Source organism: Mastigoproctus giganteus, chromosome 9, assembly GCF_048544385.1.
Source record: "Mastigoproctus giganteus isolate SK-2022 chromosome 9, ASM4854438v1, whole genome shotgun sequence".
Taxonomy (NCBI): Eukaryota; Metazoa; Arthropoda; class Arachnida; order Uropygi; family Thelyphonidae; genus Mastigoproctus; species Mastigoproctus giganteus.
Window position 1 is genome coordinate 52,807,821 of NC_143583.1, and position 72,089 is coordinate 52,879,909.

Here is a 72,089-nt window from a genome sequence, read left to right on the forward strand (position 1 = left end):
AGGTTTTGGGATATGTTTTCCTGGATCCGGCGCAGTTTAGAATTAGCACTGGTATTTAATAAAGGCAAAATGATATTATTTAGCATCGGCCGAAAACAGAACAAGTTAGTTAATGTACGCAATGCATTTAATTTTAGGCGCGTTGGCAAATAATAATCCATGATTTCAAACATTTAAAATCATGGATTAAATGTTTAAAATCAATCAAATAAATCAAAAAAATAAAAATAAAATATGGCAGATGCGCAGAAATCAAACCCAACCAACGGATTTCAACACACATAATAGTGTGTTGAAAGTGCTCCAGTGCTTCAGTTTACAATACAAGGTATATGCATAGGTTTGAAATATGTAACAAAAAAAAATAAATAAAAATAAAATAATAATAAATAATAATTGCTGAATTTCTATTGGTTCGATTTTAATGAAATTTGGAAAAGGTCCACAAATCGTTCTAAAACAGTCAAATATAAAATTTCATGAAAATAGTAGTAGTAGTAGTGGCATGTGATGCTAAAAAGCAAGTGTATGAAGCTTATGCAGCATCAGCCAAAAAAAAAAAAAAAAAATCATATTATTCCATCCAAATGCCTGTCCAGTTCCTCCTTAAATTTATTTAACCTATCAACTTCCACAACGACAGATGGAAGTTTGTTCCAGCAATTAACCACCCGCTGGCTAAAGGCAAATTTCCGCACATCTATTCTACATCGGTCTTTTCTTAATTTGAATTTATGCCCACTTAGGTTTGTAATCTGAACAAGTGGAAGGATCCCATCAGAATTCACCATGCTCAACCCATTTAAGGCCTTATACACCTCAATCAGATCACCGCGCAGGTGCCTAGTCTCCAGCCACTGCAATTTGCAGACTTAAGCCTCTCTTGGTAAGAGGATCCCTTCATTCCCCTCACCAATCTTGTTGCTCTTCTCTGTACACGCTCAAGCAAATATACATCCTTCCTAAAATGAGGCCTCCAGACCTGTACGCAATACTCAAGGCGTGGCCTGACCATTTCCTTATACAGAGGGATAATCACCTCCTTTTCCCTGCTAGCAAAATTCCTATATATCATTGACAAAACCCCATGACCTGCCCTGGCAGCCTGTCTGCATTGCTCAGAAAACTTCATATCTGACTGCACAATTACTCCCAGGTCTTTTTCATTTTCTACCACCTTAAGTGTAGTACCACACAGTTGGCACGTTTTTCTGGGGTTACTTCTACCCATATGCAGTGCTTTGCATTTGTCAAGGTTAAACTTCAGTTGCCACTTCTTAGCCCATCTGCCCAAATTATCTAGATCCTGTTGCAGTAGCACACTGCCGTTACTGTCATTAACAGTAATGGCAGGACAAAATAAAATTCCTTTATTTTGTTCTGTTATTACATGCAGATGGACATAGTGAAGACAATAGCCGCTCTATGCATATACGAATATATGCCTAAAAAAATAAAGACTGTCACCTGATTTTATTTAAGTATCCGTCCAGCACTTCCATAAACTAAAATGATTTGTCTTATGCTGTAAGACTGGGCTGCAAGTTACCCAACAGATAATGACCCTTCAGCTGAAAAAAAATATATATAATATCTTCCCAAGAATGGTACATTATTCAAATTTTTGCGAGTAATGTGGGATTGTATCAAAAGCTTTATTTAATTCCTTGGATCTATTTATTTATTTATTATTATTATTTTTTTTTTTTTTTTTGACAGCCCCATAAGGTCGTTCATGAACCTTATGAATTCCCATACACGGTACATAGATACAAATACCTTTCGCGTTTGGGGTTTTCATTAAAAAAAATAAAAAAATAAAAGAGAGTCTGGGTTCGATTACTATCGACACCTAGAAGAATTTCTAAAGTCTTTTTCAACGAAGGCTGCAGTTTAGTCAATCTCAGGGGGAGAGTTTCTTTTGTTTGTAGTTTAGGCCAACAGTAACTATGGCCATATTGCGCTGTATATATATTGTCTGTAAATTATGTGTTTTGTGATCGATTTTCTGTTTGCTGAACGAAAAACCGAGTTTCCGGGAGAAAAACCTCGTCTGAGGCCCAATAACACAACCACGTTGTGAAAAAGGTCCATAAAAATTCTTCACGTCATTAACAGGATTCGAACTCGGATCTTTTCCACCCGGTGTCGGGAGGACGGTGATTATACCAACTGTGCTACAAGGGCCTCAGAGGGAATAGGGTTTTCTCGAGTTATTTCAAGTTTTCTGCCGCCCAAGGTTACTGCAGAGTAAGTTCGATCCATACAAGATCTGTAATGTGCAAGATTTGTCAGAACGTAACAAATTAAATCTCAAAATAGTACTTTTGACAATTTTCGGAGATAGAAAAGTAATACCCAAGCGGGTATTACTTTTTAATGAATAATGAATAAACAACTGCCGCTATTGGGCACAAGAAAATCAATGTGAAATGCATCAAGCTCCTCTTCTGAACATTCATCTAACGTAACCGCATGGTGTGGTTTCATCCTTTGGAGTGATCGGATCATACTTTTTTTAAAACGAACAAAATGAGAATGTAATAGTTACAGCAGAACGTCACCACACTATATTGTAACCTATCTACCACCTGAATTACATCATGGCTTTCCACACAGCTAAAGTTTCCATGGAATTTTACCAAAACGTGCTTCCAGGACGACTTATTTCTCAATTTGGAGAAGACATTTCTTGGTCTTCAAGCTTTCTGAATTTGACGGTGCCTGCCTTCTTTTTTTGTGGGCAATGTTGAAAAGCAGATTTATTAGTCATATCCGGTCATCATTCAGGATTTAAAAATTATAATCCGGGAAAAAAAGATAGCTGCTGTTCTCCAACAGATGCTGCAAAGGGTACGACTAAGATCACGTTACGTCGGGGGGAGGGGGAGGCGTTTAGCTCTAGGAGGTCACCTTAACAACACTGTCTTTTGAAGAAAGTTAGAAGAAAGGCTAGCTTACAATATTTTCCAGTATTTTTATCAGATTATGTGAAAAGAATATGATTTTTCGCCAATATAGTACACAAGTATTAAGATATAAAATACGTCCGCCATTTCTGCCGAACTCAGTATTTTGAATTTAAATTTAAAACATTAAAATTGGATATTATTGGCTTTTTTTTTTCTTTTTTTTTTAATATAAGCATTTTATAAATGCAGCGCCAAAAGAGACAGACTTGTGGGTGTGGCTAACAAAGTCTGCAGTGACGTTGGTAGACGTCAAATATGAGCGCTTGAAAAGACTAAACGCAACTTTTATCGTATTCTTCAGATATTCTCCCCAATAACTCCCACTTCAAACTCAAAGGAAAAAAATGGGAGTCACTTGTTCTTTTTTGTTTTAGCAACAAGCAGAGAAATGATATTTTTAGAGACTGAAAATTCCTTTTGATCTTATATCATCGAAATGTAATTACTGACTTCAATGAACTCTCGATTTTGCTTCTGAGAACTACAAGAGTTGCTCGCAATTCAGCAAATCTGTTTCAGTATTCGTGTGTCCTTGAGGAGCAATAGTTATCAATGACTTTATTAAATGCAGAAATTTTTGTTTAAAAAACTAAACGCAGAATAGAGTTTCCACAGTGCTTCTGGCATCTGTCATTTCTGAGAGAATCACAGACTGTGCTCAAATTATGAATTAATTAAGAAGCTTCCTGTATCGATAACCTCGTATTTAAAATATTTAGATGTCTGTGCCCATTCCTGTGTATTTCTAGACGTAGTACTCCAGCGCCCACCTCTCTCTTCTTGGCAAGCTCCACATCTGGCTTTCATCCAGCTTCTTTTTTATTTTTTTTTTGATTTTAGGAGAACTCTTACTCCATTTTACCGCACTGCGTTGCTTCTTACAAATACCGACCTTTGTTGAACTGTGCGAGATATTATACAACCTCCTGTTAAAGCAGTTCGTACAGTGTCCACGCTATAGTGTGGGAGCGATTCGCGAAGGTATTTTTAGTAAGTTCTGCATTGCAACACATTTACCCACTAGAGAATTATTGCATGCACCTTACGTGACTTTGCGACCTACATTTCGCTAGAATAGCTTTCCTAGCAATGCTGGTTAGATTAGATATTAAAATGTCCAGTGGTATATCGTTCAAATTGCTTGTGGAAGTCCTGCAATTAGACCAGGTATATTTTGAGCAGAAAGAAAGTGAGATAAGATATAGCTTGACCCATATAAATCTGAAATAATCGGCCTCGCTTTCTAGCCACGAATTATTCAAAGGATGGAAGAACGGAAGGTCGATATTCGCATTACGAAAATGGTTCCTCTTTGAGAATTAGAAGAGATCTAAGAAATATATTTATTTATTTATTATTTTTTTTAATATTAGTATCGACAAAATGATTCAAGAAAGCAAGCTCATCAGTTCCCTTACACCGAAAAAACGTACTAAATGTAACTCTATATTACCCTTTCTCATCTTTTTGACCCATTTTTTGGTTTTTCCAGTTATTCTTTAAATTTACGTAAATCTTCTCCTCTCCACACTTGCTTTCGCGATAGCACAATGGGTATGGTCTACTTTCTTGTACTGTTTTGAAAAGGCCTCTATTTGAACCCTGTGTCAACGGAACTCTTCGGAGTTTTCCGCTATACACTGTGGTCGAATTAAATTGCTATGCCCGTGACTGGTAGCATGGTTTGTTTCTCTTGGAAACTCGATCTCGGGAATGGTTTTGTTCCACTATAAACCCACGTTCAGACAGAGAATTTCATGATGGCTTCGTCATGAACAAATCAGTAGGAATAACTTTGTGTAAGTGCCACCTAAAAACTAATGTTCTGCATGTGGACGTGAAGGATGTTGCCACCGATGGGTCCGCTGCTTCATAACCTTAGTTACTTTGATGCATAACACGCACCTACTTTGCATTTTTATAAACTGTTTTACAATAAGAGTATTAGATTAGATATTAAAATGTCCTTAGGGATGTGTGTTAGGGCAAAGCAACTCAGGCTGTGAGAACTCAGCATATTATGTCACTAATTCCATGTATTCTTCGGTCTGTTTGCTGGACGTAAAACATGAGTTTCCGGGATAAAATTCCATGCAACCCTTGCCTCACAATAAATACGATGACGTATTATCTGAGTGTTAAAGGTATTTCATGAACTTTTGATACGGCAACTAACTGACCATGTAACTAACCATGACATTCTCGTTCAAGAAAGACTATTTAGTTCGAAGAAGGCGTAAAAAAGTCCAAAAAAATCCAGAACCCAACCGTTTGGACAAAAATTTATCCCATATTTTTTTCCTATATAGTGTGGAAGAAGGGCATTAATAGCCCGTGTGCTAGCCTTGAAGGTTATTATATTTTGTAAAAATTAATGGCCTTCAAATTATTATTAGCACTAAGTAACAATTTCGTTGTCATCATCAGATTTTTTTTTTTTTTAAAATAAATTACTAACCTTATACAGAATTAAGAACAACCAGGGCTCACATCTGGTGAGCATGGGTTTGGCACACCTAGGGTCCTGAGATGGATATCATCATTCTTCTCTTTTGCGGTGATTCTCTCTCTCTCTCTCAGGGTATTCAAATTTTTTTTGGCTGGTGCAGCATAAGCCTCAGGCTTCCTTGCACCATATGGCTAATAATAATAATAATAAGTTTGCTTCCTTATATCATTTTAATAATAGTAGTATCATGGCCCTCCCCACACCGGGTGGAAAAGACCCGATTTTGAATTCCGTCAATGACGGGAAGAATTTTTATGATTTTTTTCACGATGCGGCTGCTGAATTAACCTGTCTCAGTCAAGGGCAGCATGGTTTTTTCTCCCGGAAACTCGGATTTTTCGTTGAGCAAACAGCAAATCAACCACGACTGTTGTTGAGTTTTAGGTGCATCAGCAACTTATGCCATACTGCGCCGTATATAATATATCTGTAAATTGCGTGTGTTGTCGATTTGCTGTTTGCTGGACAAAAACTATAAAAGGCCGAGTTTTCTCGAGAATAAAACCACGCTACATTCGCCTGAGACCGAATAACTCAGCCACGTTCTGAAAAAGGCTCATAAAAATTCTTAGCGTCATTGACGAGATTCGAACTCAGGTCTTTTCCACCCGGTGCGGGGCGAATACCAACTGTGCTCTCCACGCGGAGTCACATGCAATTTACATACATATGCTACCAACCATATAACACACGCAATTTACAAACATATTATACATGACGCAATGTGGCCTGAATTGCTGATGTGCCTGAAATCCTATAACAATGACCAATATTAGTGTTAATATTGATGCAGTACCAATGATAAACGTAGCATTCAATAGAAGATGATTTTCTTCTTCTAAACTACGGAAACCAGTGCCACAGGCCCATTTTTTTTTATTCGGTAGCATTCAATGTTTTTCAAATAGCAATTATGCTGTCTGTTTTGCCTTTCACATAAGGCATGAAAGACATAAGACACAATTCCGCTTTTCTCTTATGTCTTTCATGCCATACGTGAAATCAGTGGAATATACACTACCAATCAAAAGTTACGGAAGAAACACAAAAACATAAATCAAAAACATTTTTAATAGAAACATTAGTGAGATGTTCCTTTTAATCTGTCTTAATAATGCACAAACTAGATAAAGTATCTGAAATTACTGAGTGGGGAAAATTCAGGTGAATTGTGTAAATTTAAAGAAAATTATTATAATTTATAGTAATACTAATGAATAGAAAAGGCAAATGTTATGGTATTGACGAAAACATTAGATCTTAGCAATGCCCTTAGTCATAGAAATGTGACATCAATTCCTCAGCTCAAAACTACACTGTTAATCAGTGCTGAAGGAATGATTCCCATTATTGCGCAAGGGTTGACAACACAAGCTACAGTGAGGTTTTTGAGAGGGTGGACTACGATTACCAATCCTCCTGCCTAAAGCAGCCCAGGCATGCTCTGTTGGAGTGAAGTCTGGCGATCTGGCTGGTCATTCCATAAGGCTGTACTACCTGGTAGCAGTGAAATTTCCTCGGTGGATGGTGGTTTAATGGTGTGGGCTGAAATCACTATTTCTTTTTGCGAGATGGAATCTGGTTAACCATTCTTTCCAGATAAAAGTGCATTGAGAATCAAACTGTGCTCTACCTTAAATTATCAATAAAAAGTAGCATATTGCTCATGGGTAGCACATTTGGTAGAATCGGGGTCTTCTCCATACCGGGAGGAAAAGACTTGAATTCGAGTCCCGTCGATGACGTCAGGAATTTTTATGGGCTTTTTTCACAATGTGGCTGAGTTAGTCGGTCTCAGACGAGGGTAGCATGGTTTTTCGTCCAGCAAACAGAAAATCGACCACAGAACACACGCAATTTACAGACAAGGAGCAATATGACCTTAGTCGCTGATGCTCCTAAAACCCTACAACAACAAGCTCATGAGTACAGCAAACATACAGGCGACACCAGTTCAAATGTGCTGTTTTAGTTTATATTTATTTATATTTACTTTTCGAGTTACTCTACACAGAATATATACCGAGAAATTTAACATATACGTGTTTTATTTAATAATTTTAAATGTTTAAGTTTTTTTTTTGTTAATTTTATGTTGTCTATCTAATTTGCAACTATAAACAAACAAAAAAATTTTAATTATATTAGTATATAATTATATTATATACTAATCTAAATGTAGACATGTTAAATAAGCTTTTATGAAACCTCTTATTTGGATAATACGCCTGGATACAAACCTTCCAGTTGATTCGGCAAGCACCGAAGCAAGTTGCCTCGCTATTAAATCTATCTGACACCTCTCAATTATGGTGAAATAGTGATCATTATACGTGGAGGTGGTATGAGGATGCCCTAACAGGTCTTCGAAAGAGAGTTTGCATATTTTTGAAATGGTTCCACAGTTAGCTTAACTGAGCCACCTGACCTATGAGAGAATCATGAAACTCTGTTGCATCCACGTTTGTTTTGTAATTTTAAATGGTTGATTTGAGTCCAGAAAGCAGAAAATCGTAAAGCTATTTCTACCAACAGGCACGTTCAATATATTAAATAATATCATACTAATATTAATATAGTTATAGAAGAACGTTACATGGTGTTTACCATGGAATCTAGATTTCTATAAAACCACGCTTATACTACGTGAATATTAAGATAGTTTATTTAGTTATTGACTAAATCACTATATATTAAGACATTCGGCTCAATGTGTATTGATTTAGTTAATAGGTAAATAAGCTATCTTAATATTCACGTGGTATAAGAGTGGTGATTATATAAATCTAAATTCCACTGATATTAATGTTTCAGATCCCATTTTAATCATCGTTTTGACAGGATTCGAACCTAAACGTCTTTCACAAGGTGCTATCCCAAAAGACTTAAAGGTGCTATGAATTAGTAGATTCTCACTCTGGGATTGGGAACAATATTAATTATGCAGAACGTCACTAATTTTTAACGACCTCTCTGAGCCAAGAAAGTCTTGCTGTCAGCTGCCCTATATAAAATTTTCAAGGACTTGACGCAACAAATTAATATTGCTGAAAAATATTTTAAATTTGGTCTGTAAATAATAATCGTTACAAACATTTTGCGAAATTAAAAAGAGAACAACAAAACTAAAAACCTTGCTTGGCTTTAGGTACAGTTTGGCACTCTGGACTCCAATGCAGTCACATTGTCTGCGTTGGCCTAGTTGCGCGCTGGCTTCACTTCATTTTTGAAATTGCAGTCAACCTAGCTCGTTGACAATAGCCTTTAATCAAAGTCCAACTTTCATATGCTTGGTCATCATCATTTTGCGAGTGCAGAGTTACGATGACCTTCTGCGGAATGAACGTTAGCGATCTATCAACCGAAGCAGCGACTTCTGCACGTTGTTCCCGTCGCTTTGAAGGTCACACAGGATTTTCTTTGTCCAACATGCTATTTTCGGAAAAGCTTATGTTCTCATTGTAATATTGTCATTTTGATGGTACTTTTTTGTTGAATCTTTGGAGGAAATAAAAATAAAAATAAAATTTGTGTTTATACTCCAAGACAACCACACGATCAGAGGAGTTTATTAGAGAGAAACAGCACCGTATTTTAGTAGTCATGCAGGCTTGAATCACGGTGTATGTTTACACTATTTCATTCTCTTACTTGGTCACAGGTAATTTGTTTTCATCAAAATCATCGATAAATATTGAAAACAACAATGGACCCAGCACTGAACCCTAGAGTACTCTACTAATAACATTAGTCCTGTGTTTCTCAACCTTTTTTTAATTATCGCCCCTAAAGGGCTTTTTTAGACAATTTTTTTCCTAATTGCCCCCCATGAAATTTTAAACAATAAAATACTTTATACTTACTCTTTTTATTAAATGGGATCTCTGAACCTCATGCTTCTTAGCTAAAAGGTCAACGTTCGGTATGATGTTAGTAAGTTTAATTCTACAGTAATTTCTCCTCTTGAACATACAGTATATCAATTCTATTTCTTTCCTTCAAATATATTACTTACTGAACTAAAACCACTTTCAACCATATGAGATGGAAAACAAAGAAGTACTTTGGCCATTTCAGACCACATTGTTAGATAAAGAAGTTTAGTTGTTTTTGATCCCCACAACTCAGCCATTCCACCTTTTTTCGAATTTATATTTGCATTCTTCTTTACATTTTAATTCAATGAGCTCTTGAATTTCTAGCAGACCTGGTATCGCATCCAATTGGATCTAACATCCATGGATTCACTTCAAAATGAAAAAAATCTAAAAATCTATTTTTCATTTCACCTTTTAAAGAACACAAATGATGTGAATAATTCTTAGGATCATTCTCGGTGAGAGATTCATTGATTTCATACCATGCATACCATGAAATTGTTTTCTCATTAAATTGCTTTCAAATATTTCCAGTTTTTCAGTGAAGGCATTTAATAAGTGTTTGCAGTCTATCACCGTAATTAATTTCCCTCGAAGTTGAAGTGATAGTTCATTAAGTTTTCGAAAAATCCAGCCATATAGTATATGTTGTTTTTGTGTTTGGTGATCTCCTTTGCTAAATCTGTGTCTCCTTCGCTTTCTTAAAAAACTAATTATCGTATCAAAAAGATTTACAGATCTTGTTAGACAGTTTCCTTTAAAAAGCCATCTGACTTCTGTACGTAAAAGAAGCCTCACATACTGTTCTTCATTATCAACATAAAATTTTCTTAAAAGGCGATCATATTTGCAACGTGACTTTATTTTATTGATGGTTTTAATAACTATACTGAGGGATTGATAAAGAACTGGACTAATATTTTTTGCAACCAGATGATGTCGGTGCACAATGCAGTATATTGCAAGAACGTCAGGGCATACTTCCTTTAGGTGGGCTATACTGTATATATCTTCCAACCATGGAGTTAGCACCAACAGTGGCACAGGATGCCAAATTTTCTAATGGTACTTGTTTTTCAACCAACCATATTTTTATAGCAGTAAAAATTGATGTTTCAGTACAGTCAGTTCTATAAATTTTACAAACAACATCTCTTCTTACTATTTACAATCATCATCGAAATAACGATTAGTCTTCAAATTGAATTGTTGCTAATGGCAATGCTTTTAAAATACATACTGGAAGGATTTTGGTGCATCACTGTTGAAATTACAGTCTCTAATGCGGGTCGTATAGTCTCAGCAACTGTATGAGCACTACCAGTTTTTGCAATGATTTCTGCAATTTTATAAAATTCAATCATTCCATTGTCATTTGTTTGTGTGGTCTTCTTAAATAAGAAAATAACAGTGTTACGTTGCTCAAAATTTTTGTTTAAAATTTTTAAAATATTCAATGTTTACCAACTTTATCAGGATGTTTCCTATTTAAGTGATCTAAAAGTCTTGATGGTTTTATAGTCTCATTTAAAAAAGAACTATTTGTGTCGAATACGCTTTCAACAAAACCATAAGCTAGGTTATAATGGTTCCCAATCTGTGTGCCCCAGCACATTGATGTGTCCCGTCCCTTTTCAAAGTGTGCCGTAAGATTAATAAAAATACCATCGAGTTCAGGGTTAGTTACTATTTAGGTATACCATGAATATGCGTCTTTTAACTTCGGGTGTGACTTGAGTGACAAAAGGTAGGGAATCACTGAGCTAGACATTCATCCAGATACTGTCGGCACTTTCTTTTCAGCATTTGACATGATTGTTGATGAGTTGAATAACTACAAAGAATTAAATCATAAAATATAAACTATATTTTTATTTAACTCTCATATCTCATGTCACTCACAAAACCACCGTGGATCAAAAATAATCAACAAATCAATACTACTTGTTGCTTAGAAAGTAGAAACAATAGACTGGAATATTCCCTCATCCCCTCCGTGCCTCATATATTGACAAATGAAACAAAATAATAAATAAATAAACCATGCCCACCACGTCGCCGCCAAGGTCGCAGCTGTTGGAAAGGTGCAAACGCCAAGGGTTGCGGAGACATTACCTCTGAAAGCATCATCATCGTCATCATCATCATCACCCATTTTCAATCCACTGCAAGGTGAAGGCCTCTCTAGCAACTTTTTAGTTCCTTCTGTTTTGTGCAATGGCCATCCATTTACTACCCACAAACTCATGAATTTCATCTGTTCATCTCCGCTGTTGTCTTCCAGGTTTTCTTCTAGCTCCTCTTGGGTACCATTCTGTTATTTTCTTAGTCCATCTGTCGTCATGTATTCGAGCTATGTGTTCTGCCCAAGACCATTTTAGTTCTTTAGTTTTGATAAGAATGTCCTTTACTTGAGTTTGCTGCCTAATCCATGTGTTTATCTTCTTATCTAACAGTCTGATTCCCAATATAATTCGTTCCATTCTTCGCTGTGTAGTTCTCAGCTTCTCTTCCATTCTTTTGGTGAGTGCCCAAGTTTCACTTCCATAAGTCATGGTGGGGAGTATACATTGGTTCATTATTTTACGTTTCAGGCAAATTGGGATATTGCTCCTCAGTATGTCACTATATTTCCTGAATGCTGTCCATCCAAAATTTATTCTTCTCTTGACTTCCAGCCATTTATCATTATTACAGCTAACAACTTGTCCCAGATAAGTATATGACTCCAATTACTGCTCCTTCAATCATTATTTTCCTTTCTGTGGCATACTTGTTCATCATTACTTTTGTTTTAGCCATATTCATCTTTAGTCCAAAATCCTTACTAACTCTGCATAACCGATTAAGATTTTCCTCCAATTCTTTGGGATCGTGGCTTATGACCACAATGTCATCTGCAAATCGTAAATGGTTTAGGTACTCTCCATTCACATTGACTCCTTTCTGCGATCAGTCTAACCTTCTTAAAGCTTCCTCAAGGGCAGCAGTAAACAACTACGGAGATATTGTGTCTCCTTGTCGAACTCCTTTCTCAATTTTAAATTTACTACTGTCTTTGTCTAGTCTAATAAAGGAGGTAGCATTCTCATATATTTTCTTCAAAATCATAATATATGGGGTATCTATGCCTTGTCTTTTCAGTGCCAGAAACATTGCCTTATTTCTTGCCTTATTTGACTCTATAGAGTCAAATGCCTTTTCATAATCCACAAATGCCAGGCATAATGGTGTTTTATTTTCATTTGCTTTCTCCATTAGCTGTGACATTATGTGAAGGAGCGCCTCCGTAGCCAGGTGGGCAGGAGCAGCAGTGCGTAGCACACGCTTCTTGATTAGACCGGGGTTCGAGCCCGTCATCACCAAATACGGAGGATGCGGAAAGGTCAGGGAATGACCACCGCACATCCCCGGAGCAATATAGCCTTAGTTGCTAATGCTCATAAAAACCAAACAACAACAACATTATGTGAAGGTGATCCATAGTTGAGAATCCTGTCCTAAAGCAAGTTTGCTCTTTCGGGTGATTCTCATCAAACACCTAGGCATTTAATGCCTATGAAATCTCTGAAAGCACTTAGTATCACTGAAAGCACATAATATCTCTGAAAGCACTTAGGCATTTAATGCCTATGAAAAGCAAAGGTGATTGAATTAAATCACGCCCACTATTTTCCTTTTATCAAAATTTCTCATTCAATTCTAATATAATATACCTATATGTTAAAAATCAGTTGTCTCAGGGGAAAAGAAGACCCAATGAGAGAAATTAAATATTAAGGAATAAGATGTCGTTGGTGAGGGTTGAAATTTGGAGTGCCACAAACCCTTTAATACCCATGATTTTTTCGCCTTCTTGCGGGCGATACTGCCCCCATTGAGAACCCTTGCATTAGTCCAAGAAGAGTAGTTCCCAAGGATAACCATTGTTTTCCGCCACTCAGCCATCCCTTTATTCATAGCAGTAACTTGCCTCTAATATCTACAATTTGTATCCACAATTATTGTTTTAAATCAGAGCCATTTTTTGGAAAAATATAGAAATAAACGAATAATGATACTAAGTGTGTATTAAAAAGTATAAACACTTAATTGGTAACACTAACATCTATTACATTAGTATTATAAATTAATACGATGTCTGGCCTGACGTAGCCCAGTGGTCAGGAGCGAAAATGCATAGCACGCGTTCCTTGAGTGGACCGGGGTTCAAGCCCGTGACTACTAAATACGATAAATATTTGTATTGACGATTTATTGTAAACTCTACTGACTTGGTTGTCGTGCCGGAGTATAAACAGAAAATCTATTTTAACAAAATGTTAGCAGCAGTCCTCTTTGGAGACTTTACAAGGCTTGCACCCCTAGTGTGTTGTCACTTCCTGATGCATCTTAGCAGCTATCACACGCTGTCTTTCCATACCGTGTGGAAAAGCCATGAACTGAATCCTATTAAGAGGGCAGGAATTTTTATTGGCCTGTTTTTTTTTTTTTTTTTTTTCACGCCGTGTTCAAGTTGATCAGTTTGTGAATCAGGCAAAGATTGCATGGTTTTTCCTCGAAAAAACTCGGTTTTTTTTAGCAATGCAGACAAACAATATATGCAATTTACAACATTATATTTCTACATCTTAGCTGTCTCGAAACTAATTCTAAAATAGCTCTTCGATACATCCTTTGAAATGAACTTAGACAGGTTCGCGATTACATTCAAATATGAAGATTTTGGGAGCAAAGGAAGATATCGCATGATTCAGAATGCCCTTCAATCTTTACACCACCCTAGCTTTGTGTGCCGTGGTATCTTCATGGTAGATATGTTATTATCCTCTGGGTATAATAGAAGAACCTAAGCCATAAAAATACAAGTTACAGCGCCTTCAAGGATGGCAATATGGTAGAACCAGTACTATGCGACGAAAATATTTCGCGCATTTTAGATCCCTTGCTTTCTGTGCCTCGCGAGGTGGATCCAGATTTTATTATTTGGAGGTTGAGGAAAGCATAGGAAAATAAGGAGGATCCACCCATAGTAACGAATGAGCCTGGTGTACTGGGGTCCATGGTTGAAACCGAGGATCCACCCTTTGAGGGAGGACATTAGGGAAGCTATTTACAGATAATGCAGAACCATAACATGTAAGAACATGATTTAGAAATAATCTAAATTTAAAGGATATCCAAAATATCCTCCCCTGCATTCGCCCATGTGCTCCCACCACATCAGTGTTTTATCTATCGGCAGTAAACAGTATGAAATTTACCGGGCAACATTACATACATTCACAGATACTTTTATTGGTTGATTGAAGGTATTTATGATCAAGTTCCGTTCTTAACTCCCGACGGGAGTTAAGGCAATGGAAGAAGCGTAACTAGAAATTCTATTCCTTCCTGTCTAAAAATTCTGGAATAACTCACGAGAAAAATTTCACTCTAGACCCGACTGGACAGGACTTTAAGAATTTTCTGTCTTCAACGGAATTGAAACCCAGAACTTTCCAAACTAATGGCAAGTGCTTAACCCTCTATACCATAACTATAGGCTTAAATGTCCCTCTGCTCTTAACAATCAAATGTGGGAAAGGTGGAGGAGAGGCTAAGCCTCAGGATGGATATGGGACGAATAAAGTTTAATTGGGTCTAACGATACCTGAAATAGAGGTTACGGTTTCATTTTGGGAAAATGAAGAAGGAAAAAGCAGAAGCAGTTGGAATCAATGGGACACCAATAGAAATACAAAACAATAGGAAATGCAAAGATTGGGGAACTGAAATATGTGGACAGATATAGGGGAACAGTAAATAATCACCGGTATAACGACTACTATTATTATTTCAATAGAGAAAGAATATATGAAATGTAAGGATTTCAGGACCATTAGTTTGACATCGCGTGCACAAAAGGTAATGTTAAGAATAATGAAAATAATATTGAGAGAAAAAGGTCGAGGAAATAGTAGGAGAGAAACAATGTGGACTTCGGAAACGAAGCGAAACGAAGGATACGATAGAAATAATGAGAGTTGTGATAGGAAGAAGTACAGATATGGATAAGATTGTTTACGTTTGTTTTGTGACTTAGGAAAAATAATTTGATGGAGTATATAGAAAAAAAGTTGATGGATATACTGAAAAAAGTTGATTGATATACTGGAAATTGAGGATTGATTGGAGGGATGGAAGACTGATAGAGAAACTATATTGGAGTGAAAGGGTTACATTGAGAACACGTGCAGGTAATACAAGGTAAACAGAAATACACAGGAGGGGAGAACACAAGAATGCTGTCTCTCACCAACATTATTCAATGTTGGTGAGAGACAGCATTCTTGTGATGAAAACAGAAGCAGAAAAGGATGGTGTAAAATTTACAAGTAAGATTTGCAGATGACATGGTGCTGATATCTGATACAAAAGAAGAGTTACATATATGGTTAGGAATACTTAAGGATATTTGTGAAAAATACGGTATGAGAATACATTTTGATAACATTGAAGTGGTAACACTGATTTTATGTATTTTATGGTTTTGATATGATAGTAGGAAGGAATGAAACGGAAATAATTATTAAAATTGATGATAAGAACAGGATACAGATGAGGGTATCTTTCCAGTCTACAAATAAGTGATGGGAGAAGTTGTCAAGAAACTAATTGAAATTAATAAGATAGCATTTGAGCAGAGGAAGCACATATTTATTGCACAGAAAACATACTGGAATAAAAGGAGAATTGGGATGTTGGATGATTGTTTAGAGGTGATGGGTTCTGTAGGCTGAAGGAGAGACTACAGACAGGACAGTACAATGGTTCGGGGATCTGGGTGCATGGGGATCCCCTTTCTTTTATTATTGTTATATTATAGTTATCTAAGAAACGTTTTTGGGGGTCCTTCTGTATTGTGTCTCAGATGCGTCGCATCCAATTCACGACCTATTTTGGAGTTGGATTGAGTTTTGACTGCCATGGACCTACCGTGTTACGAAAAAAAAAAAAAAAAAAAAAAAACTAAACTATTACATTAGGGTCACCCGGAAAGTTAATTCATATACTCACGTGTATTGTGTCTGTAAATTGCATGTGTTCTCTGGTCGACTTTCCTGTTTTGCTGGACGAAAAATCCCAGTTTCTGGGGGAAAATCTTGCTATCTACTCCTGAGACAGACTAACTCAGTCACGGAGTGGGAAAAAAAAAAAAAAAAAAAAAAAACCATAAAAGTTCCTCGCGTCGTCGAGAGAATTCGAACCCGGGCGTTTTCCGACCGGTGTGGGGAGGACTGTGACGATACCACGGTGTGCCGCGCAGAACCTACCGTGTTATAGAGAACTCATGATGATGATCATCGTCAAAATCATCCTATCTACCATCGGATTATTCCCCTTCAACTTTTCGTTCCTCTCTGTGATGGCTGCATATTAGTTACGCAATGGATCTATAAAGCTGTGCTGAACTTCTTATATATTTCTGTGGTTTTGCTTACACCTCGAAAAAATTAATTATCGTTCGCAATCGTAAATCGCCTTCTTCCTGATTTGTGCCTGTCATTGCACGTTTTTCCCTCAATAATCACTAATAATGGACCGCATGCATAAACTATACCGATAAGGAGAATGGATAGCGAAAATTGAATCACCACCACTGTGTAGGAGGATGTCAGTGGAGGATGCTGTCAGTGGAGGATGCTCCCACTGCGCAGACACCGGCAATCATGCCTGTCGTGAGCTTCCTGATATCGCCTGCTTTTTCCATAGTAAAGCATTAATAACGGCATCGAGACTGTGTAGCGAGTATATCAATTATAAGCAAGCTCCTTTCCATTACTAAGTGACGATCGTTGCATCAGAATTAGTGCGTTCAATTCAGAGAAGTTTTAGGGAGGAAAAATCTCCCCTCAAGGGACGAAAACAAAATTCTATCTCGGGATAAAATTTGCATTCCTTTATGTCAACAAGTTAGAACAATTATTACTGTTGACAATTAATAAGCACTGCATTGTATTATTAACAATAACTTTTCTTTCTCGGAAGAAAAATCTGTATAGGACAGTGACCATGGATTCGACAAAAGATTATTGCATGTTTGCAATGTCATTCTCTGATATCTTTTAGCAGAGTGCACATGGTTAATATTAAATATCATAAATAATAGTCAGTAATAATATTCATATTAAATTATAATAATTAACATTCACCCAAGAAGGAGAAATCCCTTCCCGAATAGAATTTGCATTCCTTCTCAGTTACACAACGTAAACCGAACTGCTTGGATGAGCATTCACACGTAGAGGCGTGTGTACTTTTTTTAATGGGAAGAATTCTGGCAACCATTCCTTGGTTGAGTAGAAACCTGTGGGAGGAATAAAGTAAAATGCCTTTATCACATATATATGGGCACAGAAAGCTTAACGTAGACTAATTTTGGCTGTTCGTTATAAACATCTACTTGTATCTTGAGATAAGTGTTAATTTTCAGTGCATCATTGAAGCATGATACTATGTTAAGTAACCGAAATATAGACGTTATTACAGTAGCTTACAGTGTCAATAAACTACACCAGCAGATCAATGACTTCAGATAAGAATTTAGAGGGTGGAATAAGTCCAAATTACCTTCCGCGAGTCGTTTGAATTCCAATAAAATTCCACGGATCTAATACCAAACAATCAATAAACTGTTTTCAGAAACGAAGAATTTTAAATAATCGTAATAACTATCCAAAAAAAAAAAAAAATTCTAATATTTTATAATCATAATAGCAAATTCCAAAAAGGAAGAATTTGAAATAATCGTACAAACACCACAAAATTTTTCTAAAATTTTCCACAGTTAAAATTGTCGATAATAGCTGGCCCTCTGCAAGGATAAAAGCGAGTGCGATATTTTATAATTTATTTATATCATACAATAATAACAATCTTCGAAATTATGTGGATATAATAAATAACGCGTCATATATTTTTTATGGCATTTGATGTCTTTAGGATCTGCAACGTTAAATAAGTTGGAGATGCTGCAAAGATATTCGTATCGATTGCCTTAGGAGGTCTCCAGCATCAGTACCATCGGATGTTGTGGGCGTGCCCGTCTCCTACAGACCATAGCATGGCGCTACAAGTCAATGTAAATGGCTCTCTTTTGAAGAGCCTGGAAATTTCATTGATTTCTAGCTTCTCCAGGGAGAGAGAGAGAGAGAGAGAGAGAGAGAGAGAGAGAGAGGGCGAGCAATTCACTATTTTTGATGGAAAAGGCTGACTTCAGAATTATAGTCCAAATCTCGCTTCTAAGTTTCTAAATGTCATGCGTGCTCGTATTAAACATTTTCTGCTAATGAACACGTAAATCTCGTTAGCAAATAACAACTACTCAAATTATAATCCGAAATGATAATGCGTAGTATCAGAACAGTCGTTTGGCAACCGTCAAGCAAAAATTTTTAAGATAATAAAATAAAGAAATTCGTTTTAAAATCCTTAATATTTATTTAAAAAAAAGTAAAAAAAAAATTACATTTATAAAGGAACTACTCTGTGCAAAAAAAAAAAAAAAAAAATTATTCTTCCTGAGTGTCACGTGACCGTCTCGTCTGTCACTGTCCCCAACGTTTGCAATTCTTTAAAACTGCCTATTGTTATAAGAGTGTTGTTAGGGCTAGCGAAAAATGGGAAAATAGTGATCATTAATATGCGGTCTGTGAAGCGGCAGAGTAGAAATATTTTGAGTTTGATGACCTGTACGGTCGTGAGTGGCGCTTTGCGCATGGTTCATAGGAACAGCTGGCATGATTGGTTGAGAACGTTTTATAACACAGGATCCGGGCACCCTCACGCTATAGAAGTTTGTGGCGTAGCTCGTTACACAGGCTGGTGCTGCAAACTTACCGAGGTCAGGTCTATTCAACTCTTCTTGCTGTTATCTCAGGTGGGTGACTGCTTTTTCTTTTTGGTTTTATTTTAAACGCACTATTTGATATTTTCTCTACTTTTGAGTTTAATGAAAATTTACTTTACGTACTGAAATTAATTTGGTATTAGTTAAATAAAAAAGATATATATAGTGAAATCCTTTTTTAGGAGGCATAATACAGGAAGTTGGGAGGGAGGAGGAGAAACAACCTTGGCCTGAACTAGTTGATGCAGCGCCTTAACCTTAGCACAACTGAACTAGCGTTCTGCTGTTTGTGTGGGGTTTTGTCGTCTGCTTGCCTCAATTGGAAAACTATGCGCTGCGTAGTAAGCTTAATGTTACTTAAAAATATTAAATTAATAGATTAGTTCTAGGAAATTTTTAACGCTTAATTTTAACGTGGTTTAATAAATGATTTTAATGCTTAATAAAACATTATGAAGAGTGACGTGTAGGCTCTTCATTTTTCAAATCTTTCCATTGATCGTGCAAAAAAAAAAAAAATTGCACACTACTGTGAGGGGGATTTGCTTTTTTCTCTTTCCATACCGTTAAAAATACTGGGTTTATGATACGTCGTATAACTGGTACCACTTTTTCATTTAAATTGTATTTTAATCTTTAATCTTCTGTTCGCACAAGGAATGTGCCTTTCTTAAATTACTGGGGAAAGGAAGATCATACATGCTTTCGGATTCAGATTGCCATTGCGTAAAGTTAATACGCACTTCCGTATGAGAAAATTTTCACATCTGTGACGTAAACAGTAAGTCAATAGTCCTTGGTTTTACCTCTATTTTTAGTTGCGATTCACCAATTGCACAATCTACGCAGTACTTTTTTTTAAATAAATTTGCTAGGATAGGCGCATTCATAGAAAACTGTGACTGGATTATTTACAAAAGTCAGTGAAAATACTTTAAATGATTATGTAATAATCTTCTATGAGTCGTACTTATATAATGGACTTCGTTAAAACAGATCTACCCTTTATTGGCCTGATCGAAGATTTTCTTTGTTTCTATAATGCCTTTTTATATTCTTTAATTTTGCTACTAGTTAAACATTTAGGATAGCATCTTTCTAACTGAAATATTTGTAATTTTAGTTTGATGAAATGCATTTTATTTTTGCAATGATTTGAACCAGTACAATTTCTTAGTATTCCAATGGTATTGCTTCACAAAACCAGTATCGTGAACTTCCTGTTGTGTACTCTAATCTTGATAAATGAATGTCAGGGTGGTGGGAAGTGGGGAATGCGAGGGCATTTTCCTCCCGGATATATGTAATTCTGAAGAGGAACTGTTATATCCTTGTAATTTCTTATCGCTTTAATTTTTCTACACATGTCCACGATATCCAGTACCCTTGTATCGAAACTTGCATTAGTACTAAAGACCTCTTCCTTTGTCTGCAGAGGAAGAGAACCGTTTTGAATAACAATTTGCTGCAAACTTCCCGACCTATTTTTTTTTAATATTTAAAGTTAAATTTACTCACTGTAACCAATTTTTTTCCCTAATTAATATTGAACTCAGATGCTAATCCTTAATTTCTACGGTGCTACTAACTGGTTTGATGAAACAAATCTCGAGGGATAAGAGTTCCTTTTCCCCCAAGACCTGGTTTTATTCATTTGCGAAAGAAATCGAACCTTCACCTTTCCAACTGCCAGGAATGGAGAATCTACGGTGTCCGAGGGATTGGGAGTCGTTCATCAATAACGTACTTATATTACGTTCTACTCTTGTTACCTCCTGTCAGAGCGAGCATAACTTCTAATCGGTATACAATCGCATGGAATTAATGAGCTTGCATAATTTCCCCTTGATTATTACTTCCCACTCTACAGGGGAGCATGAATTGCGAGAAATTTTTGCGAAGTCACTTCCCTGGAAACTTGTAAATATGGCCGGCCAGTGTTTTCTCTAAAACATTCCAGGCTGCTATGTATCTCAGATCAATATCTTATTCAGGGTTTATGGGAAAAAATTTCAATATTTTAAATTTATCATAAATTCCTTTCAGTAGAAACAGATTTTTTCCACTGAGGTTTTTTAGTGCCTTTGTGTGTATACTGGTAAGAACTGCCCCCCTCCCCATTCCTGTTTAACGTAACTCCGAGATTTATCATCTACGGGACTCGCGTGCAATAAGATAAAATTCCAAAGAACAAGCGAAATGTATGAAACTAATTTCGTGCACTGTAGTAATTTTAGGAGGGGTGGTGGTTTGACAAGCTTCTCGCTAGCTGAATAGGCAACAACACCCTCGTTACATAAACGTATTGCAGTACTCTCGCCTAGTCACGAAATCTGCGAAGTGGTAATCCACATAGCGAAGCTGACAAGCAAGAAACATGCATGCAATCGTCGGACAGGCAGGTGCGGGTCTTCCAACGAAGTCCAATCTGCACGAAATCCCAGAGCCAGTTAGAAATGGGAACACCCACAATGGACAGTAAAACCGTCAAAATAGTTAACCCGACAAAGCTAATTATCGAATGCATTACTCGAAAGCAGTTATTGTAAAGCAACTTTACTTCGTCCTCAATTAGAATAAACTTTTTTTCTTACTCTGGAATAGTCACAAACGGTCAAAGGAGTTTACAGTACGAGAAGAATACTAAAACTATTAGTGTGCATCTTCGCGATAGCCACTTGTTATGATCATGAGAGCTTATTTTCTGTAATAAAAACTAATAGCTTTCTTTAAACACTTGAATAAACTAAAGTTCCCAAAAACTAAGGTTAAGCAAATAGAAAATACTGCTCGGGTTGAACCACAGCTAGGATTTTTTAGCAGTACGGTAGTCCTACCTACTTCTTGTTCCACCTTGAGTGGAACAAACCCCTCGCCCCCTTATTAGTCAAACTTCCTTGTTGCTGAATTTTTGTATTAATTTTTATACGTCGTGCTTAGTGTCCTTTAAAGACATGTATTTGAGATCCGGCTCCATTGTGATATTTGAGTGGCCGGCCATTAGCCTTCACGAATAAACATAACACGTTGCTTTAAAGCGGGAAAGATTGTTTAGTGTTATAGCCAGCAGTGAAATATTGCTTGAAGATAGTTCTCAAGGCGTCATAGAGGATCTGTAAAAAGCTATTAGGACAGCTGGATACAGATACTGCATAACTACGGTCGTAAGGAAATGGCCTTTAGAATGCCAAGTGACTTGGAAGATAAATCATTCGGAAATTTGTGTATAGTTTGAAAGTACTGGTCAAAAGGATGGATATTAGAGGAAATTGTCATTTGAAAAGGCGGAGTAAACAAAATTCTAATATTGAAGGTTTAAACGAATAGGAAAAGGCAGCCGCTCGAGTTTTTTTTTTTTAGGAGCATTAGCAACTATGGCCATATTGCTCCGGGGATATGCGGTGGTCATTCCCTGACCTTACCGTATTTGGTAGTCACGGGCTCGAACCCTGGTCTAATCAAGAAGCGTGTGCTAAGCACTGCTGCTTCTGGCTACAGAGGCGCCTAGCTGCTCAAGTGACAGTTATGTTATTCGAAAGAAATATTTCCCGCGGAAATATATAGACTTTCCTCTTCAAAGAGGAAAGATCTAGTTTAGAAGTGCGGAATAAAGAGTTCAAGTGTGCCTGTCCCATCTCAACTTGAAGTAATATTTAGTATTGATGAAGGGAGAGATAAAGTTAAGTTTCAGTCAATGGACAGACTGAAACTGAATTCAGTATTCCATAACCTTCAGTGCCGTCTTATTTAGTAATAATAGGCCACGGCATAAATGAAGATTCCCGGCTAAGGCGCAGGTAGCGGACTGTATTCAGATAGCGAAATTGGACCCAGAAAGGTGAAGACCGAAGTATTCTTATGATAGGAGGATAGTGTGGCTGCACCCGGAAGACCCCCCCCTGTAGGGGGAAAGTTCGACAGAACTGTCATTACTCTTCTATATAATTGTGAAGAGTAAGTAAATAGCAGGTTATGAATTATGTTTTATGTAAGGTAGGTAATTTGAGAACAAATTGCGCAAGCAAATTGATTGCCTTTTATTTAAAAGGCATTCTATTGGTTAGAGCATTATATTGGCAAGATTTTGCAGTTAACGATTGAATGTTAAATTGGGAAGATACTGGTTGCAATGATAACACTAGCCAACACGAATTTTACTTCCAAGAATTTAAATGTTTTTTTAACTAATTTTTATGCGTGGATTTCGATAATCGCGATGATAGTTCCATATCACATCAGTTATTACATGTAGAGGCAGTTACGTTTTACCCAAATATGCCAATTTTACATAATCTAGCCAGTAATGTACCATACTGGTTATATTTTAACGGATATAAGCTAATCTTAATTTTAGCACTCTATTCCGGCCTCTCTTGATTAAACATAATCAGAATTTTACCTATGTTAGGTTCAAATTTCGATGCAACAATTTACAACTTGAAGAGAGCACAGCGTTTTTGGTGAGGATTTTTGTAGGCGGTGACAAGGTTTCCAAATATTAACTGATCATGACAGATTCTTGGGGTTGTAAATCTATGCTCCAAACATAAACAGCCCCTCGATAGTAACTTGAATTATAAGTATATATCCCTTTATTTTAACATCAAACGTTGGTACATCTTAATGTAGACGTAATGCTTTTTGCGGTAATTTTTGGAATTAGCGCCTTTTTCCTCCAGAATCACAATTTTCATTGCGGTAGTATGACAAGATGTTTTGTTGGCTAGTGTAATTGTGTTTAAGAATTATTGGTATGCCCATGAAAGCTGAAGATTTTAATTTGAAAGGTAATTGGTATATTTAAATGGAAATAGAAAGGAAGGCGACTTAAGTAATAGTTCCCCTTATGTGTATACATGTTCGTGCGGACCGTGGTTCAAGCTCGCGTGACTGCTAAATACGATTAATGATTCGTACCGGAGCATACACCTTTTTGTAAAAAAAAATGTAATAATAAAAACCCTCAAATCATGAATCTTGTGATCCTATTAAGAATTAAAATAGTCAGATCGCACTGTGGGTTTTAGTGCTTTGGGCATTAAACCCACATTGCGACCCTTTGAGCCCTAAGCAGTCAAATTCTCTAATTATAAGAGAATACTAGATAGTAGAATAAATTAAAGGATAAGAAAAGTTGTATATAAAATAAATATATTAAGAATTATTTTAAATAATTTAAAAATAATTTAATTTTATCCGTTGAAACTTCGGAATATAACTCCAGGGGCTCCCATCTGGTGAGTATGGGCTTGGCAAGCCCAGGGTCCTGAGCTGGATATCATCATTCTTCTCTTTCTTGGTGATTCCTTTTCTACTTCTCTCTCTCAGGATGGTAACTCGAGATTTTTTTTTTGGCTGGTGCAGCATAAGCTTCAGGCTTCCTTGCACCATGTGGCTAATAATATCGATTGGAAAACACTTTGCATTTCGGAGTCTGGGCATTACAATTTTAGAAATGCAGGGAATTAAAGCGTAGTCCCGGGTGAGAAAGTGCTTTAATTACTCTTTTCAGGTAAAAAGAAAACTTGCAACCATTATCAATATATGGGCTTCGATTATTTATAGACAATATGAACGGAACTTCGTACAATTAGCAGAAAAAGTTCAAAAATACGGCGGGGGAAGAAAAATTGCACAGGAACATGAGGTACTCGCTAGGGCTTTCATCAAGCGCAGCCCAGGAAATGATTTAGAGGGTTCCCTTGAGCCTGTAGGGCCCATCACACTTTGCGCTCTGAGCCCTCCCCGATGGCCCGAATCTATCCCTGTTAAAATGGGTTTTTCTTCTGTTACTAAGTATAAAGGCGAGAACTTATGCCTTTTGCAACATAAGCAGAGAACGAAGTCAGTCTCGTCACCCTAAATTCGCTACCAGAAAGCGAAAAAAGCAAAGCTAACAGAAGAAACATCTGAACAAAAAATTGGACAGCTCTTTATATTAAGGTCATAAAAAGTTTATCTGAAATTACATAGATCTATCAGATACTCTTGGATTCATGAAAATTTAGTGTAAAATGAGAACAAAATCTAATTTCCGCTCTTCACCTCCACCAACTTCAAGGTAGAAAGCAACAGCTGCCACAAATCTAACACTTCATTGCTCTATCACAGAGCATCGTTACTCAAGAACGTTTCCGCATTCAGATTGGCTTTTCAACAAAACCTGGGACCTTCTGAGAATAACAAGGGAGAGTCAATTGTATTCTCAGTCGTCGCATTAGTGAATGACCTCGCTTAACTCCGGATGCTTTAGCAGCTACTCTTGATGTATGATGCAGAAGAATGCTAAAATACGTCGAATTCCTTAAGTGGTCTAAACTAGTTTCCTTTCCTCGTTGGGTACAACCAAGTGTTCAGCGTGTCGCTTCCTCTTAACGTTAGTTTGCGAGATTAGATTCAGTTGACCGCTGGTTTAATACGAAAATAGTATCAATCTACTTGCTGTAGTAGAGCAGACATGGAGAGAATTTCACGGGTAGCATCTCTTGAATAGCTAATTTTGATTTGTCTGCAGTTAACTCGCTTAGCGAGTTCTGGCCTTCTGAAAGCCAAATAAAATGCCAACGAAACATCCAGTGTTTTTGAAGATTGACAGTCAGACGGCACACTGAAAACTGCTGGCTATACCAGACTTGACAATAAATTGGTGAATAATGGAAGAATTAAGGGGAAAAACTAATAATTGAAAACTTACAAAATTATAGCCGATGGAGAGATCACGTACACAAGGGATAACCAGAGAATCCAAAAACAGTGTTATAAACCAACTGGGAAGAGATCTGTTGGAGACCTCAGCAGAGATGGTATTACTGTAGCACTTTCCTCTAGATCTAATGTTTAAATGGAAGATGACACACTAAAAGACGATTCTGGAAACTCGGAATGGATAGAATATATTAGATTTGCATGATCTGCTTTTCCTTGCTAATTTAGAGTAGCCAAGTGCCTGTCAAAGAAAAAGCAGAATATCCATCCCTTGTTGTGGGAAGAGGATTTTAGCTGTACAAGCACGGATATAAAGTAACTTCATCTATTGCATGCATGTCCACATCCGTAGACTGGAATGTGGACAAAGCTGAATTATCACAATTCGCTCAGCCATTATTTAAAATATGGGTGTAAACCTTCCGGTTAACATCTATTGCACCAAGAATAGCCAAGCTGTTTTTCTCCATAATGGCCAAGAAACGTGCAGTTAACCACACCCTGTCCGTTACTATGGTAACGGTACTTGACGTACCGTTACCATAGTAACGGACGGAGCCATGATGCTGAAAATCGATTGGCAGCTTATGCGCACCGTGGATGCAGATCTACATCGAAACTAATACCCCGCAGAACCAGTGTGTGAATAGTTAGGAGGCATACTTCCGTGACTCCTTTCAAGGATAAAGGAAGTGCTTTAATTCGGTTCTACCGCTGTAATATGGCCTTGATTTTTATCATCTCCAGTTTTGTCTCATCATCCAAAACTTTAGCTTTCCCGGTTACTTAATGATTCCTCTAGGAACAAGACTAGTGGCGACCTCTAGAACCATACATCGAAAATATCATTTCAAGGTTCATCTTCAAAACCAATCTAATATAAATATCAGATTTCATATTTGAGGATGTTGACAAATTCTAACACTATGCTAATGTAAAATGTCAGGAAAACATAAGTACAGGTTTGAGGATAGAAGCGAGTACTATGGATAAGTAACTTGTCTTACCATTGGTGGCTTAACTGACTAATCACAGAAACAAGTGATCTAAAATATCGGGTGGATTTCTACTCCTTTTGTAAAGATGAGGAATAAGCAGAAGTTGTCTGCTTTATTACAAGTTTGGCTACACTTAAAATTAACATTCCTCTTATTAAAACTGTATTCAATCACACTTAACTATTTCACGAAATATATATGAACAGTTCAGAATCCGATATAAGTATTAAGCTTCTATCATCAGAGGGGAAGGGTTCCCCTCTGATAGAAGTTCCCTTCTATCATCCAGGAGGCAGTTTCCTGCCTGGAGTCAATATCTGGGAAGTTAAGGGAAATAGTTGTAGTTGTACCATATGCACAGAACACCCTCTTAATCCTGTGATGTATTTCCTTTGCTTTATAATTTATATCCTCATGGAATATATACTGCAGTTCAGGGGCGAAGTTCGTAGCTACAAATAAATCAAGTACATTCCAAACTGATGGCATAGTTGTACAGTTATTACAATTCACATTTGTGAATAAACTAAATCCATCTTAAAACTAGCACCCAGGATTTAGTTTATTCACAGATGTGACTTGTAATACCTGTACAACTATTACACCAATTTGAATGTAGTTAGATTTATCAAATTTTCGTCTTTTAAAATGCAGTGAAATATTACTTCGACGTAATTCGGCTTAAAGCACCTTCGTTTTCTTAACATTTATACTTGAAAGGATTTAATTCGGGAACATTTGAACTTAGCTTAACTGTTTGCTGCAGTTAAGTCCGGGTTTTGACAGCAAGATTGGCACTTGGGAGTCAATCTTGCTGTCCAAATAAATCTTAAGCTTAACTTAAAATTAAACTTTTAAATCTCCATTATTCAGTTGTAAACTTATAAAAAAACTTTACAAAAGCGGAAGCGATTTTTCCTTCGTTATTTTTTAAAATAACTTTACATAGAATCTTGTCTCCAAGAAAATGGACATGTCAATGGAAGCGGGGGTGAAAGACTTAACCTCAGCAGATTTCTTGATAAAAACCAAACAACGTGATAGCACATTTACTTGATGAAACATGTAGCAATCTCGTTATGTAGCAAAACATGTAGCAATTGCTACGATCATGTAGCAATATACTGAATAATAATAATAAAAAAGGGCAAACTAGCATAAAGCTACTTGGTTATCTGAGGGTGTGCTTTTATGATTGAAATGTCAAGTTGTATTAAAGAAGTCGCTTTAGGTTGTTTTGTCTAAATAAGTGGCTGTATTTTTATTTCCATTGACAAAGTAATGGATCAGACGGTCAAGACGATCATTTAACCATTGCTCCTCAATGGTTAAAATGATGCTTAATATAAAAATATCGAAAGTTTCGGCCCTTGCTCAGCAAGAGCAAGGAAGCTGTACAATAATTTGGCAAATGCGAATAGTTTTACCCAAGTGATGGTTGAAAAAAATATTGGAAACTGTTTGCACAGATGTCAACGTTAGAACCAAGTGTCAATGCACTCTATCCTAACGTAAAAGTGCATTGACAGTTTGCAAGAGAACATCTGTACTAATGCCCAATTCTTTTCATAGAATTGGGTGGTCACCCACTCTTAACACCAGGAATTCTATCATCTGCAAAGTACCGAATTCTCAGTAACAGGTGATTCCATTTCTCATAAGCAATTTCTGCACCTGCCTGTAGCTGCTCTGACAACAAAGGTTAGTCACCTTTAGCTTCTCCGACCACTGCGTGATGCAGTCCATAAGCAGGTTGTGGCCTCTTTTCATCGAATAGACAAGCTAACAAAACCTAACATTGCATTACCACAGTTACTCTTAAAACAATCAATTTTCCTGTCACTTCATTCCCCCTATCGACCTCTTTGAATTCCTTTTTTAAGTGTTGAGAAATGTTCATTTCGCTAGCAGTAACCGGTGCATGGATGTCGTTTAGAACTCACGAAACAATTATACTCAACTGCTCTACCATCACGACAACACAAAGAGCACACTGACCCTGTACTAAATGGGATCTTGAATTGTGAGTAGCTTTCATTGGGGGAAAAACGACAATTTGTCAAAGAACGTCGACAGAAGAAACTGAAACAGGAAGCTGAAAATTTAAAAATTTAGTCAGTGTATAAAATGTACTGATACGCCTTTTATACACGATTGGATGTAAACAGAGCTACACTGTCGTTGGTATGCTTCAGTATTTGAAATGGAACTTAAAGAAAATGGCGGTTTCGTCCATAGCTCTTTAAACTGGAGAGCAACTATTGCTGCTAATGAACTCTCACAAGAGGAACAAATTTAAATAATCTTACCGCACATCTGGAAAACCCTTTTTTCTAGAATTGCTTTAGAAAGCGATTCCACGCATGCAGAACGCGCTCACACACGGCTGGTGGAGTAAAACGTGTGCCGGGCTAGACTGAAAAGGTCCCAAATTACAAACCTCCCTCCCTCAGTACAGGAGACAACTGTTTCCTGTTCTTTTTTCCCCAGTATAATTCTTGCAACCGAGCTTCCTAACTGTAGGTCCTGCCTTACTCTAAAACTTCAGGCAGTGAGTTTTGAAGAACGACTAACAACATTTAGAGCATTAATAAAATGCTCTTACATAAGTGTTAATAATTCTCTGATGTAATGGCATTCCATACAGGTATTCATTGATGAATGCAGATTGGCTGATCCAAAAAGTTGGAAAAATTCAGAAGGGTCGATGGGTTGGCCATAGCTACTGCTGAAACTGTGTAGCGAAACTATAAACTATTAATAGTTGGATAATTTGTCATGACTAGGTTTATTTCTTATTAATTTGTAATATTTTTTTATTTTGATGTTTATTCTTACTTATATTGAGGAAATTTCTGTACAAAATGCATGCAGTTAACATTACTTTGTACATATAAACCTGTATTGTGGATACAATCTTGATTTTATGTATCGTACATAATTATAGTAGGGGAAACATTCCCCTACTATAATTCCAAATGGATAGGATATTCGATGTCCTAGTGAAAATGCTCGAGGATACACATACTTTTCTATCATTTCAAAGAATTTACCTGAGCAACCAGTAACCTGCAGATAAGACATGGAAGAAAACATTAAGACAATTCCTGCTGCGCTCAAGGTTCAACTTGTAGAGGTATGATTCTGCTCTTGTGTTCCACGCCACTAAAAGAAGGCAAGGCTCACTTTTAGCAGTGCGAAAGCACCACCCAATAAGATGCACCTTCTCACTCACAAGGAGTGTACCGTTTATATAATAATTAGAAAAACAAAACCTGGGACTCCCAATCGCTACCTCCTCAATGGGACATCAGGGCTTGTACATTCCCAAACGCTGTTGCCCCATTGAGGAAGCAGTGATTACGAATTGCTTGAATACACAAGCACGTAGAGATTAAGACCTATTCAATATCGAAATTATTAAACTAATTAGCATTAGTTCGCTAATTGAGCAAGTTCAGCATTCCGATAGTTCAATTCTTATTCTGTACTGTTTCCGATTGGAATAAAATAATTTATAATCTGACATTGCAAATCCATTATTAGTGTGGCCTGCACTTAAAGCCGTTATAGCGATCATTATTTAACTTTCCGTTAATAAAGTTAATATTTGAATGAATATTTATAAGCTGCATAATAATTGAACTTTGCTTTTAAACTTCAGTGATAATGAGATTTTCACATGTAATTTAGCGAATACTAAATTTTTCTATATCTAAAGTAAAGACTTACACACACACGCACGCCAGTATGTTTAAATGGTCTTAGTTAAACGTAAGACTGGACTTTTTCATTTTGATGCAAGTAGTGTCGTCCCGTTATAGCCATGTGGTTGAAAAATACAGTAATGGAATTATGAGCCTCTACAAAGGCTGCATATTTTGTACAGGATGCACTGCTCTTTGCTCACTTTCCGTCACCAGGAACTGACTTCACTACCTGTCTGTGGTTCAATCACTCTAGAGTTGCACCAAAATGATTGCTCAATATTTTTAAGCTAGATTGGAAGTTGCAATTCACGTATAGCGAAATAGTAATGTTAAAGATGGACTAAAATAAATACCGCAGCCTTTCTCAGTTTCTTATGCTTCATTCGAGATTTATGTACTTAATCTGGCTGTAACAATTACTTGCTAGCGGTGGCCTACCTAAGGTTGAGCATTCAAGGTGATACTTTTGACGAGTGACAGCGGGTTTACCATACTTCGTTTGTTTGGAGAGGTCTTTGTTATAATCCCATCGAAAGACTTCGAGATCTGTTCTGATAATAGTAGGCAACTTGCTTTAAATATCGGTTTGTAGTAAGATGAAAACCTGTTACCATCTTATCCATTCTTCCTTAGCAAAGACCGTTTTTAAAAAATAACGGAAACTGGCAGGGCAAACGAAGAGAACTTGCACCAGCATGTTGAAATAATCTAATTTCTCATTAGCGGCCTTGGAAATATTTAGCTTTAGTTTTTTGAATGATTTGAGGCAAACGCGAGGTCCTTTTATGATGATCATTGACAGGATTGTGGAAGATGGGATTCGCTGGATGCAACGCACCCAGCCCTCACATGAAAGATCTAAACGTTTCTTGAATAGCTATAACAAAAAGCCCCCTTCCAATAATGTCCCTGAGCCCCCGGATATTACTGCACGTCCTCTAGTCATTGGCAGGAATAAATGGTCTCCTGAGTTTTGGCACACTGGTATTGCCGAAGTAGTTAAGGCCCTTTATCTTCCTTTGAGACATAAGTAGTCCTGCTTGAAATTACTCTTCTCTCCCCCCACGCGTAATGAGTAGGTTTTCTTATGACGCCATTACGCGATCTTTAAGGCAACCAACAGCATGAGGAAAGTTAACTTCGTGCGGAACCCGACAATATAGACAAATAAAACCCACTCTTTTAACTAGCTAATGAGTAATAATCTGAGCTAACAGGAAATTACCTTGGCGCACATTTCTAATCATTTTCCTCAATTACCATAAATCAAATGCCTGAATAAACATCTTCGATGGAAGTTTACTAAGCATGTTGTTATAAAGCAGAGCCGAGAGTATTTCTGCGCCCGAAGCAGCTATTTAAAAATGTCTCCTCCCTCAAACTTGATACATTACATGAGCTGAAGAATTAAATTCTTTCTCTCTTATGACCATGGTTTTGAACCCTGGTCGCTTCACCTTCGTCCCGGCATAATAAACTTTGTATAAATATCCAGTAAGCCAACTACTGGTAAGTAGACACCGTTACTTTCTCAACATTTCAACTTTTTTCATTTCAGGGCAAATTAAACTAGTTTTATAGCCTATTCTTAATCGTTTGATCTCTTGCAGGTAGCACTCAAACGGTACAATCATGAGGGAATGCATCAGTATTCATGTTGGCCAGGCTGGTGTTCAGATAGGCAATGCCTGCTGGGAGCTTTACTGTCTCGAACATGGTATTCAGCCTGATGGCCAGATGCCCAGTGATAAATCCATCGGAGGTGGTGACGATTCTTTTAACACATTTTTCAGCGAGACTGGTGCAGGCAAACATGTTCCACGTGCAGTCTACGTCGATCTTGAGCCCACTGTTGTAGATGAAGTTCGTACTGGAACCTACCGTCAGCTCTTTCATCCAGAGCAGCTAATTACTGGTAAGGAAGATGCAGCTAACAATTATGCTAGAGGTCACTACACAATTGGTAAGGAAATTGTCGATCTGGTTTTGGATAGAATTCGTAAGCTGGCGGATCAATGTACTGGACTTCAAGGTTTCCTCGTATTCCATAGTTTTGGCGGTGGAACTGGCTCTGGGTTCACTTCATTGCTAATGGAGAGACTCTCAGTCGATTATGGGAAGAAGTCCAAACTGGAATTCGCAATTTATCCTGCTCCACAGGTAAGAATTTATTTGAAAATATTCTTTTTTTTATGAGTTAGCACAGCAACTTAAAACTTTTGAATTTGTTTTAGCTCTTACATTCTAAAAGTTAAATGCTTTGTTACTAACTATAACAGTGTTTTTCAAACTGACACTGAACACTATGAAAGCGCAAATTTCTACCTGCAACTATTGACGTATTCTGAAATGTGCGCGATTCTATGATAGCAAAATAGATTCGTTTTGATCGCGGATTGGTTTGTCTTGATCAGCAAGCTTATATTACATTTGTAATGAATTATTGCAAGTTAATACTTATCAGTTAACATGGTGTTTAAAAGACAAAGGAAAGCGTGTTTACCACGTAATATGAGAACTCTTATTAAACAACTTTCAATGCTGAATCATTTTCGATAAAATTTAAGTTATTATATAACGTAACTAACTTAATATTTCATACTAGGTCAATATTGAGATGTTAAAGCATGGAGATTAGCCCATTGTGGGAAACTTAATATTGTTGGGCCATGTAAGCAGCTATAAGTATTATGCGTCTTCCAAGTTTGACAATGCCACAAGTTAGTTTGGAAATATCCGTTTTGCGTAATACTTTATTTTCTATATTGCTGTCTTGTTGTACGATCTCAGTATTTAATATTGGAATTTTAATTTCGAAAAATACGTAATTAATGGTAAGGAACTATTTTTGAGGCGCGCGACCCTTACATCTTATTTGTTTTGCTCCTTAGTCACAACTGGACGTTCCTGCGTTCAAATGTGGTGAAAAACTATTCATAGCGAGACTCCACGTGCAGCTAGATGCTCTACACCTCATTAAAAACCCATTTCTGTAATAGGTTCAAATGCCTACTAACAGTCGCAGATACATTGTCGTATAAATCTTAAAATCCTAAGTTGTAACTAAGTATCTACTGAAGCGTTACTGCTTTTTTTACTATAATACTTGGAACTGTTATCGTATTTTGCAGTGCTAATGAATCAACATTGCTCTCTTCATCGTAAGTAAGTATTGGATGTCCTAAAATGAATTTTTTTTTTTTTTCAGGTTTCCACCGCTGTGGTTGAACCATACAACTCTATCCTCACCACTCATACCACCCTTGAGCACACTGACTGTGCCTTCATGGTTGACAACGAAGCAATCTATGACATCTGTCGTCGTAATTTAGACATCGAGCGACCAACATACACCAATCTGAACAGATTAATTGGTCAGATCGTTTCCTCCATCACTGCCTCCCTTCGATTCGATGGTGCCCTGAACGTTGACCTGACAGAATTCCAGACCAATCTGGTCCCTTATCCCAGGATCCATTTCCCATTGGTTACATACGCTCCTGTAATTTCAGCAGAAAAGGCTTACCATGAACAGTTGACAGTTTCTGAAATCACAAATGCTTGTTTCGAACCTGCCAACCAGATGGTGAAATGCGATCCACGCCATGGCAAGTACATGGCTTGCTGTCTGCTGTACCGTGGTGACGTGGTTCCAAAGGATGTCAACGCTGCTATCGCTGCCATAAAAACCAAACGAACCATTCAGTTTGTGGATTGGTGCCCAACTGGTTTCAAGGTGAGTTTGAAACTGTTTAATGACTTTAAACTTTAATATTTAGGCGTGCCCCAGCTTGCAACCGTACCCCCCTCCCATTTTTTTTTTTTTTGTTCCAAAAAGTGCTCGCTACGCAAGAGCGTTTTGGTTGGGAGCAAAGATATGAAGTATTGCCCAAATAAACTAATCTGCCCTCCATGGCCAGCAGCTGTTTCTATTCCCGTCTGGATGGGAGCGTCATCTGTTTCGGACAATAAATAGTTATTTGCGGAAATTCAAGTTTTTCATCCCGCAAAAAAGCGAATATATTTTAGATTCTATAAACAGTATAATAGAGATATGTATTCATATACAAATACCTTGTGGTCTTAGCTGATTTGGCTCACTTTAAACTAGTTTTTAAAGTTTCATTAGATTCGCTTTTAAACATCTACTTATTACGGATGATTCCCGACCCCTGTCAGTCTTTTTTTTTTTTCCGATGTCTCTCCCAACTTCTAGAGACCTACCTTCATATTTCGATGTTGTGCTCTGGAATGCAGTCTGTGGTACCATTAATTTACAGAGCTTTGTCCCACGTTGCTAAAGCAATGCAGTACGAAGGATTCTATATCCTCGAATGGCGAATCGAAAGGAATGAATCCATAAAATATTTCTGAAAATATAAAACAAGCACTTAATTGTTTCATGCCTTTCTTTCTGACCCAGTTAACTCGATCCTGACGTGATTTAAAAACACGAACAAGATAGCTGTTAAAGCTAAAAGTTTAACCATTCTCAGTTCTTAGAACAGAAAATCGCAATTTTTTTTTAAACTTAAAAAACCTCTGACATTGGCATTTCAGCTCTGACAACTGAGGGTCGAAAAGTCTCCGATTACGCTGATCAGGTATTTTAACGGAATATATAAGATTACCAAATGATAACCAAATGATATTGAGAACCAACATGAAACACCTATTAAATAACAATTGAAATAAGTTAATCATCTTGTCGGCAGAGTTCAATAAAACCTGTCTAAAGGCTATGAAACAAGCAATCTCCGAATCACATGTGAAGAGGTAAGCTTCAGTCTATTTAGATATAGAATGCTTTTAAGCAAATCTCGTTTTTACAAAACCGATACGTTAAAACGAAGCTGCTAATCTAATAAAATCAGTCTAGTAGTAATTTGATCATTTCAGAGGTCGTGGATTTTCTGAATCCTAGCGGTGAAAAGCTCGGATAAAGCAGCAATTAAAATGGTTGGGTAAACGAAACTGAATAAAACGCTATTTCTTAATAGTACTTCCATCTTAAGGAAAATTGAGAGGGACAGTGTCCAATTATCTGCCCATTAAATTTTAACTAAAGGCTGATGCTAGCGGGAAAGGTTACGACAAGAGAACTTTACGCAAAGTAAGAATCCAAAAACAAGCGGTACACTGTATCGAAATAACGAATTTATTTCGTCCCAAATAAGGAGAAAACCAAATTTAAAGAGGGTGGGCAAAAATTAAGATATCCAGAAATGACACTATTCTAGTCTGTTTCTGGCTTATGTTAATTCTCGCTTTATCAAAGAACACATTGCAATGTAGAAACTTATTATTTTGGCAATAAATTGAAATAACTATTTCTTTGCAGGTGGGAATTAACTACCAGCCTCCAACGGTAGTCCCTGGTGGTGATCTTGCCAAGGTACAGAGAGCAGTTTGCATGCTTTCCAATACCACAGCCATTGCAGAAGCCTGGGCTCGCTTGGACCACAAATTTGATCTCATGTACGCCAAACGCGCCTTCGTTCACTGGTACGTAGGAGAAGGCATGGAGGAAGGTGAATTCTCCGAGGCTCGAGAAGATCTGGCTGCTTTAGAGAAAGATTACGAAGAAGTTGGTATAGATTCTGCTGACGGAGCTGAAGATGAGGGAGAAGAGTATTAAGCCTACATTTTGGCAACGTACTCAGATTTGTCTTTCTTTTCAAACTTTTCTCGTGAAAGTACTTGATGTAATTTCGTATTGTTTCTCCGTTAAATTTTTTTTCTAATAAATCACATCTGAAGTCGTGTTTGTTTCTTTTATGAAGAATTCTATTGTTCTTAATAAAACCTATAAAGCTTCCCTCGGCTCTTCAGTGGATTCAGTTTTGGAAATGCTTCTGAATTTCTCTTATCCCTCACTTTGTTCTGAATAGCCACTAGTTTAAATTTAGAAAGCGATTCGGCAGTCGTAGTTCCTAATTTTACTCTCCATTACAAAATTGGCATCAAAGTACAGAAAAATCTCGTTATAATGAACTTTCTGTGGTGCGCGAATAATTTCGTTGTACCGAAGTTTATTCTAATGATTATTTCTGGGAAGATGATTTCCAAGGAATCATCTGTGTAAGTTATTCTGTACTTAACTAATATAGTATTTATTTTACTTAAATATCTACTTTAAAATCAATTACTAAGCATGTGTACTTTACTAAAGTAAAATTTTGTTCAGAGTTTATTTACAGAAATACTATTTGGAATCGTTCGAACCTGTGTAAGAAACTCCAGCAGAAAATGGAGCTTCTCTTACAAAATACAGACTCAAAAGTAAAAGAAATGCATGTGTGCACACTCCAGGACCTGGATCCATCTCCACAAATTGTCCGTCTTGATTACAGTATCTGCGTAAAACGTGAGCAACTGTCTGATGCCCGTCCCAAGGCACGTGGAGCCGGACATTATCTGCACTTCAATGTGCTAAAATCCTGCATCCACTGGAAGTAGTGAAATACCAGTGGATGCCAGCAACCCCATACTCTGGATGCCCACGCCTGAGTACCAGCAGAAAAAAAAAATAAAAAAAAACACTAGTGGTTGACATCTCTGAACAATGTCAGATGCAGCAGTCTTCTGCTGAAGACGTTGGTGAAGATTTGAAGGGCTTGAAAGTTAGTCTAATTTTCAATTAAGTCTTTAAGATTGACCTTCTGATATGTTCTGAACAATTATTTTTAAGTGTTGTGCGTTCTTCGTAGTTGGGGCAGGACAATAGGATGTGGTTCCAGGATTCCTCTTCCCCACAGGAGCAATGAGGATTTGTCGCCAGTCCGAATTGGAACAGTTTCGCTTTAAGAGCACCATGTCCTATTAGGATGTGCTCATGGATGGGTAAAACCAATTATAATGCGGCTTATTCATGGCAAAGGTGACATCCGGGATAAAAAGTCGGGTGATCTCTCCAGTGGGACTTTCATCCCACCCAGCTTACCGAAGGGAGAGGAGTTTATTCCATAGGCTTATTTTTTTTCATGTTTGATATTTGTAGCAGGATTTCCATCTATTCCAAGGAGTGAGGTTGGTAGACTTTTTGTTTGTAGAGGCTTCCTCTAAGCTATATGTAGGTCCAGGGAAAGGGCCCGTGATAGAACCTGCAGTGCATTAGTTGAGGATGTACTCGGTGTGTCGCAAGCAGCATGGTACTTTGCATTGAAACGAGTTTGGCCCGGATTTTACTGTTAGTGACCCTATTGAACCAGACCCGAGCAGTATAGGAGGCAATTGGCAAGCAAGAACACAGCTTTATAGTAGAAAGATAGGGTTCTTTTGGCAAGTTCCCAGTCCAAATGGGAGATTGATGACGGCTGCAGTTGAAGGCTTTGGTTTTGTTTGCTAAACTGTTCACATATGGTTGGAAACAACCTGTTGTCCAATATTATGCCAAGGTGTTTAGTTTGTGCCACTGGTCAAGTGCAGAGTTGCAAAGGAGTGGTCCTAGCACCGACCCATGTGTGCAACCTCTTTTTATAAATTTTGAATATGACAGGTGTTGGGCAGTGACCTGAATTGATCTGTTACTGAAGTAGGATCTTATGACTTTAAAGATATTGATTGCAGTTTGCCAGTCTAAGGGACCTGAGGGAACTCTCCCATCAAAGGCATCCACAAAGATCTGACTGCTGTGGAATGTGTAGTGTTTTTACAAGGGCTGCAATGGCAGCTTCCGTGGAGGATAATTTCTTGAACTGAGTTGCTTGAAAACACTTTCATAATCACATCCAGAATAGTGTAAGTAGTGGCAACACTGCAGGAAAGCAAGCTTACACCGCATCAGCCAGAAAAATTCCCGTATGACATGTCCATCCTCTTAATACTTTGCCTAACTCCTCTGCAACACCAGTTGGAGGTTTATTCCAACACTCAACTAGACACTGGCTGAAAGCAAGCCCTCCTTATGTGTGTTGCCTGAGATAGTAAAGATGCCATCACTGAGTTTATCCAATCCATTCGAGGCTTTGAACACCTCAGTCAGATCTCCTGGTAGATGCCTAGTCTTCAGGTGCATCAGTTTTCAGAACTGAAGCTTTCCTGTTATAGAGAACCCTTTTGTTTCCCTCGCTGATCTCGTATCAGATCCACATCCATCCTAAAATGAGGCCCCCGAACCTGTATACAGTACTGTGGCTTCTAATGGGATAATCACGACCTTATCCGTGCTGCCAAAAGCCTGTATGTCATTGACAAAACCCCATAAGCTACCCTGGAAGCACAATTCAGAATTTAAAGTCTGACTGCACAACTCTCTCCAGCTAGTTTTCATTCTCCACTACCCAATGTTAAACTTCAAATGCCATTTCTCATCCTATCTGCCTAATTTGTCTACATCTTGTTACAGTAGCTAATGACACTAACCTAATTAGTGTCATTAACCACCCAGGCAACCTTCGTATCATCTGCGAATTTATACATCAAACATATGCCTTGATTAATAATTCCATTTATTTGTAGACACAATTTTTACATAAAATGTTAATGTACATAAAAAGATTTTTATATACATTAACATGCTCGTTACACATAAGACATTATATTGCACCTTCTGGTGCACTTCATACATGTATCCCAGAGTGTGATTAATAATCACAGAAAGCAATACGCAGCACTGAACCGAAACTTCACTAACAACATTAGTCCAAGAAGAGTAGTGCATCGATATATATCAAAATTACAGCCACTCACCGACTTACGTAAGGGTTACGTAGAGTTCGGCTGAACGCAAGTCGGAATTTCCCTAAATGCTTATGCAGCACATCACAAATTTGATGGAAGGACATGTTCGACGAACATGTAAATAAAATTATTTATTTAATTTTACATTTCGAGCATCGTTGCCAGAATTCTCTCCAGCTGAAAAGCTGGAGAGAATTCTGTGGAAGTTGAGGGATTGGAGATTTAGAAGGGGTTTTTTCCAACACATCACAATTTCGCTGCAGATCGGCACTGCTTGTACCTATTAAAACACCCATTGCTTGCCACGACCCTAGCTTGGGGTTCGTCGTATTTATCCTTAATATCTTCATAAATGCTCTTGCTTGAATGGCCATTGGACTCAGGGGCACTTGCTTCTGAATCTGATTTTCCACCCATATTATTAATAGCTTTCCATCTTCGACATAGCACCTGGACGCTGTTTTGTGATCACTGTTGAGTGTTGATTCTTTAACATATTCTTTTATATGTGCACTGTCCCTTAAAATAGTATTCACTGTTGAAGCAGCGAGACCTAATTCCGGGCAGTAGATGACAAACTTTGTCCAGCTTCGTAATTCTTAATTAATCATCATTTCTAAATCAATTTTGTTTCGTTTCCTAGCACTTGCACTTTCCGTTGGTCATTTTCTCTTAATCATTCTAATAAGAATGAAGAGAAGTTTATATGATTTAAGATTTCAGTGTAGAGGAGCTCATACCGTAACGTAATAAAAAAAAGATTCCAGTTATCGGGATTATCACAAATGCAATAATATCGAGTCTACTACCGTTTACAATAGATTACGCTAACAGAAAAGCCAAAAAATTGATTCTTATAACGGAACATATGATAACGATGAGTGTAGTGAAATTTCTATTTAAAAATTCTCTTTTAGAGAGATAAATAGCTTAGTTATATAGCGAAAATTTCAACTTCCGATGTCTTGGAACGAATTAACCCCAAAAAAAAAAAAACAGTTATTGGGTTCACATTACGATATTTTCACGATACCTCCATTTATTCCTACGGGAGGCAAAATACCTTTCCACGATTTTTTTAAGTTTGCGCCGGCCGGTAAAAACTTACGTAAACTCGAATTACGGAAATTCGACAATTATAGACGGAAAATCTATCCATAATTGATGCTGGCAACTCTGACCAATTATAACTTTATAAGTAAAATAGACTGTATAATTTAAAATACCATAAATCATATAAAAACTTTTGAAAAATACTATACATTAAACCCTTACTACTCTAAAACTGAAGGTTGCGGTAGCATCTGCTGCCTTCCTCAACATAAGTAGTGCTGCATCAACAATTCATAAAGCACTAAGTCTTCCCAGAAGACCCAACTGTGCATACTCCGTATATCAGCAGAGATACAATTGAATTATATTGTATCTCTTTTCGTTTAATCAGTAATTAAAATACAATTTAGCATTCATAATGTAGATCTTTTGTTCATTTGCAAAAATACTAAGTTTTCAGTGAAACTGAAAACGATGATCCTTTTCTTATGGGCATTGCCCGACAGCCTAACAGGTCAATCGATCTCCTCTACCCTTTCACCACTGAAAAACTTATTGAGCTGAGAAAAGTAATTACCAAATTTCTTATTTTAACATTTATCGACTGTTATGGAGCTTTGGCTATGATCAATGTGCTATGGGATGAATCTCAAGTAGCGCTGTTCCACGCTCAATTACGATGCTCTTTTAGTGCAGCACCTCAGAACCGGATAATTAAAATCACGAAATGAAGTGGTAGAGTACGGAGAAACAGCCATTACGATTTGTAGGAATTGATTACTCAATTAGCACAAATGTCACTTCTGAAGCAAAACCTAAAGAATAAACAAGTTCGGGGGGGGGGCGCTCGAATGAGAATCTGTTTAGACCTAATTCATTTGATACCATCACAGAAAATGAATTATTTAAAATTTCTGTCCATGGACATTAAATACAGTTCAGGGCTTTTGTTCACTATATACCACGACGCTACTAATACCCAAACTGCTGTTTATCTGAAGTGTTAACATGCGGCAATAACTTCTAGTTCAAATTTCAATATTATCGCATTTCAGATCCCAACTTTCGGGTAACTGAAAGTTAGCATTTGAACACCGTAGACAGGAAATGGTATGCAATGGTAATTTCAGTTCAGTTACCATTGCAATGATAATTGAACATTATACACAGAAAATAGCTGACTTTCAGTCCGCTGTTTACAGGGTTCAATTATCCATTGCTTAAGCTACTCTGAAACGACTGTCTGATTAATACTGGCATGCATCACAAATAAAGGTAAGATATTTGTATTTCTCTTTATGAATGGTACTCTTGCTTTCGTGGAAGACCTGGGAAACTTGTGCTTGCTTCACGATGTTGTAATGTCTAAACTAAAACAATTTTATACCACGTATGAAGACTGCTGCTTAAAGGATTCGTCATCCATCCTGACAACAGGAAAAAACTATAGTTGAGTAAGAGAAGAATTGTTCTGACTACCTAACAGATGAAAGAAACTGCGTTAGTAAGTTAATTATGAGACTGCAAAAGGTCATCTAAGATTTCACAATCTGTTACATTATATGCTAACTTGTTTTCAATATAGCAGCAATAGTTTGAAGTTTAATGCTTCCTAAAATTAAACTTCATGCTTGTTCGGTTCTTTGCTAAAACATCCTGAATGAGATTATTCATTTCGTGTGTGCCTTCTGTAGTGGTTGGGGAGAGAGGGGGTATGAGTTCATTTCATGCTAAGAGCAGTAGGGTAAATACTTTTTTTTTTAGTCGCATTAGAACTTAATTCAATTCTCTTAGCAGTTTTGTGAACTGAAATAGATCTTGATCACCAAACTAGTTAAGTGACAACACTCCCAAACGTCCTTAAACTACCTTACTTCAGTTTATGACATGTTTACACATATTCGGTTTGACATCACTGTAATCAGATTTATTCGAACTACCCACGACACTAGACTGGTAGTTTGTGGAGTAGGGTCCACTATTGTAGCATACTGAAGCAAGTGCATGAATAGAGCTCTTTCTCTCCATGCAGGAAGAGAAAAATGTGTTACCTACTCGTTAAATTCCTAAGAGAATAGAACTGAATTGAATAACACCTATAGTAGAAACTTAGCCTTTTCATCTACATATTTGTACAGATTCTTCCACGTCCTTTAAGCCGTTTACTTGCACCACATGTCCGTTGCAGAGTTTCTCCAACACTTAAGCTTGAGATCCTTCAGAATGGTATGGAATATCTCGGAGAAAATTTTAGGCTAAAATTAGTCCAGTTGACCTACAAACATATGCAGGCTGTACCAATATTGGAAGTGATATTTAGTTAAGTGAAGTTATTCTTTCTAAAGCAAAGGCCTCCGTAGCCGAGTGGGCAGGAGCGGGAGTGCAGTAGCACACGCTCTTTGAGTAGACCGGGGTTCAAGCCCCTGACTGCTAAATACGGTCGATCTGCCAACCCGCACTGGACCAGCGTGGCAGATTATGGTCCATCTCCCTCAGCATGAATTCTTGAGGAGGCTTCCACCCTGCAGTGGGTTGATAATGGCTGCACTTTACTTTTTTTTTACTTTTATTCAAAGCTTAAAATTTAAAATTGATACGATCTTTAGAAGCAGATGGGAGTGCTGCATTTTCTGACGGAGCAGAAAACATTTAAGTAAATCAATGTCACTTCATTGATAGGCCTTAAGATTTCTCAGTAGGGAAAGGGATTAACGATACTGCAAAACCAAGAATTTGTTACTTCACTAATTAGTCGTTTCAATGATAATCACCTTAATTGCGTATTATAAAGCACACTATCCGCATTTTTTTCCCCTGAATATAAAAGTGCACAACCAAAAATTATCATTCTTAGTAGGACAGGAAATATCTCACAATGAATGAAATTTCCTTCCTTTCTTTAAAAGGAAGTCTCGTTCTTAGTGAGATTTACTTTTGAATTTTCTCCAACCACCTATAGAATACTTCTCCATCATAGTACCTGAACACTACTATTGGATATATAACTCAAGTGGTATTGCGTGTTCTTGTCGGAAGTGGGAAGAATGTAACTGCTATAAATTACGTTATCAGGTACCAATGGGGAAACAACCGATCCAAACGTAAAGTCGGTTATCAGAATAACCGCTCTTCTTACGAAGGTCAGCACGCGAGACGATCGTTTGAATTTTTGTTATTACGATTTCCGGGAACAAATGGAATTGGGCAAGGAACGAAAACACCGTTATCACTACATTCCATCCACTTAATGCTAGGTCGCCTGTATAGATAGACAAAAAAGATGTGATTAGATTAATTTCAAAAATAGGGCAGGGCACTGCCGATCTCATGTTCTGGTGTGATAGATAACATACACGACATGGTTGGTGTCATTGGGCAACTGTTACTGCAAGCTGTATCGTTTATTTATTCTTCATAGGCGACGGCATCCATCGTAGGTTTAAATCATTCCCAGAGGGCGCCTAAGTGCAGTTTGTCTCATGCCACCGCGAGAAGATACAAAGACGGGGAAAAAAAAAAAAAAAACCTCTTCCGAATGAGATATTGTTATTAGTAGTATCATCTCTTCATTTCTCGTTTCAGTTCCATTGAACAGCAATAAACTAGGAGGGTGATGTTTTCATTTTGAGGCTTAGAGCAAGGACATGTGGCTTGGTTATATGGATTAGAGTGAATGGCTCTAAGATATTTACATAGTTTTATACCTATGTAGTTTCGGATGGAAGAGGGTAACATACTCAGATGTCTAATATTTACAACAGTATGTTTTGTTGGATTTCATTTTCAATTAACTTCTGGCCACGACTATTCACTCAGAGGGGTAATATTGCTATGCTTTCTTCTGTACGGTTGTTATGTGGAGGAAGAATCACGCAATAAAGGATTTAGTTATACTGACAACGTTAAGAACATCGTCGGGTACTTGAATCACACATGCATATTTTAAGAAAGCTTTGTTAAGGTAAACAAATTTCAAATTTTTTTTTTTCTGGTTCATCAGTCGTATCATCCTAGATATCAGGTCTTTTCTGTACATCTCACCTTGGTGTGCAGAGCGTCTTGTAATATTGCAGTAGTCTCAAAGTTTTTAAATTCTGTACAGTGGGATCAACTGACGATGTTACCAACAGTCTAAGTGGGAAGCATTCAAGGAATTAATCTTGGATACTACTAGAAGTTTCATACCTATTAAGAAATATTGTTCAAGGTTAAGGCCTAAATGGTTATCTAATAAACTAATGAGACTCGTAACAGAGAAGAAAAATGCATGGGATGCATATAAATTATCAAGCGACTCAGAAGCCTATGGCAGATATAAGTTACTCTGTAATCAGGTCACAAAGGAGGTTAGGCAGGCAAAGGCAGTTTACGAGAAATCTTTGGCAAAAGATGCTAAGAAAAACAGCAAGGATTTCTTTACTTATATAAACTCTAAAAGGAAGGGGATGAATCTGATTTGTCCACTTGACATCGATGGTTCGACTATTGATGATCCTGCTCAGATAGCAAACAAACTAAATGAGTATTTTGCATCTACATTCATACATGAGGAATTATTAAGGTTTGAAAATGGCAGAAGGTTATCAAATTGTAGCAGGATACTTAATGATTTTGTAATAACTGAGAGCAAAGTGGAGGAGAAATTGTTGAGGTTAAACATAAGAAAAGCAGTCGGGTGGTTGGTATGTTGTTTAATGGCACAAGGGCAGTTGGGTGCATGGGACTATCCAATTATATAGAAGGAGGCGGCAAAGCAACTAAGCAAACCCTTAGCCATAATTATGAGAGTATCCTTGGACTCAGGGGAGGTTCCCACGGACTGGAGATGTGCAAATTTATCCCCAATTCACAAAGGGGGATCGAAGAGTGACAGGAGTAAATACAGACCAGTTAGTTTAACTTCTGTTCCAGGTAAAATAATGGAGTCACTGGTTAAAGATGCATTGCAGGATCATCTAGACCAGAATTCAGACACAGCATGGGTTTGTTAAGGGAAAGTCTTGTCTGACATATCTGATAGGATATTATGTTGTGGTTACAAAGCAACTGGATGCAAAAAATAATTTTGATATCATATATTTGGATTTCAGGAAAGCTTTTGACACTGTTGCACATGGAAGACTATTGTACAAATTGGAGCAGAATGGTATTAAGGGTAAGTTGCTACAATGGATAAAAGGATGGTTGAGTGGGAGAAGACAGAGGGTGGTGGTAATCAATGGGTGCTGCTCTTCGTGGACTAATGTTATTAGTGGAGTCCCACAGGGTTCGGTGTTGGGTCCACTGTTGTTTTGTATATTTATCAATGATATTGATGAAGGTATATCAGGCTTAATGTCGAAGTTTGCAGATGATACAAAGGTTGGCATGGTTGTTAATGACAGCAATGGCAGTGTGCTACTGCAACAGGATCTAGATAATTTGGGCAGATGGGCTCAGAAGTGGCAACTGAAGTTTAACCTTGACAAATGCAAAGTACTGCATACTGTCTCCAGCCACTGCAAATTGCAGTGGCTGGAGACTAAGCACCTGCGCGGTGATCTGATTGCGGTGCATAAGGCCTTGAATAGGTTGAGCACGGTGAATTCTAATGGGATCCTTCCACTTGTTCAGATTACAAACCTAAGGGGGCATAAATTCAAATTAAGAAAGGACAGATGTAGAATAGATGTGCGGAAATTTGCCTTTAGCCAGCGGATGGTTAATTGCTGGAATAAACTTCCATCTGTCGTTGTGGAAGTTGATAGGTTGAATAAATTTAAGGAGGAACTGGATAGGCATTTGGAGGGAATGGTGTGTTTTTTTTTTTTTTTTTGGCTGATGCTGCATAAGCTCATACACTTGCATCACATGCCACTACTACTATATCACGGGTACTGGCATCCCTCTATTGTCATGGGTAGAATTAACATCTAGAGTTCAAGCTCCTCATATCCGTGATGTAAGAACGATGAAAATGTTTCAGTTAGTTACAAATTTCTGTATGCTTTTCACTGGCAGAGTTTATCTTGACCAATGTCCAGATTATTAATCGAATCAACCGTGTTTCCAGGAACATGCAGTACATCTCGGGCCTATTTGAGGTTGTTAGTGTTTTGGCTTCTTCCGGCTTCCTGGGAGTTTTAACCATGTCTGATATCATGAGCGGCGAAGCGATGAGTCTGACCGGTGGAACTAGGTTACATTTGGGCTTTCGAAACGGCATACTGGTTGCCAGTTGAGCTATTAGCATCCTCTATTCAAGCCTCCGGTATTTGTTGAAATGTTTTGTAGGAGCAAACGACCATATGGTTGCTGTGTACAGAGGTATGGGACAGACAGCAGAGAGCTTGTTCTGACAAATTCAGCATCTTTTATCTCAGTAAGCTGCTGAAGTTGCAGAGTACATTTTTGTTTTAGAGTTGAGTTTACTAGGCCAGCCCCTCATCCCTTACTAACCTCAGATTTTTCTATTTTAATTTGAATGGGTTATACTTTAATGTTGATATTAACACCATTCTGTAACTTCTTCCAGGTGAAAGACATATTTGGGTTTATCCATACTCCGATCGAGGCCAGTTATACAAGTTGGTGGATTCTTGATTTTCCTGTAGAATGATGCTGACAAACTTATTTTGGTCAGAGGAACTGGTATAGCATGTCAGATCACCGTCCTCCCCACACCGGTTGAATAGATCTTAGTTTGAATCTATCTGACGCGAGTAATTTTTATGGTCATTTTTTCACAACGTGGTTGAGTTAGTCGGTCTCAGGTGAGGGCAGCATGGTTTCTCTCCCGGAAACCCTGGTTTTTCGTCCAGCAAATCGACCATAGAACACGTAATTTACAGACATATTATGTATATATGATGTAATATGGCCTAAGTTGCTCCTGCGCCTAAAATCCTACAACAGCAGCTGCGGCGAACAGGATCGAGGATAGGACTCCACCTTGTGATAATTGTTGTTGTTGGAGTGGGGTTTAATGGCACAAGGGCTACTATGGCCAAATTGCGCCCTGTGATAATAGTACATTTTCTGTGCTGTGATAGAACAATGGCTCAATGATGACACATTATTGATAAACGTGGAAAATACATTAAGCCTGTTGTTACATGAATTTCCCATCACTGATGAATATAATTCAAGTACAGTATTAATTTCTATTTATAAACAATATTTTATGTTCAGTTGAATAAAAAATCGCCCTCTATTGAGGGCGATTTTTTATTCAACTTTACATTGAAGAAATTACTTCAATGTAAAATTGAAGTAATTTCTGAGCCCGGGAATTAGGGTTGTTAACTACTCTATCACAGGCTGCTTTGATATCAATGAAAATTACGTTCAGTTGTGTTTTTTTTTCTCATGAAGAGTATCTGGATACTTGTAAGGATATCCATGGAGTTGCTATATATAGATCTTCCCTTGATCGCAGTGTAGGAGTATGGAGACATAATGGATGAAGCAATGGTCAGCTGACTTGCTTTTTCGAATATCTTAAGGAATTACAGCTAATGGTAATAGTTCTAAAATGTTGCGGCCGCTTGCAGTCCCTACATTTAGGGACCGAAGGGATGTGAGTGTCCCAGATCTCCTCGCTACCTAGAATTTGGTTGAAAATGTGGATCAAGAGGTCTATAATGTAAGTACTGCAGATTTTTATTACAGGGGAAACCTGCCTGAGCTATCCACTTCTTTCGGAAAGTGTTTATCTGAACATAAACACTATCATATTTGTACGATAGTGTTTCTGTTCTGTACTTGATAAACCTCATGACTCATTAGTATGGTCTTTTATCTTATGCGCATTTGGAATGTATATTGCCTTTAACTATGTACGATTTTCGTAAGACCACTTCTTTCAAGTGCATTGAACTTACGCAATAATCTGATGCACGGGATTGGGCTGTAGCTTATATCCTATCTGTGTGACATCATATATCCAGTACGTCTAAATATAACACTATCATATTCAAAACGTCAGTGTAAATAAATTAATTACTTACCATAAAGATAGCAGGCACTGCACTGCCTGTAGATGAGGTATATCTGGATCCAGTGCTTTCCTCTGCTATGTGTGTTACGTCTGTGTACTCTGACTCCACCAGCCTTCACTTAAAATTTAAATTGCAATGCGAATATTGTCTGTCTTGAAAAACTTTCATAGGGATGCCATTTTAGATAGTCTCAGATGACGATGCGGATGCAGCCGACTTACTCTAGAAAAAGCTTCTTTTGAGGATTATTTACTCCGCTTGAGAGAGAGAGAAAGAGGGGTTGTTGCTAGAATGAGATTGAAATGTGTCACGCGTTTATACAACCGCGCCGGTTTTTCCATTAAAAAACAAATTTTATTTTAGTCAGCATTAAAACCCCAGAAATAAATTACATGACCACACTGTGACTTATTTATATTCACTACTGAATTCAACTTGTGATCGCTGAAAACGAACTATGTGGAACTTTAGTGCCTATCAAAGTTCCACGTAATCCGTGAAAAATATGTTTAACTTCATTTATAAAATTACCCTTTCTTATACTATGAAATATAATGAAGTATATTTTAAACTACTAAATTTATAGAGTGCCAAAAATTCGATTCAACAAATTTGAAAGAAATAAAGGATGAATATCAAGAATAAAATAAGCAGAAAGCACAAAATAATGCTTCTAAAAAAATGGTGGAGCAATACAACATGGCAAACGATTATTCTATATGCAAGACTAATACCTCTGTTACAAATTTACGTTAAACTGTTGAAGAAAAAGGGAATTTTTTCATAATTATGAACCATCAGTTTCTACCGGGTTTCACACTAAAACTTAGCAAATACGTCTACCCACTCCAAATACTGAGTGGGCGATGGTAAACTTTAAAAAAAGATAACTGGGATTATTGACCCACTTTTTTAAAACACTTATCGAAGCGAATGTTGTCAGCAGGACTAAAGTGGGCGTTGATTAATATAATTGGAGGAAAGCCCACTAGAGGGCAGAGCAATAGTGTCGCGCACAGAGGCGACTTTTGTAGGCTTGGCATTTTGCTTTTTTGCCTTATGCGGAAAATTTCCTCGCCAGCCCTAACTATAGGCAAAAATGAGTATAAACGTGCTGGATGAGTGGTGAGAGGTGCACAAAAGAGAAAATAAAAGAATAAGTGTCCTCAAATCTAAGTGTGGAAGTTATTAACACTCAGAGTTTTCATAAGAGCAAGGAAAGAGTAAGATGGTGTATAACGCTCATCTCTTTAATGGACCCCTTTAACATTTCTCCTATTCTACTTTAGAAATGTCCCATGATAATGTAAACAGGACAGTGGTCATTATAAATGAAAGTGATCGCTTAGGTTTCTGAAAATGCAAATTAATTGGGTAGGTTACTTACAGAGGTGTAGCTATAACTGGGCTTCCATACCCTTTAATAACTACACCAAATTATATCATTGCCTCTCCAACTTTCTTGGTTGCAGACCCAGTGGCATAACAGTTTTACCGCTGGTTGCTCTGCTTTTAAATAAAGATAGTAGTACTGTCAAACTGTTAGAGCTGGTTTTCGTTTCACAAGTGAGGGAATTGAAGTGGAAATGATTGATTTTTTTTTCTGAAATGTGTTCTTTTAGAGTTTGGTGATCCGCTTAATGTAAACAAGCCGACTTCCTAAGGTTGCTTATATTTTAAAAACAGAGGAAGCGTATGTTTAAATAATATTAAAAAAAAAGCCTCTGCTTGAAATAAAATGATGGCAAGGATGTCAGGGACTTAGAAAAGTTAAATATACCACATGTATAATAAACAGCTTTTGTTAGCAACGAGACATCGAAATCCAGTGACAAGAGACCAGACTTCGCACATACTAAGGGAACACTAGGGTTATGTACTTGGGTGATATTTATTTTTACGCATTAAATCTTTGAGTTATTAAAACTAATTATTAGTACCTTCTGTAGGATGGCTCCATCATCTGTTGGAACAAATCAGGAAGTATGTTCCAATAAATGAAACTCGCGATTTTTGTAATTATCCATACATATTTGCAATTATCTTTAAATAAGAAGAAAGATTAAAATAAATTTACTTGGAAAATATGCCATATTAATTATGGCCAATGCTATAAAAGAGGCGCCATTATTAGTTAAGAGTTTAAAATGTGCAGTAAATGTTATTTGCAATATCCACACACAAATTACTAATTCTAATTACGGTAGCCCGCGAGAAGCCTAGTATTGGAGCTGGTTATTAAATATAGCAAGGCAGATTAAATACTCAACTCATCTCAATAAGCAGTATATGGAACAAACACGTAGCTTTATAAGAGGATATTATTACCAAGAGTACACATTCCCTCACCTTATCACAGGAGAGTGCGTCTCAAATATCCCTCAGGTACATTTGGCTGCATCCACCTACGAATAGCGCGTACCCAGGCGTCAGCCCTGATGGATGTGTTCTTAGATGGACACATTATCCAAAGCAATAAAATGATGTACAGACTTAAGTATAAAATTATGAAGTTTATTGGAGAACCAACAAGCCACAGGGTCCTCAGCATACAAATGGCCCCAACGCTCTCATACGAAAATGGGAGCCTTGGGGCAGTGTTGTAACTAGAAAAAATGGGTCCCAATACAAAGTTTAGTGTGAGCCCCCCTGAAAATATTTGTTTTGGTAAAAATAAAAAATCCTTAAAAATTGCCCTGGAAGCAGCAGCTATGAAAAAAAACTATTATGAAAAAAATTATTGTTCGTAGAAAGTAAATTTTTCATAAACGTAACTAAAAAAAACTTACATTTTTACTCAAATTATTTTCTGTTTCGGGCAAGAGAGCAGTGGGCTCCCTTTTGGCCGTGGACCCCAATGCACCGAATTGGCTGCATTGGCATAGTTACGGCACTGCCTTGGGGCATCATCTTGCAGTTTGCTGTGAGTGCCAAAACACTACCCATTAGGCTCTGGTCACAATAAATATTATCACAGCTTACATGTAGATACAGCTTCCCTCAGTTCATAATCGCCCTATTTACATTAAAAATACAGAGAGATTTTGAACATCAAGTGCCCATGTTGGGGGTTGAGAGTATACTTAAGGGAGGGAACACTATGCATTTAGCACTTATTTACTGCAGCAAAAACGTTAAATCGGTGGTTGAGGCTTAGAGTAACAACCACCTCTGGTTAAAGAGAAGCTTGTCTGCCCTATGAAGTTTGGAACAGGGCGGAAAAGAGATGGGCAGCTCAGACAAAGAGCCCCTGGGATTAAAAATAATCGCCCTATTTACATTAAAAATACAGAGAGATTTTGAACATCAAGTGCCCATGTTGGGGGTTGAGAGTATACTTAAGGGAGGGAATACTATGCATTTAGCACTTATTTACTGCAGCAAAAACGTTAAATCGGTGGTTGAGGCTTAGAGTAACAACCACCTCTGGTTAAAGAGAAGCTTGTCTGCCCTATGAAGTTTGGAACAGGGCGGAAAAGAGATGGGCAGCTCAGACAAAGAGGCACGAAATTCGATCAACGTATATTCCCAGATATTTCAGGTTGCGAGAAAGTTCTCCAACACTTTAACAGAAAGGAAGTCCAGATATATCCAAGGTTGTAGGGTGCTTAAGGCGGTTTTACTTCACCCACCTAAATATGCACAGTTCTCTATTAATCAACAAATAAATTTTGTATTTTTTAAATATAAAATATTTATAATGATGACATTTTTATATTAAACACAAAACTGATTTTGTACGTCATTATAAAAGAATTCACAGGACACGGAATGGACCTCACACAGTTGGGTAAATCACCGTCACCCCCTACCCCACACTGAGTGGAAAAGACCTGAGTTTGAATCCCGTCAACGACGCCAGGAATTTTTAATGGGCTTTTGTCACAACGTGGCAGAGTTAGTCGCTCTCAGGCGGGGTAGCATGGTTTTTTTTGTCCCGGAAACTCGGATTTTTCATCCAACAAACAGCAAATCGATCACAGAACACACAATTTAGAGACATTATATACAGAAAAATAAAGCCTGAGTTGCAGCTGCGCCTAAAATCCCACAACGTAAGAACAGCATAATTATTATTATTAGCCATATGGTGCAAGGAAACCTGAGGCTTATGCTACACCAGTCAAAAAAAAATTTCCGAGTTACCCTGAGAAAGAGAAGGGAATCACCAAGATATCCAGCTCAGGATCCTGGGTGGGCCAAGTCCATACTCACCAGATGTGAGCCCCTGGGATTAAAAAACTCGGAAGGAATTAGATCGTACCGTTTTGGTTCGTTCTTGGTACTGTCACATATATAAAAATAAAATTATTTTACCGAGACGCTTTACCAGCTGTACAAAAAACTGGATGGCCAAGTGTGCCGACATTCTGACCTATCTTGATTTTTAGAGGTAAGTTTTTCGTCAAGTTACTTCTGGAGGCGAAGAATAATCGACAATGCAGTTAAAAAAAAAATATATATATATATATATATATATATATATATATTGGTAATAATTTATTTTTTAGCTGGTATATTTATTTTATTTATTTACAAAACCAATTGTTTAAAATTACAAATAAAAAGAATATATTTTTCTATGACTAAATTTTAGTCGCTGAATTATCTCAAAAAAACACCTATATTTCTTTTGTATATTATTTCTACTGTAGTTATCCAACTGGGAATAATTGTTTAACGATCTTTCTTCCTTTTCACAACAAAATGTAAAATTTCGAAACAGTTCCGATGACACAACTTAAACTGGTAGGTGTTGGCCTTTTTCAACACCCACTAAGTTGAGTAGGCGTATTGTGCATAAAAATTCATAATGTATGAGCGTAGGTGCACCACCGTATTCCTTTCTCTTTGGCGTCGTATATCAAAATCAAAGATCCCAGCCTAACAGGTTTATAAAACTTTCTTGAAGGTATTGAAAACTAACTACGGTACCTGTGCACTGTTCCAATAAACTACATTTGAAACTGCCTGTTTGGTAGTTCGGCAAGGATAGGAGCAAATACATGGTATCCTTAATCGGGTCGATTAGATAATTGAATGTTGGAGTTTATTGATGTTTATTTTTAGTTTTGAAGTTAAAGAAAAGGAAAATTTATTTTAATTAATCCTAACTGATTACAATAAGATTTTTTATAATAAAAAAGAATGAAAAAACGAAAGATTACCTCATCTACCATATAATATCACGATATCAGAATCGTGTCCAGTCGCTAGAATTGTTTTGTAGCACTTATTCACCTAACGAAGTGCCTCGTGGGTAGCACAGTTGGTATAATCACCATCCTCCCGACACCAGGTAGAAAAGACCTGCGTTCGAGTCTCGTCGATATCATAAGGAATTTTTATGGGCCCTTTTTCACAACGTGGCTGAATCAGTCAGTCTCAGGTAACATGGTTTTTTCTCCCGGAAATTCGAGTTTTTCGCCCAGCAAACAGAAAATCGACCTCAGAACACACATGCAGTTTAGAGACAATATACACAAAGCAATATGGCATTAGTCGCCGTAAAATACTACAGCAACTAAAAAAGTGCATTTGGGAAAAGCTGTATACATTGATTATCTTGTTTTCTAAAATCTGAGATATTAGGCAGAACAGTGAAGCCACGAACTTGGATCGTTTGACTTCCCGATAATTTGTAATATTCTTAATTTATCGGTTCTCTTAATTTTTTCATGTTAATGATAATCTCATTATCAATGAGATTATCATTATTGATAAGATTTTCGTTATCATTCTCGATAATTTGTAATATTCTTAATTTATCGGCTCTCTTTTCACGAGGAAAAACGAAAATTACTCTTAATTTTTTCACGTTAATGATAATCTCATTGATAATGAGATTATCATTAACGTGAAATTAAAAAATCTCATTATCAATGAGATTATCATTATTGATAAGATTTTTTATTATTTTATGGGGAAATTTATGGGTAGTTAGCATTAGTATTAGTAGAGGCATATGATGCAAGAAAGCAAGCTTATGCAGCATCAGCATAAAAAAAAAAACAAAAACTTCCACTTCACTCCTCCGTTCCTTCGAAATACCTGTCCAGCTGAGCCTTAAATTTATTTAGGCTATCAACTTCCACAACAAGGGATGGAAGTCTGTTCCACCAACCAACTACCCGGTGGCTAAAGGCACATTTCTGCACATCTATCCTACATCTGTCTTTCCTCAATTTGAATTCATGCCCTCTCAGGTGATTATTCTGAGCAAGAGGCAAAATCCCATCAGCATTGAGCATGCTCAAACCATTCTAGGCTTTATACACGTCTATCAGATCGCCTCGCCGGTGCCTAGTCTCCAGACATCGTAATTTGCAAAACTTAAGCCTTTCTTCGTAAGAACAACCCTTTGTTCCATTCACTAATCTCGTTGCCCTTCTCTGTACTCGTTCCAGCAGCTCTACATCCTTCTTGAAATGAGGCCTCCAGACCTGTATACAGTACTGAAGGTGTGGCCTGACCATTGCCTTATACAAGGGAATAATCACTTCCTTATCCCTGCTAGAAATATTCCTGTATATCATTCACAAGACACCATGAGCTACTTTTGCAGCCAGTCTTTACTGCTCAGATAACTTCATATCTGCCTGCACAATTACCCCCAGGTCCTTTTAATTCTCTACCACTGTCATTGTATTACCACAGAGTTGATACGTTGTTCTGGGGTTGCTGTTTCCCATATGTAGTACTTTACATTTGTCAATGTTAAACTTCATTTGCCACCTCTCAGTCCATCTGCTCAACCTTTCCAGATCCTGTTGCAGCAGCATAGCGTCAGTAGTGTCCTTAACAACCCTGCCAACCTTCGTATCGTCTGCAAACTTGGACATTAAGCTTGATATACCATCATCAATATTATTTATAAATACAGAAAACAATAATGGACCCAACACTGAACCCTGAGTGACTCCACCAATAACATTAGTCCACGATGAGCAGTGTCCATTGATTACACTCTCTGTCTCCCCCCCCCCCTCAACCACCCCTTTATCCATAGCAGCAATTTGCCTCCAATGCCACAATGCTCAAATTTGTGCAGCAGTCTTCCATGTGCAACGGTATCAAAAGCCTTTCTATGATCCAAATATATAATATCAAAGTTATTCCTGCATCGAGTTCTTTTGTGACTGCATCATAGCATCCAATCAATTTGGTCAGGCAAGACTTTCCCTTAACAAAACCATGCTGTGTCCGAGCTATAACCGAAGCCTTGTCTAGATGATCCTGCAGTGCTTCTTTAACCAGTGCCTCCATTAATTTTCCTGGAACAGAAGTTAAACTCGCAGGTCTATAATTACTTGTGTCAGCCTTTGATCCTTCTTTGTGAATTGGGATCACATTTGCACATCTCCAGTCTATGGGTACCTCCACTGAGTCCAAAGAAGCTCTCATAATTATGGCTAAGGGTTTGCTTACTTCCTTTGCTGCCTCCTTTAATATATCTGGATAGATCCCATCCACCCCCAGGTTACAAAGTTACAAAGGATGTTAGGCAGGCGAAGGCGGATTATAAGAAATCTTTGGCAAGGGATGCAAAGAAAAACAGCAAAGGATTCTTTACTTATGTAAACTCTAGAAGAAAGGGGATGAATCAGATTGGTCCACTTGATATCGATGGTTCAACTGTTGATGATCCTGCTCAGGTAACTAACAAACTAAATGAATATTTTGCATCGACATTGACACATGAGGAGTTATTCAGCGAGGGGAATGCCAGAGCTGTATTCTTCAACAATTTCTCCTCCACTTTACTCTCAGTTATTATAGGATTATCTAGCTTACTGCCAGAGTTGAATACAGCTCTGGCATTCCCCTCGCTGAATAACTCCTCATGTGTCAATGTCGATGCAAAATATTCATTTAGTTTGTTAGTTACCTGAGCAGGATCATCAACAGTTGAACCATCGATATCAAGTGGACCAATCTGATTCATCCCCTTTCTTCTAGAGTTTACATAAGTAAAGAATCCTTTGCTGTTTTTCTTTGCATCCCTTGCCAAAGATTTCTTATAATCCGCCTTCGCCTGCCTAACATCCTTTGTAACTTGGTTACAAATCAACTTGTACATAGGCTTCTGTGTCACGTGTTAATTTATATGTATCACATGCATTTTTCTTCTCTGCCATATGTCTCATTAGTTCATCTGGCATCCATTTAGGCCTAAACCTTGAACAATATTTCTTAGTTGGTAATAAATAAATAAATTTTCTGTTTATACTCCGGGACGACCAAACGGTCAGAGGAATTCACAAGATAGAGAGAATACAAGAAATAGCACCATATTTATCAGTAACGGGCTTGAACCCCGGTCACTCAAGTCACGTGTACTTATGCACCCGCGCGCCTGACCACTAGGCTACGGCGGTCATATGTAAAGCCTTGTAGCATTCAAGATAAGTTCTTTGAATGCTTCCCATTTTGAATTTGCTGTTGGTAACATCATCAGTTGGTCCCACGTGTATAGAATTTAAATACTGTCTCAGACCATCGTAGTCGCCTTTACGAAAGCAATAACTTTTCCCTTTACCCCTGATGGTAGTTACTTCTTTGAGTAAATCCCACTTCAGCACACTGTGATCACTGCCACCTAGTGGTTCCTTTATCTGCAAATTTTTAATGCATGAAGAATCACTACTGATAATCAAATCAAGAGTATTACTCCCTCTAGTTGCCTCCCGAACATGCTGATGTAGAAAACAATCATCCAATAAATCCACAAAAGCCTTGCTAGTGTGTGAGTGACCAATCCACAAATTCCAGTCAATATCTGGGAAATTAAAATCCCGCATTATAAGACTCTCTGATTTACTGGCCCAATCTATTTCCCTGTACAATATCTTATTATACTCATCAGAGTCATTAGGCCTACAGCACACTCCTACTCTCGATTTTGATCTCCCAATGCTTATGTCACACCAAACTGACTCGACACTGCACTGTCCAACGATGTCGACTGGCTTCACTTCCGTGGATTTTACGTGTTTCTTAACTAATAGCATACCCCCCTCCTCCCTTCCTATCCTGTCTATCCTTTCTGTAGACGTTGTACTCCCCAAATTCCAGTTCTGCATTCCTTATATCTGTGTGACACTACGTCTCTGATATCACGACAATATCCGCCTTTGCTGCTTTGAGCAATACCTCAAATTCATCAAATTTATTTACCAAACTCCCAACATTGGTGTTCACGCAGGTATACATGCACCTGTTCCTATTCTTAGCTACCCTAACACAACCCATGTGTTTACTTGTACCGCAATCACTCCCAGCAGTCTCTGAAATATCCTGCATCGTGTTTACCAAGCTTCTGCTGATTCCGATAGAAGCAGTGCAAGAATCGCTTTCACCTCTGCCAGTGGCTACTGTTAATCTACTAGTCCTTGTATCCCCCCCAAGCTAGCAGTTTTCCGACCCACCTAACACTGCCTCGATAGCATCAGCAAATATTCTTGCACCCTTTCTATTTAAGTGTATCCCCTCCCTGTATAAGCAGTCTCTCCTGTTAAGAAGTACAGACCAGGCTGAAAATAATTCTACCCCTTGAGCCTTTAACAATCTTTCCAGGGCCGAATTGATCGACAAGGCTCTCATCATATACTCCCTCCTATCGTTGTCACAGTTCGCTATCACAGTTGTCAATGTTTGCTGGCAATTTAATGGTAGGAAAGGCGATTAACAACTAGAATTAAGCCATTCTGCTTCAAAATGGATTAGATCGATTGCACAAATGGCCTGAAAAATTGCAACTGAAGTTCAATGCTTCTAAATGCATCTAAGGAACAGAAATCCAGTATTTTCTTACAAGCTGGGTGGGATGGGAGCTAAAAGTGATCCAGGGCTTTCGAAAGCAATTATTTACTACGATTCAGTCAGACATGAAACTCTCAACTCAGTGTAAACAGGTGTCTAGGAAGGCACATCTATGATAATATAGGATCTTTGCAAGTAGAGAAAAGGATGTCACTGTCCCATTGTATAAGAAGATGGTGAAACCGCATTTAGAACAGTGTGTCATCAAGTCTGGAAGCTACACCAGAAAAGAAACATATAACTTTTAGAAGCCGTTCAGAGAAGAGTAATCAGATTGGTGAGGGGTGCTCATCGATGTCTATATGAAGATGACTTACAGAATAAGGCCCTGAAGGAAATGAGTAAAATTTTGTTAAAAGATAAAAGAAAGAACCAGGGGGACCCAAATATAAAATTTTGGGGAGAAACAGAATGATTCTCATACAGAATGAAGCCATTCATTCCAGCGTGTAGTAAAAAAATAACGATAACATTCGCTTCAATTTTATTTATTCTCTATCATCCGGCACAGCAGAAAAACATATCCTCACGGTTAGCACAGTGATTGTTATCACCGCCCTCCCACAACATGGAAAAGTCGAGTTAGAATCCTGTCAATGATGCGAGGAATTTTTTTTTTTTCTTTCCCACAACGTCGCTGAGTTAGTCGGTCTCAGGAGAAGGTTGCATGTGTTTTTGTTAATACCTGAAACTTTGATTTTTTTTTTTTTAAATCAAACCAAACAACGAATCGACTACATGAAATTCAAGAAATTATATACATAATTTTTATTTTATGTAAACCCCAAACACGAGAGGTATTAGAACCTATAGTACTTGGTACCGTGCTTGGATTGGAGGTTGAGAAGACGAAATAAGATATTTGTTGACATTGGACTTGAACTTGTGTAGAGGAAATTTTCAGGAAATACGTATGAAGGAAGGTTGTTCCAGAAAACGGCAGTTGAATGAATAAACGAGGAAGATGAAAAGTTGGTTCTGTGAGTTTGGAGTTGGACAGTAAATGGATGTTGGCTGCACGTGTTCGGTCTGTTTTGAAAGAGAGAGCGGGAATTATAGAAGCCAATTTAGAAGAACAGTGCCCATGGAAGTATCTGTAGAAGAGGCATGCAGCAGGAACAGTACGTATATGAGACAGCGAGTGGAGAGATTCTGTTAGAGATGAATCATTAATTAACCTAACTGCCCTCTTCTGAATGGAATCAAGAAGCCTGAGAGAGGTTTTGGGGGCACCACCACAGATGTGGGAACAATATTCCATGGCAGGGCGGATTTGCGATTTATACAGAGTGAGCAGCTGTTTGGAAGAAAAGTAACGCCGAGAGCGAAAGAGAAAACCAAGTTTTTTAGAAGCGGAGGAAGCAATATTTGTAATGTGCTTGTGCCAAGAGAGATAGTAGAAGTCAGGGTAATCCTCAAAAGAGATATATCATTTTGCCTAGAAATAGGAGTGTCACTAAAGATAACCATAGGAGCAGAAGAATCCTTTTTGCGAGATACAAGACAAGACTGAGTTTTAGAAGGGTTGAAATCAACTAAGTTGTCTTTGCCCCACTGGAGAATTACCTGAAGATCGGCATTTAAGGAATTGGTAGCAGATTTTTGAGAGGTTGAAGCTGATTGTGCAGGACAAGGTTTCTCAAAATGGAAAGTGGAATGCAATGTGCTATCATCGGCAAAACTATGGATAGGATTTCCAGTCAATGGAAGAAGGTCATTAATATACAAGAGGAAAAGAGTGGGGGAAAGAACTGAACCGTGAGGGACACCGGCATTAGTGGAGAAGTTAGAACACAGAGAGCCATCTACCATCACTCTCAGTGAACGATCAGAGAGAAAACTGGATAACCAATTACTAAAAACAGTTGGCAAACCATAAGATGGAAGCTTGTTTAGAAGACCTTTATGCCAAACACGATCGAAAGCCATTGAGATGTCAAGAGCAACTGCTTGTGTTTCACCCAACTTTTCCATTGAATTAGTCCATAAATGGGTAACATAAGCCAGAATATCATCAGTGGATCGACACTGACGGAATCCATACTGGCGATCGTTGATCAGACGGAAAGTTTCTAGGTAGCTCAAGAGTTGGCGGTTAATTGATTTCTCCATGACTTTAGAAAGAGTAGAAGTAATTGCAATGGGACGATAATTGGATGGGAGGGATTTGTCACCCTTTTTAGGAACTGGCTGGATATGAGCAGATTTATTTCCAAGCAGAAGGAAAAACACCTTTGGAATAAGAAAGTGAAAAAAGACGGCAAAGAATAGGAGTAAGTTCAGGAGCACAGGTTTTGAGAACAAGTGGAGAAATACCATTGGGACCTGGAGCTTTCTTGTCATCAAGATTCATCAAAATCCTTCTGACATCCCTTTGACGGAAGACAACAGGGGGCATTGAATGGAACGTGTTGGGAATGATGGGAGGTGTTTTACCAAGATCATTAATACATGACCTGGAAGAAAAATGGGATGCTAGCAGGTCAGCTTTATCCTTGGCTGAAGTGACAACAGAAGCATCTGGTTTGGATAGAGGTGGGAGCAGAGATGGGCAAAAGTTGCGGCCAACAGCTTTGGAAAGAGACCAGAATGCTTGGCTACCATTAGGGCAAGAAGCAAGTTTTCTACTTTTAGCCTGTTCAAACTCTAGTTTGGATTGATTAATAACTGCTTTACAATTGTTGCGAGATTTGGTGTACGGAGAAAATGAAACTGGAGAATTAGAAACAAGCCAATCATGATATGCAACATTCTTCTCTTGAACAGCCTTGGCACATTTATTGGAAAACCAAGGTTTAGATAAAGGACGAGATTTTAAAGTGGAGTGTGGGATAAAGGATTCCATTTCTGCAAGAAGAATTTCACTGCCACGATCTGAGCAAACGTTGACATCAGAAGTTTTGAAACATTCATCCCATTTTGCATTCTTGTAATGCCAAACAACACGAAGTTGGGAATAGCCATGAGATAAAGGTTCCATTGGAGAAGAGACAATCACCAAGTTGTGATCTGAAGTGCCTAAAGGACATCTCACTTCGACCGTGTACTTAGAAGGGTTGTTTGAGAGAAAAAGATCAAGCGTATTGGCTGTATGATTAGGATTGTCCGGTATTCTTGTAGGTAAATGAACAATCTGTGCAAGTCATTAGTAATTGCAAAAGCCTCAGCATCCCGACCAGCTGGGTCGGTCTGACTAGAAATCGGAAGCCAGCTGGAGTTGTGAACGTTAAAATCACCAAGGAAAATTACCTCACTGTTAGGAAAGTTGGACTGGAGAAAGTCAAGTTGCAAAGAGAGGAAGTCAAAGAGCTCCAAGTGATTAGTGGAGTTGGGAGAACGGTAGAGACAACAGAAGAATCTGGCAAAATGAGGTAGAGAGATTTTAAGCCAGAGAACATCAAAGAGAGGAGGTTCTAAATTGCGAAGTCTCTGACAGGAGGAATATCAGAACGGACATATGCACAAGTACCACCTTTGAGGCGAAAGGAATCATACAGCGAATAATTTGGGCATCTGAGATGAGCAGTAGTTGAATCAACCGATAACTGAGATTTTGTCAGAAAAGGTACATGGGGTTTGGCAGACTGCAAGTGGAAATGAACATCGTTGAGATTAGAATTGAGACCATGCATATTTGTAAAATGAATTAGGAAGTGCTTGGGAGGTTTAGATCTTTTTGCAGATAAGCTTGCTCTATTAGTTTGACAATTCATGGTGTATTCAATAGTAAGAAAAAGTGAGTGGGACATGCTGTATGAAGCTGTAGGAGTATGTGGGGGTGGGTTCTTGTTTATTGTGGGGGTGTTGTGGGTTTTATACTTGTTTATTGTGGTTGCCCTAATTTTCTTTATATTTTAATTATTATAATTTATCCCCTTTTTTATATGTATATCCCCGTAGTCCAATCCTCCCACTTAGCATCTGACTTGTTTGTTCTCAGAAGATTACCAGACCCAAAGGGGACCCCAATTATTTTAGGTATTTTTCTACCGGATTGGCTGAGTTTCGGAATGACAGACTCCAACACATGAATGTAAAATAAAACAATGTTTATTAACATATCATACAGAAATTAGCAATAGTGTTTGGTCAAACTATATTTGGCTGGTGACTTGTTAATTCATTAACCTTTATATGTGTAAATATCTTGTTCAAACTCAATTGTTTCATCATCAGATATCCTATTCTAATACACATTATTATTCATTATGTCATGGTGTCTCTTCATGTTCTTTACAGGGACTTCAATAGGTCGTGTCATACACTTTACATAGATTCTTCCCACTCTTCTTATGAACAGTCTGTATAATAAACCAACAACTACCAGCCAATGAACTGGCTCACAAAAACCTTCAGAGTTCGTGTCTCAATTTGTAAGAAAATTTCATTTATTCAATAAGACACCTTTTCTGCAATCAGGTCAACAGGAAATATTAATCAATTCAATTTAACATTACCCTTCAAAACAGATAATCCTCTATACCGTTATATATCACTTATTAATTAGCCCCTACTTAATTCAGAAATACTATCCACAAATCAACTCATAATAAATCGAAATTTCAACCTTTAATTTCATACATATTATAAAAACCTTTCCCAACTTTAAACAATTCTCAGTCATCTATTACACCCTCTCCTTCCAGCAAGCATTTATATGAGGAGCTTCACTTCAAATTATAGGCTACGCCCGTCTTAAATACATTACACCTTTATACATATATCCATTACTTAAATCTCCCTCCTTAACTATATAATTATATTCCTCCTAACGTCCTCTCCTTAATAAATTAAGTACACCTATGTCGGTAAACTCTCTAGCACTTACGTGTTTGGCCTGGAACTTTCCTCTCTGCTCGGCTTCCTTTCATATCGGTCATTCAGGTACTGGAATGCGGGGGCGCTCATTTGGGGATCTTGGTGATCATGGTGTTTCCCTACCGGGTACTGCACGGCTGGAATCAATCAGTGTAGCCTACTCTTTACAGGTCAGCATTTCTTCTTCCGTGGATAGAGGGGTTTTCGAGTAGGTCAATGGTTCGACCACTCCTTCGACTGGCTTTGCCTATATAATTCTCAGGGTGTGACTCTTCCTTCTCCTTCACTACTGCTTCCATGTTTACAGGTGAACATTCCTACGGGCTGTCGGGATACGCAGAATTCCTATCACTGCTTCCATCTACCTCAGGGCTGCAGCTATCACCCAAATTAGACTACTCCTCTGCTTTGTATCGTTCTCCAACTCATTCAAACCATTCTCCAGACCGCTCCGTGCACTTCTTCCGACTCCTCCGAAAACTTCTTCCGAATCTCACGAAAAAACTTTTTTTTCAGAATGCCACGAAAACCTTTTCAGAATCTCCCTCTCAAAATTCCCTCTATTTTCTTCCTGGCCAATAGGAGATCTGCACATCGTTTTTCCTGTGTTCTCATTTGTCTCCTCTCCTCTTCCGTGGGCGGGTCTTCTTTACTCTTTGTGCCCCAACTTCCGTGGACCTCGAACATACCAGAACAATCCAGAAAGAGAAGCGGAAGTTCAGGTCAACTGAGAAGCGTCACAGCTCCTCCCGTGACCTCACGCGCGCACACCTGGTGACGTCGCCCACCTCTAATAGCGTTTCACCGTGAAATCTTTAAGAGGGCCAGCTTAAGCACTCTTGGCCCTTACTATGGTGCATCTGCCTCTGTCTTAATGGGGATTTGTCATGGTATATTACTTTCACTGACTCGTCAAAGAACTTCCATACAAACAAGCTACAACTACACAAGGAGTGACTGGAAGGTATTTTTGAATTCTAGCGCTACTTAACTCATGTTGTTTTTACCAGAAAACCACTATTCGTATATTACAGTTAAATTCTCATAATATTTAACAAATTTTATTAATTAATGTAAGGACGGGTCCTTACAAGTAGTAGCGAGTGCGGACGCAAACTCTGTGTGCTCTGTGTTTTCATTTAATAGTGAAAGAAATTCTCTATGAACAGTTCCATGTGTAGTATCTACATGATCCTAAGGATACCAGTTACATAGTGATTCTCTTCGTTGACCTGTGCCTTAATCAGGTAATTATACATTAATATTTTTATATTAATAGTAATTGTACTATGGAAACTGGCCATAAAACTGCTTGACCTTGTTTCAAGGTTATCGTTGATCCTGCATTGAATAGAGCTATTTGACCAGTTAGCCGCAGGAGTTTAAAACGGCCGCTACCCTTCCTCAGGGACTCTTAATCTTTTAATTCAGCAATTACAGGAAGCTGCTTGCTAACGGCAATGATGACTAAGAACACAACACTCACAGTAACTGCTGGGACATGTGACCTCTGTCATACCTCTGCCAACGAAACCTTAATCTGCAGCAAATCAAAGCACAGAATATGCCTGTTATGCTCGGGGTATTCAAGCCTCTCTCGCTTGTCACTGAACAAAAGGAAAGGGTTTCTGGGAAAATGTTGTGTAAAGGAAAAACAAATAGGAACCAAAGCAACGGCCACTAGGGAGTATGATACCCCCCCCCTCCGCGAAGAGAAGACAATGCATCGGTAGAAATACTTACTACTTTGGAAGAGGGCAATTCCGTAACGCCTCATCGTTTCACTGATATGCAAAACAATGAATTGCAGAATAAAGAAAGTAATTTGGATCAGGAAGGAAGACCTCATTTGGAATATGAGAGAGACCGGACAAATGCCCCACCCAGCGATGGTAAGGGAAAAGCCATGAGCTCACAAACGGAGCCTGACATCGCTATTATAAACAAATCGTGTTGTTGTTAAATCTGTCCTGACAACTGCCAAAATGCCGGTCGAACCTGCTCCGTACACGCAGATCCTCTTGATGCAGAGAGTGAACAGACACACACATCACATCTCAGCAACCTGAATAGCCTTAGCAGCGTAATAGCGGAAGCATTTACGCAATTTGTTTACCCTGCTGCTATGCAGGCTGAAGAGCACATGCACAATTTAGAGGAGAAATTTCCAAAAATTTATGAATGTTTATCCACTCTACTCAGTATAAACCAGGAGCTTCGCGCACAGAACGAGGAAATTAGAAAGGAAATGAGCGCATTGAAAAACGAGATGATAGATCTGAAGAGTAACGTTATAAATGCTTTCTGACAGATCCGCATTGAGATCATTTCTGCGGGTTCCTCAGACCTCAAAACCAGCTAGCAGAGATATTGACACTGTATCTCCTCAAATGGAGAAAGATTATGTTGAAAGTGTATCCTTCCCGACAACTAGCTCTGGCGTTGAAGCGGAAAACCGACCAAAAGGCGCAGTCGCTAACACGCCGCCTATTACTGTCTATGAGCGTAATAGAGGAACAAGATATTGCAGTGAACACCCTTCTGAGAAAGCTAAATCATATTCAAATGTGCTCAAGCTAAACTTGCCCAAGGAAACAAACGGTGTTCATGTGCCACCCGACCAAGTAAGTCCTGATCAGTACAGAAACCAAAATTCCACATCACACGCCCTTGAACTGCACGCAGGAATTCACTCGTCACATAGTCCTAAACAAACCCGAACCACTACCAGGTCTGCCACCAACTTGGTATTCGGTGCCAAACCAGAAATTGCTCAGACTACCAATCAAAACAGTTCGAATAGGAAGAAAAACACTTGGACGGGAACTGCACTAAATTCGAAGCTTCAGCCTTTCAAACCGGTTGGCTCATCACCCCGACTCTCCCCAAGCAGTTTATTTGTGTCGCGTTTGGCCCCTAACACGTCAGCAGAACTCGTCACTGATGTACTGTTTGAGGAACTCCAGTTGGATTTACAGATTCAGAAATTGAACACTCGTAGCACATCTTATGCATCTTTTCGCATCCATTGTGACAGAAGCCAGTTTGAAAGGATTGGAACGTGCACCAAATGGCCCCTCGGCACCATCATCAGACCATTTTATGAAACACGAAGCAGAAATGAAGCGATACCCTCAAGTACCCCTGAGAGGCGTCCACAACAGTCCAGACTCTGACTAGACGATGTATTTCTATTCCCAACTAACAACCGAGCTGCTCTATATGGGATTGGCCATAGCAAAAAGGTAATTCCATTTTTCGCCCTTAACACACCTACGGAAAAGACACTCTCAACGGTGATAGAAAACTACTCAAAATCTCCGTCATCTCTACCTCTGAATTTTACGATCCCTGTCATGGTTTCAACACATCGAAAACCAGCAAGGCGTCCCAGACGGACCAGACAGTGTACATCCCTCGTCAAGGTCAGGAGAACAGCTTCATTCCAACTCCTATTTCAAAATGTGCGATCCATGAGGAACAAACTGAATGAAGTTGAGGAGCTCTTGCTGTCCAGTTCAATGGATATAGTTTGCTTTGCAGAAACATGGCTTGATCCCAGTGAAGAAACACTTTCTTCTACTTGGCCTGCAGGATATCAGATGGTGTGTACGTCTAGAGAAAACCGCAGGGGAGGAGGAGTAGCAATTTTGTTCAATGAGCAGGTATTTTCTATCCTCCACTCAGTATCGAGCCAGTCCGATTCTTTCGAGGCAGTTCTAGTCACACTAAAACCTAAAAACAACAACAGCCAGAACGTTTCTCTCGACATCCGCAGTGTATATCCCACCAGTTCCAGATGCACAAGTAGTTGATGAACTCCCCAATTGGCTGATTAACCATCTCCATTCATCACTGAAGCATATAGTGTGTGGGGATTTCAATCTCCCAAATACCCTGGGGAGCCTCAAGAGAAGACTGAGTCAGCATTTAGACATATTAGGTCTTAAACAGGTGAGCACACCACCCACGAGGGGTGAAAGCACATTGCACCTCGCGTTCGCGTCAGCAAATTGTGTGGCTAATCAAAACCCGACAAGCAACCTACAGTCCGATCATAACCCCATCATTCTCTCTGTGCAAACAGAAATACCCATCACTTCTGGCAGGAGGAAAGTCACAGCCAAAACTATTACAGCGCCCAAATACCTTGATCCTGAAAGGTGTGTTTATGCAGCCCAGGCAATTCCATGGGATGTCCTTGAGGAATGCGACCCTGAATTCGGAATTGACCTAATGACAAGATGGATAGCGACTGTCTCTCTCTATGCTGCAACAAAGAAGCTAACCATTACAGAGCATTCAAGGGCCTGGTGGAGTCGAAAAGTCTCTGAAAGCTTCCACGTCAAACAGAACATGCACAAGCGGTGGAAAAACTCCGGCTCACCCTCGGACAGAACTGCATTCTCCCGAGCCAGGGCTCTTTTCATTAGGAATAAGAGGGAGGCAATAAAACTTCACCTAGAGGCTACCATAAATAAAGGGAAGCCCTTCCATAGAAGCAAATCAGAGGACGCCATTCACTCACTCAATCTGAGCAGTTGGCTCGACCACATAACTAGGTTTGCGGCTCAGCCAGAATCCATCACACCAATGGAATTACCAATCAATCCGATTTCAACCGACCTCTTAAATTCAGTTCAACTTACCAAATATCAACTGATTGATGCAATAAACAGTTTAGCACCTACGGCCGCATCCGGCGCAGACGGGATTCCTCAGTTTATGTTGAAATGCCTGAGTACATTTATTGTTGATCCCATTCTGTCATTATTCAACAAAATCCTTCATCAAAAATTCTTCCCTCCTATGTGGCATGTCTATCTAGTAAGACCGCTGCCAAAAATACGCTCTGCTTCTCAGCCCAGTCACTTCCGTCCTATTTCTTCTGCATCAAGCCTACTAAAGGTATTTGAGAAATCTCTTCTGAAAACGTTAACCACACAAATAATGCCACATCAGCCACCGCAGATCCACTATGCCACCCGGTCAAGATCCACTGCTACAAATCTAGTCAGTACCACTACCAAGATCCTCGAAGCATTTGAGCACGGTTCGGAAATCACCGTTACTTATATCGACGTCCAGGCAGCATTTGATTCCGTATCCGTTCACGCGTTGATAAGGCTATTACGTGAGTATTACTTCATTGGCGGAGATGTGCTCTGGTTCATTCAGTCAATGCTTGAGAATAGGACGGTTATTGTTCGCGATGCCAATCGACGCTACACCAGAAATATTACAACTGGAGTCCCACAAGGTGGGGTCCTCTCTGGTATTTTGTTCTCAGCCGTTCTTCTGCCTTTCGTGACGGGCCGAACTGATATTATCACCTTCGCCGATGATATAAAGCTGTTCACTGTTATCAACCCCGGAGACACTGCTGACTACACAAATTTCGTAATCGAACATAAAATCCAGAACCTCGAGGCCTTCCTCTCCGGTTTCGGCCTTCACATCAATCCTGAGAAGTCGAAACAGCTCACTTTCTCGCTCAAACGGAACCCAACGATGGTGCAACCCAATATAAGAGGATCCGCGATTTCTGTTGTGCAGCAACACACCGACCTGGGCGTTATTTTTGACGAGAAGCTCTCCTTTATACCACACATAGACCACCTGCAAAAAAAATTCTGTCGACTCCGGTGGATGCTTAAGCAACAACTTATGCATGTCCATGACCAGGCCGTTGGGTGCAGGTATATTAAGACGTGTGTCTATCCGGTCATTCTTTATGGAGCAGAAGTCTGGACCTCAACTGCCGCAACGCATCTAAGACGGATTTTTGCGGGCGAATTTTGGCTATTGAAGTGGGCCATATGGAAATTCCGACTTCCCTCTGCAGGAAGGACCACCCAGATGGCAGCATCTCTAAACATCAGACGTCTTCCTGCCATTATCCATGAGAGAAGACTCGTCTTTTCTGTAAAAATGATGGTTGGCATTATTTCGCACCCCGACTTCTGGGCCAACTGCGGTTGGAGGATCCCGGTCCCAAGCCTTCGGGCCAATCCAGTCCTCCAGGCCACCCCAAACCGGTTAAAGTTATCCGATCGCTTCATACCCGTGCAAATGCTGCAGTACGTATACTCCTTGGATGGCGACCTCTGCAAGTTCGCATTGGATAAAAAATACAGGCAGAACTTACTCCAGCGACTTCCTTCTCAGGACCATGTCACAGGGCTTTAGAACCTGCTCCCAAGGACCTGTCCATCACTCCCATGGATCCCTCACTACATTGCTCCAACTTTCTGCGCCTGCTCAGATGACTCCAACACTGTAAGAGGACTGCTCCCTGGAGGATAAATTAGCATGATAACATGCTGTTGTGTATTTACGTTCATATGTAAATTTTCCATTTGCTTTCATTTCATTACACTTGTATAATGAGTAATAAGATTATTTTTTCTCCTATCTCATTCTTGTTTATTGCAGTGTATTAGCCTTTGTAACCTTTATATTAGACTTTTACCTTGTTTTAACCTTTACTGTAAACCCCTGGCTTCTAGCCGTGAAGGGTATTGTGTACGGCATATGCATTTTGTATACAATAAAAATTTCTTCTTCTTTCTTCTTCTAATGAAATTTTTGGATTTGGCATACAAATGGTAAGAATATACCCAGATATTTGACATAACGTGGCCTCGACAATGCTCCCCGCATACACACTACTCGGCCGCCCTCCACTCCACTATCTGGCAGAGTAGAGGTAGCAAGATTATACACTAGCTGATCCGGAAGCCTCCTGGAGAGTTACCAATAGGTTCGGTCCGGTGTACTAACTAGCGGCCGGCGTGCGAACGCCGTTTTAGAGCTGTATCCTCGAAATGTAAAGAATATTGGATCTCGCCACAATGTTCATCATAACCTCAAAAGTCATCAATCATACTGCATGATGGAAGCGATAGGGAAGGTTTGACTGGAACTTAGCTCTAGAGACTAAACATGGGTTCCACCATTTCAAGCCTCCAATAAACAAAGTGGTGGTATTGCACCGGTTGATGGGAGTCATCTACCACCTAGTGATTACTAATGTCTCATAGCCTTATTACTTGGCGATTAGTAAACATCCGTAACGTAATCAGCAGGGCTGGATTTAGGTATTGCGGGGCTCCTAAGCACAAAAGTTTTTTGGCCTTCCCCAAAAGTTTAATTTTAAAAAATCTAAAAAATACACTTATTATTATCTCTTTATTTTTTTATGGGGCCCCCGATGGGTGGGGGCCCCTAAGCTACTGCTTACTTTTCTTATACGTAAATCCGGCCCTGGTAATCAGGGAAATGATAACAATAAAACTCGGAACAGGAACGTATCATACTGAAATCCAAAGACTCGAGGTCAAATCTGAAGAAGTGGCAACTCTAGGCGGCAGGATCGTCGTGGGAGTGCAATTAAGTTTTAGTCACATAGTGCGCTTTTATCTTTTTGTTTCCTGTTTTGATTTGCATACAAAAATGAGTTTCCAACACTTTAGAAAATGAATGAAATATTCAAGATATCTTACATTAAACTCTTCCATTGTTTTTTACAGACTTCATGAACACGCCAAATTTTAGCCAACCCTGTTATAAAGCGTATTTTCATCTCCGGCTTGTACTGAATTTATGTGTGTTCAAGTATGTTCTCACTGGTCAATTTGTACGTTATGTGGCTGGAAAACCCGATATAACGTATGTGGGGGAGGGGAACGTACTCCGACCTCCTGAGATCGACTAACTACATCTCGATTGAAGAGGCCTTTATTAAATCCCCAGCCTCCATTCCATTCGAACCCAGACCTCTCCAAACATGTGGCGTCACCAGTATTCTTTCACAGTACACCGGTAGCCAAATAAATTTATATTTTGTTTATTTTTTATGGGCCCCTAGACAATTTTTTTATTTATTTTTTTTTATTATAAGTTCGTCCCTATTTGTCTTATTTTTGCTAGGTTCCGATAACACCGAATGATTAATTTCAATCTTTACAAAAGACACACTCCAGCCTAAGTTTGTAATCACAGCGTATGACGACAGTTTTCTTTAATATTTTTTGAAATTAGCTATGATAATGCAAGGTTTAATGTAAAAATACAACAATTACAAAGTATTTTAAGAATTTTTATTAAGTACTGAAAATTTTAGAGCAAAAAATATTGAAATGATTAACATTAACTGTACTGAATTTTCATCAAAATATCCTCCAATAGATTTTATCATTGTCTTACACAGACGTGGTATTCTGACGATTAATTTTATTATAGTGTCTTGACTAACATTATTCCAAGCGACCTGTAAGATTTTCCATAAATTTTGTGAAGATGGGCAGACTTCACGAACTAGATGATCTCATAAAATCTCTATTAGATTTAAGTCAGACAATTACGGTGGCCACACCATAATTTGCAATACTTCTTCCTGTTATTTAGTTGCTAGAAAATCACTGCACAGCTTAGAGCTGTGTTTCGGATCATTGTTTTGTTGTAATATAAAATCTCTTCCACAAATTCGAAGTCTAGAAGATTATGTTCAAGAATGTTTTTATAGCCTTATTTTCTTAAAGTTCTTTCAATTTTGACGATGTTGCCCATCACTAAAACAGAAGCAACTCCAGATCATGACGGAACAACTACCATGCTTAACTATAGGCACTAAACAATAGGGCATCATTTTTATTTCAGTTGTTCGTCTCATGTAAACTGCAAGCTTGGGTCCAAAAAATTAAAATTTGGATTCACCCATCCCATCTGTTTTTCTACTCTTTAGTTGTCCACTGTTGATTGCTCTAAACACAACCAACCATTTCTTTCGATTTTCCGGTTTTAATAAGGGTTTTTTGACGGCTACACGACCATGAAGTCCTGCTTGTTTAAGACGAAGTTTTACAGTGGGCGTAGATACGGGAATTTCTCTGTTTCTATTGAACTCATCTCGGATTTCAGGTGCAGGAAGTCGTCGATTGCGTTTAGAAATCAGTGTTATGGATTTGTCTTGTGTTTCCGTTGTCAAACGCGGTCATCCTGATTGTGGTTATCCTTTAAAGTGCCAGTCTACTTGAATCGTCGAATGATAGTTTGTACTCCTTTAAATG

General features: G+C 38.3%; 1 protein-coding gene across 1 annotated transcript; it reads left to right on the forward strand.

Annotated features, from left to right (window-relative positions):
* The first annotated feature begins 19,174 nt into the window (after window positions 1-19,174).
* Window positions 19,175-36,428, forward strand: LOC150080220 (tubulin alpha-1C chain). The gene is made up of 4 exons (XM_090381403.1): window positions 19,175-19,281; window positions 32,275-32,824; window positions 33,873-34,400; window positions 36,006-36,428. The coding sequence occupies exons 2-4, from the start codon at window positions 32,297-32,299 to the stop codon at window positions 36,300-36,302; spliced, it is 1,353 nt and encodes a 450-aa protein (XP_090237529.1). The 5' UTR covers window positions 19,175-19,281; window positions 32,275-32,296; the 3' UTR covers window positions 36,303-36,428.
* The last annotated feature ends 35,661 nt before the right edge of the window (window positions 36,429-72,089 follow it).

Excerpts from the sequence above, each read along its gene's own strand:
- LOC150080220 (XM_090381403.1), top strand. The coding sequence starts at position 32,297 with ATGAGGGAATGCATCAGTATTCATGTTGGCCAGGCTGGTGTTCAGATA. Across the intron at positions 32,825-33,872 it reads CAATTTATCCTGCTCCACAG|GTTTCCACCGCTGTGGTTGA; the intron begins GTAAGAATTTAT and ends TTTTTTTTTCAG. Across the intron at positions 34,401-36,005 it reads GGTGCCCAACTGGTTTCAAG|GTGGGAATTAACTACCAGCC; the intron begins GTGAGTTTGAAA and ends ATTTCTTTGCAG.